The sequence below is a fragment of the Mytilus edulis genome, chromosome 12, assembly GCF_963676685.1.
Source record: "Mytilus edulis chromosome 12, xbMytEdul2.2, whole genome shotgun sequence".
Lineage (NCBI taxonomy): Eukaryota > Metazoa > Mollusca > Bivalvia > Mytilida > Mytilidae > Mytilus > Mytilus edulis.
This window is the reverse complement of record NC_092355.1, coordinates 28,651,646-28,723,734: the sequence shown is the minus strand read 5'-3', so window position 1 is coordinate 28,723,734 and position 72,089 is coordinate 28,651,646. Positions and strand designations below refer to the sequence as shown.

Genomic DNA, 72,089 nt, shown 5'->3' with positions numbered 1-72,089 from the left:
AGACCAAAACACAAAAACTTAACTATAACCACTGAACCATGAAAATGAGGTCAAAGTCAGATGACATTTGCCAGTTGGACATTCACACGTTACAATCATTCCATACACCAGATATAGTAGACATATTGCTTATAGTATCTGAGATATCACTGATCCATGAAATGAAATCGAGGTTAAGTGAAAACTGTCTGACGAGTTTTATTAGATACCAATAGATATTGAAACCATAATCATGTCAATGTTCTGTGCTGTATGGCCGAAAAGTGGACTATACATTACAATCACACAATGCTGGATGATAAGAAACTATTAATATTTTGGGTGGAGGGATATCCTAAACAAAATCATGTAAATAGCTACATGTATGTTAAGTCTAATAGTAGAGTTTAAATGTTTCATTGATTTCAAACGTGAAATAATTTTGTTTCAAAAAAAGTGTTCTAGAATTCATAAATAAACATATATTGATACGTACGTTATCTGCTTTGTTGTTTAAATGTTTAGTTATAGATCAATATATTGCAATAACATATCCAGGGGGAAAAAAATTCAACTAAAAAGATTCATCAACCATAGAAACAATACTAAAGGGCATTGATAACTAAAACACAAAAACACACTTAATTTCATTGATGTTTAAAGGAAATCAATCATCCCATGGGATAATTATAGTTCAATGGGATTTGTTTTGTCCCATAGGATTTGTTTGTCCCATGGGACAACAAATATCGCATGGGACTACAATTATCCCATTGGACCCAAAATAATCCCATGGGATTTATTCAAAATCCTATGGGATAATGGTCGATCCCATGGGAATTTGCCCTGTCCCATGAGATATTGAAAATCCCATGTTTTTCTAAATCAAATTGCAAAATATGTTTAATAATAACAGCAGAAAAGCAATGAATTTATTGAATCCCATGTAATTCCGCACATTTTGAATATATACATTTTGAATATATGACACTGTAGCTCTAGAGGCGGCGGCGGCGGATTTGCAAATTAGTGTCTTGCAAATTAAAACTGTCCAGTGTTTTGTACAATAATTGCATTTCTTGCCTGTCTCGTTAGAATCCATAATTTTGATTGGCTTATGAAGATGTCGAATTCAAAGTATAAACAATGCAACTTGTAAAATATTTAGCAAATTGCAATCATCTCTATCATGAGATGATAACTTATGGTTATAAATTTAAATAAATTATTCATATTTCAAGATATGTTGTCATCAATTTTTTTTTATTGGTACACTTTTATAAAAGCTTGCACAAAGTACATGAATAATTCGAAACAATTATGTTGAATAATAGAATGCAAAGCTAGTAATCTTGGGTTGCTTTCATATGGCATGGGTTGTTTTCATACGAAATGAAAGCATATGACGGAATCAAATAATTCGTCTTTCGTCCAATAAAATGTCAGTATTGTATGCATTGAGCTCCTTGTGTTAATATAAGTATATGAATATAACTATCCCCATTCAAAAATAATTTCTGTTAAGTCATACCTAAATGTAAATATTTGTTTTTCTTCATGCGACAAGTTTCATGCTAGCCAGCAGAAGGACTCATCCGGGTGCGGGAGTTTCTCGCTGCATTGAAGACCCATTGGTGGCCTTCGGCTGTTGTCTGCTCTATAGTCGGGTTGTTGTCTCTTTGACACATTCCCCATTTCCATTCTCAATTTTAGAAGTATAATTATGTGGAAATTGGTCCTTATTGACACAAGAATAACAGAGGGTGACACGTCGGTGCTCATTTCCAAAATCCCGCGTTCTGTAATTTCTTCCCACTCCCTACAATTTTCTTTCTTTTTCCCAGATCCCACATTTTTACTCCAAATATCCAACATCCCCACTCTTTTTATCCCCTATATCTCACATCCACAATATGTTTACCCCCTATAGCTCAAATCCCCATTTTGTTACCCCTTTTTTTTAAATCACCCTCGGGTCTGTAAACCACTATGTAAATCCGACCACAACAAATTTTCAGGGTGTGGGATTTTGAAAATATATATACAAATGTGCTGGCCTGGTAAGAACTGTAAACAAATCTTTCCCCCGGCGATATGAAAATTTATATCTCTGTCATGAAAAACACGTGCTTTTATACACTAACCTCTGCTGTCTATTATGTATATTTTGTATGAATTGACCTTTTGTACACGTCTGTGTCTGAGGAAAATAAAGTATTTGTTGTTGACACGAAAAAGGCAGATTGTTATTACGTACAAAGGTGAAATTAAATTTTTCGCGCGAAATATATAAGCCCGCATCGAAACACTGTGAAAATGTATGGGTCAATCATTCAAAAAAAAAAATCAAATGGTCCACATGTTCTTAAACTTTCCTTTTGAAAAAATTGTTTCAGAAGGAGAGGGAAAAATCATTTGTTCAGTTGAAAATTATTGAAAACAAAAAAAAGCGTAAAAAAAATATTGATTGAATAAAGTGTTATTCCTGTAGTTATATGTTGTTTTTTATTATTAAAGTTAAATATTGTTTTACCCAGAAAAGAAAACAAGCCCTCAAGTTTTTTTTTTTAAGATTAAGAAAACAAAAGATTAAAATCAATACCTTCAATATCAATACATATTTCTGGTATTCCCTTTTGACCACACATTTTCCATAATCCAAAGTGAACTGTATCATCTGGTTTGTACCAATAAGTAGTAGAAAATCCTATTACATGGATAATTAATGATAAAGCATTAATTATTATACCCCCAATCACCATCCGTGGAACGTCTGCTAAAAGACTCGCCATTCTCCTCAATGAGTGTTGCTAGATTTGTGTTTAAAATTGGGTTTACGGGCCTTTTTATTAAGATCATACATGAGTTGACCTCGATAATTACAGTTTTCAGAAATTGGAAAATTTACTGGATTTATCAATATCCTTGAAAACTTGCACGTACATGTACTCTGCTAACGATGATGACAGTTTCCTGAGGTTATGTGATATTTTCAAAATGTTTTTGTTGTTAAAGTATCACAGGTGTGTCTGTGTATTTCAAGGCTCTAACGACTTGATATTAAAATTTAACGATAAAAGTTTGAAAATGGATGACTACTACTGATTAAAAAGACAATAGACTTTTAGTAAACTTTGAGAATTGACCCCAACAAATAAATGAGAAAGATATTTCAAAAGAAGATCGATGACTGTTGAATTGAGTGTTTATCAAAATAATAATAAAAAAAAAAAAAAAAAAATAACTTTAAAAATTAAAATTAAAATTATCTTGAAAATGAAGCTATTGTAACGGCTTTTTTTGGCTGCAAAATTAATTTATTTCGGTTAAGTCCGATGTATGTTTACAGTGTAAAATATCCAATATGCATGTAAGATTGAAATGTTCTTCAAATCAAATGTATGAAAGACCAAAAGTCGTGACTAGAGCATGTGATTGAAAAAATACATTAGAAATTGGCAAATTCCTCAGTTGATAATTTAGGAAACAAAATATTCAGAGTACGAAAATGGAATCAAAATCATAAGATTGAAATAGAGAAGAAAAATATACGTGTTTCTGTATAGTACTACGTGTGTATTAAAATTAAAAAAAAAACTTTTACTTTTAAATCTATTAACGCATTTTTCCATAACAATTTTACATTTTATATTCACCAATCTAATTGACATATGATTTTTTTTTCTTTAGGGATTGCAGTGAACAATACGTCATCTAATGACGGTTATTCATCTACAAACTTTTATTTCCTAACAAGATTTTACCAGATATTTTTTCAGAAAACAGTTTAGATAACACACCCTTTCCTTCTTAATACGTCCGGAGTTTAAATTCTTATACAACTTGAACTTCAAACTTTTAGGAAATAAACAATCATACAAAACGGAATTGCTGTGACAATATTTTACTGGTCATTTAGTTTCAGGTAACAGTTTATTAAATGACACACCTCTTTCGTTAATTTGGTTATCAAACACGTCCGGAGTTTAAATTCTTATACTTAAAACTTTTAGGAAATCAGTAAAACAAGATTTTACTTGCCATTTAATTTCAGAAAAACAGTTTAAATGACACACCCCTTGCGTTATCAACACTTCCGGAGTGTAAATTTATTGAAAATGATTTGAGGGTCTGGATCGGGGTCCTTCATTTTTGTATTCTTTATTTTTTTAGGCCATTATTCTCTATTCTTCATATTCTAGCAACTCATTATTCTCTATTCTATTTTTTTTTATGTCCATTTTTCTCTTTTCTTTATACTTTTTGCCCATTATTCTCTTTTCTATAAACCCCCATTCCCACCCTCATATATTGTTAACGAATTGATAACTCAACATTATCATGGTTATTTTCACTTGTCCTGTTTCATAAATCGAGCAAAATTGAAACGTAGCTAAAATTGAATATAAAAGATTCTTAATTATAATTATATACCTAGTTTATATCAGATTTTTTTTTCTAATACGGGATAGCCGGTTATTTTTGCATGTGAAAACAAAATGTTATAATTAAGTATAAAAACATTTTTTGCGAATTTCAAATTTCTAAATAATTAATTAAGAGGATGCAGATACATATATATTGAGTAAAAAAGTTGAGTGACATATATTTTAATTAAAAGTCTTTAAATTAAAAAAAAAATCAAAGTTGCGGGGAAAATTGTGTAATCGAGTTTTGTCGAGTAAAAATGTCACCGTATGGTTTATTTCGTGTGTAGCAATAATTCATTTGATGATGTGTTCAGAACAATATTTTAATTAATTTTGAAATACACAATTAAGAATATTTCTTGCAAAACTTTAGTTACTCAATTTGGTTGGGTGTTATATGTGACAGTCTCCAATGGATGCAAATCAAATATTCGTCAAAATCCTGTCAATCTGGGATACAAATCTACCTAATTAAAGAAATAGAAAACACCTGTTTTACTTAATATAAAACAAAGGCGAATGCTGAACAAACACGCATTATATGAGTTAGTAAACATTACTTTAAATTAAATAAACTAAATTATGATAATATAATTAATATATCAATAAGATATCCGGCACAGTATGTTTTCGCCTTTTTAAATGGACATTTGGCGCTTCAATTTTAAGGAAATTTGCGCTTTTTAAACAAAATGCTCTAAAGAGCCTGTGTCGCTCACTTAGGTCTATGTGCATCTTCAACAATGGACACACTCCAACATTGTGGACTTAAATGGAATTCATGACAAAAATCTCTTGTTTGTTGAAATTGTATGGCTTATATTTTTTCGTTTTACAATTTCTCTCCATCTTTTCAGTTTAGTTCCCCCCTCCCAAAAAAAAACCAAACAAACAAAAAAACAACACAACAAATGGGTCAAATCCCTCCTATAAAGAGTCTATACAACGATTTCGGCAACATTTTGACGTATTTGTAGATCTCAATTTGCTGATCATTTTTGCTATCTGAAGTGTCTATCTATCTTTTATTGTTTTCAAGATAATAGGCAAAAACGTAAATTATTGGTAAAAGGATGTACTTAGGTGAGGTTTTGGAATTTGTGTCAAATGTTCGGACTCCTTGGTGTTTTTCCATACAATACAATGCAAAATATTTTGCCCCATAACACCCATTTATTTTTTCATATAAGATTTAATAGCTCATGAAAGGTCATTTACCAAAATTTTAGAAGATTCTTGATTTTCTTTCTTTTGTTTTGAGACCCAAATAACACCAATGCAAATATAAGGTAAAAGTCAGAGTCAGCCTTTTCCCGCCATATTTTAAATCTCAAATATCTCGAAAATGAGGATCATGACCTATCAATATGTTTAGCTTATCTTTATCCTTAATTGATGCTCTACCAGGTTATAGTATCAATTTTGATTTCTTAATTTCTTAAATTTGACCTAACCTCACCTAAGTACATCCTTAAAGAGCAAGGACTCCAATAAGGAATCAATTTCGGTTATGTTGACTAATTTGTAGATCTAGTCTTGTTGATCCTTTTTTTTTATTTAAATTGGCTATCTATCTATAATAGTTTTCAAGATAAGAGGCAGGGCCCGTATGCATAAAGCTACTTAAGTTAATATTTGCTCCGAAAGGACGGATTTTTCTACATGTCCAACGATAAATTAGTACTACGATTGGATTTCTTCACTTAAGTGGTTTTATGCATACGGGCCCAGAACACTAAAATGGATAAAAAATACTATCCAATAAGGAGTCATCTGACAATACCGATCATGTTAACTTATTTGCAGATCTTGTCTTGCTGTCATTTTGGCTTATTTAAGTTAACTATCTATTATAGTTTTTGCATTTATAAGCCAAAAAGGCAAATAAAAAAAATCTTGTAAAGGCAATAACTCCAATAAGGAGTCATCTGACGATACCGACCATTTGGCTTATTTGTAGATCATATTTGCTGTTTAAAGTTTCTCTCTATATATCATTGTATATGTACTATATATACCATGGTTTTTACGAGTTAACATATTTAAACAAACGAATCCGAAGGATGAGTTTGTTTAAATATGTTAATGAGTAAGACACATGGTATATAACATTTGTAATATAAATAAAATGATTGACAGCTTCAAGACCTTCAACTAATTTTGGACACTGATCACGTTACAGTTTTATCCAATGAAATGGAAGCGCGCGCAAGTCACTTTTGCGTTTCGTGTATGATCGTCTGTGTATTTCATGTAATAGAACCGCTGAATTTGCAGAAAGTAAAGAAAATGTCGGATTTTCCCGATTTTTTTTTAGTTTTGCGCCCCGTGTATGATTGTAGGCGCAGGTAATTTCATAATGTCATCAGACTGAGGTAAACAAAACTGTCGGATTCCAGCGACAAGGATTAAATAATTATTCTAATGACGGTAAGAATTGTTTTTTTTTTTAGTTTTCAATGTATCATACAAATTAATCATATTTTACAGAATTTTCATCTAATTGAAAAATGCTTTTCTTCCGTTATTTTATTAGATTATTTATTAAAACACAATTTTAATGATAAAACAATATTTTAACAGTGGCGGATCCAGGGGCGTAGATAGTGTACGTTCCCTAATCATGTTTTTTCACAGATATTTGTAGCCGATATTTATTCCTTTTTGTATAGGTACCCCCTTTTTTAAATCGAAATTTAATTGAATTTTCGCAAAGGAAATAATAGTTTTACATTTTATTTTTTTCAAAACTTAAAGAAGAAACATATAGTAATTGTTTCCAAAATTAAGGGAATTCGTAACAATCCTATATAGTTTGAAAAGGGTTTCTTGAAATGTGGTACACATAATTTATTGCTTTTTCTTATAAAATGAAAACAAATGAAGATCTTGACCTTTTAGTACGTTTTACAGTTTCCTAAATATTTTAGAGGCGGAGCTTCAGCCATGGAATAACATGAAAATGAATATGTTATACCATGGCTGAAGCTCCGCCTTTTTTCCTTTGGATTCTAGTCGAGTTGCATATTTAATTAGCAAAGTATGGTACAACATAAATTTGCATATAATATACCATGGTTTTCCCTCACCACGCTTTTTCGACAAATTATTTCTTAAAAACATCAAAGGAAAAAATCCAATTTATGTTACAATATAATTTTCAAGATAATTGACAAACATGAAAACGGTAAAATTCGGCATTAAAGGGTAATCACTCCAATAAGAAGTCGTCTGATAGTTTTGATGCAAATAGATAATAGGTAGATCTCATCATTCTCAACATTTCTGCCGTCGTCAGATTTTCTCTATTGATAGCAGTTTTCAAGATAATAGACAAAATTTACAATTTACCCCTATGTTCTATTTATAGCCATGTCTGCCATGTTGGTTGGGAGGCTGGGTCATGGGACACATATTTTTTTAACAAGAAACCTTAGTGATGAGTGTGGCTAAGTTTGGTTAAATTTGGCCAAGTAGTTTCATTGAAGAAGATTTTTGTCAAAGTTAATGAACGTAAGACGCCAAGTGATGAAAAGGGTCAGCTGGCCATTTAGCTAAGGTTAGCTAAAAAGGACATTTGAGCTTTTAAACATAACATTTTTTAGACTGGGTGTTTTATTGTTTTTCTCCTAATTTTCCCGGGCTGAAAGATTTATGTAATTTACATGTACCATTTGTACTCCCATTGTATTCGTAAGAGCATGAATCTATCGCCACCATGTAATTCGTAAATTGGTTTGCTAAAAATTAGTCCGTTAGTTTTCTCAATTGAATGGTTTCATATTTTTCATGTCGAGGCCTTTCATAGCCGACTATACGGTATTGGTTTTTCTCGAAAAGATTTTATTAAGAGGTATTATTGTAGAAATCCATCGACATACACATTTTAATAATATATGAGGGTGTGGATGGGGTTTACAGAAGAAAAAATAATGGGCAAAAAAAAAAAAAAAAAAAAATGGCGAAAAATGGGTAAAGAAAATAAAGAAAACAGAATAAAGGGGTGCTAAAATATAAAGAATAACTGCAAAAATTAAAGAATTGGGTAAAAATATACTGATTACAGAAAGGAACAATGTCCAGAATACAGTTATCAAGTAATCACAGAATAGCCATTATTTTTAAAGATAAAGAATAATGAGCCAACAAATTAATAAATACAGAAATGAGGGATCCAACCCCCAAATCCATACCCTCATATATAACTTTCAAATGTGTGAAGTGAGATAAAGCGGGTAACTCTTAACAAGATCAAATGTTTACGTCGGTATCCAAACCCATTAAAAGTTATTTCGAAATCGCAAATGTACGTTTAAAAGATATGCTATTACACAAATGTAGAACTATACATGCAAATGCATATTGTTTTTATTTTCGTTGTTTATTGTGATAATTTATTTTAATATGCAGTACAACAATATCATTTACAAATTTGCACGACCATATTATTTCTATGCATACTAGTCAACAAAAGAAACGATACAAAGCAATGTGTTTTCCATATATAATGGAATTGGATCGGTGCATTACGTTTGCGCACATTACCATTACATGTGCGCGCAGCTTTTGATTACATTCGTGCGCAAACTGTTACAGGTAAATTCACGTAAATACATGAACAAGTCCTTTGTATTGTGCACAAGCACTTAGTCCTTGAAATATATACAGATAAAAATGTAAAAACATAGTTTATCTAAAGAATAAAAGTACTGATTTTACATGTCGTAACGCAATCCACTGCTTAAAAAAAAACACAAAACACAAAAATACATGAATAAAATTGATCATATTACTACAAATGAATCGGAATCCGGGCCAATTTGTTGTACGCCTGGATTCTGCTGACGGTAATTATGCCCAAAAGACCTGGAGGAGATAGGGAATCTGTTGAAATACCTTTGCAATTATTTACGGTGCATCGCCAAGTGTTCTGTTGATACAGAAAATAAATCCATCGTACACTAATGACTTTCCCCACCGATTAAAGTTTCTGACAACCGAAACTCTATGTTTGTGCCTTAACGTAACTTTACGAACTGACTTAAAATATTAGTTAAAGCGATCACTATTTGGTAAAATTATGAAACAGAATACTATTTACTGTGAAACATTCGCAATTAAGTTAAATAATTATAGATAAACAAAGGATATGGGATATCCATCCGTGAAACAAAATCAGTAAATGCACAGCAAAAAAAACTAAAAAGCAAAGGAACAGCGCTTTTGGGTCCGTGTATATCTGCGTCCATTCGTTTTTCGTTTTGAAATATCAAAAAGAAAAAACAAAAAACGAAAGTGTTTTCATTTTTCGTTTTTGATTTCATAAAAACCAAAATGAAAAACGAAAGTGTTCTCATTTTTCGGTTTTGATTTCTTAAAAACCAAAACGAAAAAACGAAAGTGTTTTCATTTTTCGATTTTGATTTCTTAAAAATTAAAATGAAAAATAAAAGTGTTTTCGTTTTTCGTTTTTGATTTCACAAACAAAAAACGAAAAAAAAAAAGTATTTTCATTTTTCAATTTTGATTTCTCAAAAACTAAAATCGAAAAATGAAAGTGTTTTCATTTTTCATTTTTGATTTCACAAAAACAAAAAACGAAAAACGAAAGTGTATTTATGTTATCTTTCCAACACAGTTTAATTGTCATTCAAAAAATGACAATGTTGTCATTTGTCATTCATTTAAAGGTCGTTAAAGTATACATGCACAGCGGTTGTCAGATCAATACTACTTTAATCGAAGATAATGTCGACGGATGCAAAAGCCTTTAGCAATCGGAACAAAATGGATGCGTGAACTTTATTACTTTTAAGTTTAGAAAGGTCGATCCAAGATTATTAGAATTGATGACCAAGATCCATCTGCCAGTATTTTACGAACTACGAGGACGATAATGTATTTTGCTTGATTTAATTTTCAAAATTTCCGCAATTTCACAATTCAAACTGGGATATTAAATTGGTTTGTCATTAGGAGCCTATAAGGTATTAATTTTACTTATTTGTGAAGACTATATTAATTTAAGGTGACATTAACTAGAGGTCGTTGATGGGGTCTTATGGAATTGGGAATAGTGGACAAAAAATATAAACGATAGAGACAATGGACCAAGAAATAAATAAAATAGCTAGAATAATGGTGTTAAAATGTAATGATAAGAGAATAATTGTCAAAAAGTATAAAGAATAGAGAAATAGGCATAAAATATCACAGAATACAGAAATTAAGAACCCCGAATCCAGACCATCATACTAGTTGCCTTAATGAACGTTAGATTGTCTCTGGGAAATTGATATTGGTTATCATATGGTTTCTCTTTATTTCTATGTCTATTAATTCAGAAGCATGCTTTCATTATTTACCAACATAATAAATATACATATCACATTATAAAAAAGACTATTATTTTGCAAACTACCATAGATTTCCGGTAATTGTTTTGCATAGACCACACCACATTGGAGTCCCTGTAATTTTGTGGACCGCAGTTACCCACCCTACCCCATCATTACATAAAAGTTAATAAACAAATGTCTACGGAAATACTTCTGTCCGAACAATGTGTAAAGGGGAGCTTGGTAGCTGATGTCTGCTGGAGAGAAAAATCAAGGTTGCTGTTTAGCTTATTTTTTGTCAAAGATAGGTCCAAAGTTGGGGTCGAACACCGAACCCCATCCTTACCGAAAGTGTAATAAAAATTGTCCTCACTAGGTGCAAAGGGAAGCTGGGTAGCTGGGGTCTACAGTAGAAAAATCCAGGGTGTTGTTCTGCTTAGTTTTTTTTTCTAAAGTAGGTCTAAAGTTGAGGTCGTATTCCCTACAAAAACCTTACCAGACAGTTAATAAAAAAATTCTGCGGCAATACTTTTATCTGCTCTAGGTGAGAACGTAAGCTAGAGATCTAGGGCCTACTTGATCAAAATTACAAGTTAATTCATAGCACGGATCAATCTTTTTTCAGCTAATAAATAATTTCCTTGCCCACCATACTTTGAATACAAAAGATATAACCTTTTGTCCAGTCATATTTAAGCGAAATCCACTAGTTCAGAGGTAGAATGTTTTGTAAAAAAAGTTTTGTGTGGCAAAAAAAAGTTAAAGCACGAGTGCAACTTTCTTTTCTTTTAATGCAGAATTATTATTACTTTTCATGAACTATTTGACAGGATGCCGATAATAAGGAAAGCTAAATCACCCAATAGTGCAATTTTGCCATCATTAAAAAAAATCATAATTATTTACGATTCTATAAACACTCCAAGTGTTGACTATTTAAAATGTAAAGCGGGCAGTACGCTGTGTAATATATCGAAAGCGATTGATTTTGGCTTTATATAACTAATAATAACATAAGATGTATGTTTCATTATAATTCGTTATTCTGATTGGCTAACTGCACATCTCATTACACAACGAAAATCATTAATCATGATGACACGAGGTCCCACAATAAAGTGCAAAGGTGAATTTAATAAAAACTTGATAAAAATCGTGTTTTCATGATTCTAGCTAAAACATGTAAATAAATTATAAATATTGAATGCTTCTTTTTGTAACTTCATAGGGTTGTAAAAGCGTTGACCGTGCGTACATTTTCAGAATGAAGCGCTTCCGCTTTTCATACAAAATGTATTTCGGTCATCGCTTTACACCTCAATGAAGTAACAACAAAAAAGCATTCAATTCTTAAATAAACCAGAAATGAAATTTTAAAATCCATTGAAAAGTGTCTTTGACTGCATAATTATATTTTAAAAACTGATGATATAGTGGTTATATATTAATAAAAACATTTTAAGTACTTTGAGTCTTATGCAATATTTGTTTTTATATATTTGAAAACTGACTGCTACCGACTGGTTGCTTGAGCCTGGTCTCACAAACTCCGCATTTTCATTACAGCCGATTACATTGAGTGTGTAGACAAAAGTAATATCTTTGGATCGCTTGTTTGTTAGCTGAACTATGAAGTAACTAGGTAAGGTATACCACCCTCCTGTAGAAGGAGCCTAGTCCTACAGACAGATTGATTGGTTATTTGTCGAACTAGTCTACTCTTAAAGGGGGGTAGTTTACCTAACCTAATAATACAAGCAAGCTAACCAAGGATAGGCTACCTTTGCCTACACACTCAGTGCAAACGGCTGTAATTTTTTTACATTACAGGTTGCAACACCTTGGTGAAATTAACACTACAATACAAATAAAGGATTCTCAAATGATCATGACTTTTGCTTGTAGTAAAATGATCAATCAATCAATCAATCAATCAATTAATTGATCAATCAATAAAATTGAGAATGGAAATAAAAAATGTGTCAAAGAAACAACAGTCAGCCTAACCAAAGAGCACAGCCGAAGGCCACCAATGAGTCTTCAACACAACGAGAAAATCCGGGCTTCAGCTGGTCTCTAAATAAAAATATATACTAGCAATGTGAAAATGGACGTCACACTTAACTTAGACAAAAAAAAAAACATAAAAAAGCTAACAAAGATCAGAGTCTACTGTCTTGGGACAAGCGCAAAAATACGGCGGAGCTAAACATGCTTTGTTAGATCTCAACCCTCCCGCTATACAATTATATCTAGCTCATGTAGAATAAACAAACACACAACAATATGCACAGAGAAACTCAGTTTAAAAGAAATCCGAGTCCGATGACAAAATAGTAAACAAAAGAAACTACACAAAACGAATATGATTCATAAATTAATAAAGAACTACTAGCAGTAACTGACATGCCAGCTCCAGACCCCAATAAAAAATATCGAAAGAATATATAGATATAAGAAGATGTGCATGGTATGAGTGCCAATGAGACAACTCTCCATCAAAGTCACAGTGTGTAGAAGAAAACTATTATAGGTTAAAGTACCCTCTTCAACACGAATCCTTGGCTCACACCGAATAGCAAGTTAGAAGGATCCTCCAAAATGACTAGTGTAAAACCATTCATAAACGGGAAAACCAAAGGTCTAAACTCTATATATAACTAGAGGCTCTGAAGAGCCTGTGTCGCTCACCTTGGTCTATGTGTTTTTGGTGATGGTGATGTGTTCGTAGATCTTTTCTACAAAACATTGTTGATGCTTACAATTATCTCTATCTATAATGAACTTAGCCTAGTAGTTTCAGTGGAAAATATTTTGTAAAAATGTACAAAATTATGAAAATTGTTAAAAATTGACTATAAAGGGCAATTACTCCTTAAGGGGTCAATTGACCATTTTCGTCATGTTGACTTATTTGTAGGTCTTACTTTGCTGTACATTATTGATGTTTACAGTTTATCTCTATCTATAATAATATTCAAGAAAATAATCAAAAGCTGCAAAATTTTCTTAAAATTACCAATTCAGGCGCAGCAACATAACAACAGGTTGTCTGATGCATCTGAAAATTTCAGGACAGATAGATAATGACCTAATAAACAATTTTACCCATGTCAGATTTGCTCTTAATGCTTTGATTTCTGAGATATAAGCCAAAATCTTCATTTTACTCCTATGTTCTATTTTTATCCATGGCGACCATCTTGGTTAGTTGCTAGATATCCCAATGATGATGGTGGCTAAGTTTGGTTGAATTTGGCTCAGTAGTTTCAGAGGAGAAGATTTTTGTAAAAGTTACGACGACGGACGACGGACGCCAAGATATAAGAAAAGCTCACTTGACACTTCGGGCCAGGTGAGCTAAAAAAACGAGAAGCGAGAACGACATCAACAAACGACAACTACTGTTTTTTGTGTGATTTTTTATTACTAGACCAAATATTTCATGATTTTTTATTATCTAGGACTGTATTTTTGATTAACAATTGATAACCAAGTTTAATAAAATCATATGTGTGTATAGCAAACATATTAACTTTGGCTTGAAAGACGTCTATTTAATTGTTTTCGACTCGCTCTGCTCGGTCGGAAAAATTGACAAGAATAAAATCCTAAGATTGAACGCGTTCGTTCAACAATCTTATTAAAATTAATATATATATGAATTTTCTCATACACATAAGTATTACGAAATTAGAGATATACATTTTGATTAGATTAGTTCGTCTAATTTACAAATGTAGTGTTATCTGTAGTAAATTTACTGACTTCTTTAATAAAGGATTTGAATAAGAATGTGTCCATACCACATAAATGCCCCACTCGCACTATCATTTTCCATGTCTAGTGGATCGTGGAATTGAGGGTCAGAACTCTATATTTGGCATTGAAATTAAAAAGATCATATGATATAGAATATGTGTACTGAGTTTCAAAAAATATATATCTGTACATTAACTTCACTTTCAAGTATAGAGATGTGATTTTTTTTCTGAGACAAGTGCTTGTGACAATCCAAAAGAACTTGCAGTCATTCGATGTTCAGTACTTCAGTACTTTGATTGTTTGAAAACGATGTATAAATACCCTGCCACATTCGGTATGTGTTTTTGTTAGACCTTTTTTTTTCCCTTCTGTTTTGTATCGATCTCATACGTTAAGCCCTTTTCCGATGATTTGTATAGTTTGTTCTTATGATGTGCTGTAACAAACTGTTTCAGGTTCAGGGGAGGATTGAGCGCTCACAAACATGTTAAACTCCGCCATATATTGCTTGTGCTTGTTCCAACCCAGGAGCATGTAGTTCAGTGGTTGTCGTTTGTTGATGTCTTCATGTTTGTTTTTCGTAATTTATGTTGTTTTAAAATAGGCCGTTATTTTTCTCAATTGAACTGTTTCATATTTTTCATTTCATGGACTATTGTAGCCGACAATACCGTATGTTTTTTTTCTCATTGTTGAAGGTTATATGGTTGCTTGTATATAACTGCTTACATCCACTACATTTTAACTTTGTGGGATAGTTGACTCATTTGCAATAATACCATATCTCCTTATTAAAAAGTTGAGGGGGGGGGGGGGGGGGGTTGTATTTCTTTGGAAAGTTTCAATGTTTTTCTCCCAGGTAACCCAGTTTGAATAGAATATTTTGACAATTTGCTGTGCTCTTGGATTTAAATTAAGAGCCAACCAGAGCTCACTGCCTGTTGGTGGGTAGTTGATGACTATGGTAAGCTCTGGATGTCTTTTTGAGTATTACATATATGTACGGTGATTTGGTGATGTCTTCATGTCATGCATTGTCCCATTACTTTATACAGACAGCTTATCAGTCAACCTGATCTATCAAAGTAGCTCTCCTAGCCTTTTGTATAGTCAGACGAGAAACAAGATATAAACTGACTTAGCTTGGTATATACATGTATATTTAATATACTCATATAAATATAAAAAAGAAGATGTGGTATGATTGTCAATGAGACCAAGAGACCAAAATAACACAGAAATTAACAACTATAAGTCACCGTACGGCCTTCAACAATGAGCAAAGCCCATACCACATAAGAAGCTATAAAAGGGTCCGAAATAACAATGCAAAACAATTCAAACAAGAAAACTAACGGCCTAATTTATGTACAAAAATTGAATGAAAAACAAAAATGTAACACATAAACAAACTACAACCACTGAATAACGGGCTCTTGACTTGGGACAGGCACATACATTTAGAATGTGGCGGGGTTAGGGAGCTACCATTTGATTTTTATAGGGGGGCTAGGATGAAAAAAAATTTCCTGCATTTTTTTTTAGCTGTAATCTCTGTCCTGCCTTTTTATTTTTCACTCTGTTCGGTCCTGCCTTTTTTTTTTAGTTTATCCTGACTTTTTTTTTACCTAAATTGTCGTCCTGACTTTTTTTTTTTTGCAAGTGTCTCATCCTGCCTTTTTTTTTTACTCAAAACTCCTGTCCTGCCTATTTTTTTCAAATTTCATCCTAGCCCCCCCCCCCCCCCCATAAAAATCAAATGGTAGCTCCCTTAAACATTTTAGCGGAATCCAAAATTCAAGTCAAATTGATATTTTAAAACAATATAAAAATTAAAAAGTGTAAAAAAAAAATATTTTAATAATTGTTGAAAACATTATTGTGTTTGTGAGTGGAAAACTGCTTGAAATTGTAGAAATATTCGAAAGTAGCTCTCTCGTTTTGTTCTGCAGCTACGTTAAAGGAACACCAATCAAGTAATCGATCTTTATGACTATGGATTCAATATTCAATGGTATAAAATATCATGTTCTGCTTGTCGTACACTCCAAAGGGGGGGGGGAGAGAATCTACGTCATCACGCAGGGTGTCGGCGATTGAAATGGACCACCATCTTGTCGCTTCAAGGTAAGAATTTTACTTATAATGCCAGTTATATGAAGGTTATGATTATACAAAATAGACCACCAAAGACTATATAAAGTAGGAAAATAAATGAGCCATCGCTCAATATTATTGGTTATCTCAATTTTGCAAACACTTCGATACCAGTTTTAGGAATTATGTCAAACATGCAGGATATCGGCAAAATTTTTCATAACAACATCTTGATTATCAAGAACCGCCTAATTCATCAACAAATGAACATGTCCGAATTCTTTATTGTACTCGGGAAAATACTTGTTACTCACAAATATCCGTCATTATGGTCGAAAAACATCTTATTTTTAAAAAATAGAAAAAGGATGTCGGCAACACATCGAATATCGAAGGATGTTGGGGACACATCATATACTATTTTTAACACATATGTTATTCAACATGTGACTAGATCTAATTTCTTATTTTTTCCGATAAAACTAATGGTCATGACAAGACGCAAATTAAACTTAAACTTGTGCAGGCGAAAACGATCGCGAATACAACCTGATGTTGACCAGCCGACCAGATCGCCCACTAAACCGCCATCCTTAAAAAAAATGAAAACCATGCAAATCCTCATTTGTCATCACAATATAAACGCCTGCCAAAAATATTAAGTTTCACCCATTGTCAATTAGGTGACGACTATTTGATATTCTGGGGGTGGGGGTAGGAGGATTTGTTTTCGATCGGTTATTTATTTTTGTAAACTAAGAGGACAGATTATTCATTTTCTACACTATTGAAGCAAAATTTTTCATTTTCATTAAAGCAAGGGACTGATTATTCATTTTCACAACTATTATTATGATATTCGAAAACAGACAATTTTTAAATGATTTGTTTATTATAAATAATACATGTAAAGTCAAGTCTTGTGATTATCAAGGCTGAGTTATTTATTTTCAAAATCCTCCTGCCGCCCCTTAACCCCCCAAAAAAAAATCAAATGGTTGTCCCCTTACTGAAGAAATTTCAACAAAACCGCCAGTAGACTCGAGCAAAGGTCACGATAAAGGACCAACAGGGCCATGCATACGATTGTTCAATCCACCATTAATTTTCTTAAAATGTCCTGTACCAAGTCAGGAAAATTGCCATTGTTATATAATAGTTCTTTTCTGTGTTTGTTACATTTTAATGTTGTATTTCTGTTGTGTCGTAGTTTTCCTCTTATATTTGATGCGTTTCCCTCAGTTTTAGTTTGTAACCCGGATTTGTTTAAATTTTATTTCTCGATTTATGAATCTCGAACAGCGGTATACTACTGTTGCCTTTAGTAAACACCCGGTAGATGTAGGGCCAGATGAAATGTCATATATATATATACATATATATATATATATATAGTATCAAAAAGACTTGGTCCAATAAATGACCCCTGTGGAACCCCTGGCTTAAGTGAAACTAAATCAGATTTTCACCTTTTAAAACTTTTTTTTTTTCTCGAATATTTACAAAAATTTAATCCTGAAATTGAGTGCATGAAATGGAAGCAAGCAAGGAACACTAGTTCTGTTTTTTTTTTTTTTTTTTTTTTTATCGTATCTTCATAATGGTTGATAAAATCAAAGGACAATTACGATAATAATTTATTAGTGTGTCCCCGACATCCTTCGATATTCGATGTGTTGCCGACATCCTTTTTCTATTTTTTAAAAATAAGACGTTTTTCGACCATAATGACGGATATTTGTGAGTAACAAGTATTTTCCCGAGTACAATAAAGAATTCGGACATGTTCATTTGTTAATAAAGTAAGCGGTTCTTGATAATCAAGATGTTGTTATGAAAAATTTTGCCGATATCCTGCATGTTTGACCTAATTTCTAAAACTGGTATCGAAGTGTTTGCAAAATTGAGATAACCAATAATATTGAGCGATGACTCATTTATTTTCCTTCTTTATATAGTCTTTGGTGGACTATTTTGTATAATCATAACCCTACTATAACTGGCATTATAAGTAAAATTCTTACCTTGAAGCGACAAGATGGTGGTCCAATTTCAAACGCCGACACCCTGCGTGATGACGTAGATTCCCCCCACTTTGCACTCAATAATACTTAAGTTGGAATAGATCTACGAAGACTCAAGAACGGGCATGTGTGGTTTGGCAATTGTACATGCCCACGGCACAGATGTCCAAATATTACTCGGAAGATGTTTTGAGAAGTTACAATGCTACCGGACATGGAAAATTAAACTGTTACAGTATATTACAGAACACAAAACTGGCTATCTTTGCTGTAAACACAAGTTAAAGCTGACAAGGGTTACATTAAAGCTAAAAATCCCAATCCCACGGCATCAAATAATTAAAAAAAAACATATGACCTAGGCCTTTAGCATTGGAGGGCTAAAACTAGCATTGAGCCGTATCCAGGTCCTAAATAGAAAATAAAGAGATGTGGAGTAAATGTACACGGGACAAAATCGCACACAATATATTGAAAAAATACATATTATTAATGAACAGGGCTTTTATTCCTGTTCTTCATCTTGAAAGTAGCGGGAGGGTCTTCAACGAGGAACCGGACCATTGATACTCATTATACAAAAGTAACATGGGTTAGTGCATCGGACTACAAGAACAGAAGTTCCTGGTTCGATCCATGTTCCGAGGAGAACATTGCCAATCCACTATTAATAAATATGTTTAAACTAACAATAGCCACACACTATGTAGATTACATTGTTTTTTATTCATCCTACATATGTCTTTTGATATTGCTTCTACATGTAAATACTAAAAGTCTTACACTGTATCTATATATTTTGCTCCGAGACCAGAATATAATAAAATAAATAAGACAAAACTTGCGCTTTAGATTAAGAAAAGGTCCGAAAATTTTGTAAATTTTTTTCCAGTTCTTCCGGGGTCCTTGGGCCTTTCCGTCGCCAAAATATAGTTTGCTTTATTTGTAATAGAGGCTAGTTAATACGCTTCTATATTATCATCTTATATCAACCTCTCCAAACTTAAAAGTTAAGATCACGCATCCTTAGTGTTTAGATTGATAAAGACTTTTGCATCCGTCGACATTTTCTTCTATTAAAATAATATTGATCTGACAACCGGTGTTCATGTATACTTTAACGACCAGGCTAGTTTTCTTGTTAGTTTTAAAAGTAGTTACCTCCCTTGTTAGTGTGATGTTGTCATCAATCTATTTATTTGTACCACCTTTATATAATATTATATTGTACAATTTAAATTTGTGATTCGTTTAATATTTAAATATAATAATTAATTCTTTATCAAAGATATAAACAAGGTAATTTGAAAGTCTTTGATTACTTCATCACCGTAGTTCAATTCAGAAGTCATGCGGTCTATTTTGTCTACATTACGTTGAATGAATACCGGAGTGTTTGCATTAGCAACATTTACTATCAATGACTGTACATCAAGAAAAGAAAACATTTTACATTATAACTCGAAAAATAATTAAAATTATATACAAAACTTTATGTTCACCCTTTTGGTATGTAACAAAAATCGACAACATTGTTATAATTTCATTGTCTGAAGCACCTTTAAATGAATGACAAATGACAACATTGTCATTTTTTGAATGACAATTAAAAACAGTGTGGGGAATGATAAATTGAACACACTTTCGATTTTCGTTTTTCGTTTTTTGTTTTTGTGAAATCAAAAATGAAAAATGAAAACACTTTCATTTTTCGATTTTAGTTTGTGAGAAATCAAATATGAAAAATGAAAATACTTTTGTTTTTCGTTTTTAGTTTGTGAGAAATCAAATATGAAAAATGAAAATACTTTTGTTTTTCGTTTTTCGTTTTGTGAAATCAAAAACGAAAAACGAAAACACTTTTGTTTTTCATTTTGGTTCTCAAGAAATCAAAAACGAAAAATGAAAACACTTTCGTTTTTCATTTTGGTTTTTAAGAAATCAAAAACAAAAAATGAAAACACTTTTCGTTTTTTGTTTTTTGTTTTTGATATTTCAAAACGAAAAACGAATGGACGCAGATATACACGGACCGCTTTTATTACCATTCTTCATCTCAAAGTCACAGTGAGGCCTTTAATGTCTTCACCTATTACGGAATTACTCATGATCACTGTATTTTTTTTTTAATTCAAAATGAAAAAATATTATTTAATTTTACAAATACATGTATGTTCAAAATTCATAATGATTATAGTCATATTTGTTGTGAATTATTTTTATTTTACCTGTGCTACCTGTAAAACGAATGCGCGCAAGTGTAACCAAAAGCTGCGCGCAAACGAAAAAAAAAATAATAATCCTCAAATGCGCGAAAATCACCATATAATTGTCCCTTTAAGTCAATACCTAACCCTTTATATTGTAAAATGTAAAATGCAAATAAGCTAGGATTCCCCACCTTTTAACTTTATAAGTTGGTAAACATTGTGTATGGGTAAACTACAATCCCGTCCCCTTTTCATAAAAAATATGACCTCCTGATTGAGAAACACGACGGATGCCATATTGGAACAGAATGTGTCCACCCTTCCGATGAAGCAGTTTTTTATTTGGTTCGTGTTTCTGAGTCTTTGGTTTTTTTAATGTTGTCACTTATGTCACTTATTGTTAGCCATGACATTGTCTGTTTATTTAGGAGTTCGAAAGTCCCTTTGGTATCTTTTGTATTCTTAAGCATATTTAAAACAAACCATCACAATAAACTTTTATATTATCGGCGCTTGCAATGTTTACAAGACTCGTGTATCAATGTTATATCACTGGGCGACGTCACCAAGAGGGTCCGTGATGCTATGTCATTGTATTCCTCTCAGTTTTGAGATATGGTCCCTTTAGAAAAGTTTTGTATTTCTTTTATTTGAAAGTCGTTGTCATTTAGACAATTATAGAATATCGTTTGTTGTTATTCGGCTGGTCAACATACTTCTTAATGTTCGCTTAACGTTGTGTGTTAGGATTTTAAAATTTTCAATCTGCTGTCTATGTTTTTGGACGCATTGAAAAAGTTTACCTTCTGTTTATTTTATTTAGCGTCTTCATATTTTGTTAAGGTGAGGCAATACATGCAATACATCTAATTAATTTAAAATTTGCACTTAAAAAGAAGTTCCTGAAAAAGTTTGTAATAAAAGTCTTCGTACCCGACGTCAGTATCTTCATGTAAAGATGCTTTTTGGTGGTTGAAATAAAGAGTCTGTTATTTAGTGTGCCATTAGGTCGTCAGCTAGTTTCTAGATATATCTCAGATGTCTCCTGGATATGATCTACCAAATACCTCCAGGTGACGAATCGTTAAGGTTTACAGCACATTCTACACGTGTTTAAATGTTGCATCTTTTGACGTGTGACCAACCTTAGTTTAAAAAATTTGGGCAGATAATTGACGTAGTTGGTAGAAGAAGTAAACTATTGCATGATTTGTGCACGTATTTTTTTCATTATTGTTTTATGTTATGCGGTTTTCTTGCTTTGTATTGTTATACTCAATGGTAATTTTTAAATGTTTAAACCTAATCTTTTATCATGTTCTCTGGTATGTATGTGCGCCCGTTCGTTCGTCCGTCCGTTCGTTCGTTCGTTCCTCCGCTCGTTTTTTCGTCCGGTCGTTCGTTCGGTCGTCCGTTTGTTCGTCTGCCTGTCCCGTTTCAGGTTAAAGTTTTTGGTCAAGGTAGTTTTTGATGACGTTGAAGTCCTAACAACTTGAAACTTAGTACATATATTCCCTATGATATGATCTATCTTATTTTAATGCTAAAGAAGAGTTTTTATCTCAATTTCACGGTCCACTGAACAGGGAAAGTGGAAGTGCGAGTGGGTCATCCCTGTAGTATGGAAAATTGTAAAATGAAAAATACATGTCAAAGATTTCTTATAATCTTTCACTTTATTTCCAGCTTTAATTATGTCAAATAACTGTGCTGATAGAAAATAAGGATTTTGTCTTAAGAAAAGTATTTCTTAGAGGCAAGTCAATGATCATTACAGGACTTTTTCGTCAATCTTCATCAGTTCAAACTGATTTATTAACGCTCAAATAAATATGAGATAAAGAGTCAAAATGTTTAATTCTTTCCATACAAACTTGTTGATTGGTTGTTAATGGAATTAGTTAAATATCAGGGTTCATTCTGAAATGCTAATTCTTGTGGTTTTATCTTTTTACTCCTTAAATCTGTATATGAATTTTATACTTCCCTTTTGAAAACATACGGCTGTCGCCATGACTTTGTACAGCATTATTCAATGTTTATTTCACAAACAGTTGTGAATTTGATCCCATTGTCGCACTGCTTGTCCGTTGTTCTTATAGTGTGTTTTATTTAACGCAGCTTTTTCTTTGCCTTTGGATATTCTCACTTGTTGAAGTCAACTTTAAAATCATTGGTCAGATATGTATCGACTGGTTTTACATTTGCGGACATTCTGCCATCGATTAGGAAACGAAAAATGTGCCATACATTAGGAATCCTATCAATCTGCCATTGATTTGGGAAGGCATTACTTTATTTTTTTTCTGCAGTTTATATGCTAAAATTGAGAAAGGAAATGACTACCTATTTACTATTATATTATTTATTTGTGCGTTTCTCTGTGTCGAGTGTTCTTGCTTATAATTGGAATGTATTCTTGTTACGTAATGTTATCATTTTAGCAATGAGGTTTGGCTAACCATAAAACCAGATAAAACCAACTATTTTTTTTCTCATGCCAAATCATGAATATGGCAACTGTTATGTAGTTGTACGCTTTAAGGTGTGTTGGCGCTTGTTTTAGTTGCACGCTTAGTGTGTCTATTGTTTCTTTCAGTAACTCTTATGAATGGTGTGTTTTTCTCGTTTTCAGTTTGCAACCCAGATTTGTCTTCTCTCAATCGATATATGACTTTTTAAATAAAAGTAACTACTGTTGCCTTTATTTATCACATTTGCAAGTGATCTGGAACCCACCATAGATTTGAGTCCTCACATTTTAATTAAAATCTCTTATATTCTGATATATTTTACATTCAGCTAAACATAGAAAATCGTCAAAATCATCAGGTGAGTAGGTAAGGATATTGGACGCTGGTCCGTCTATTTTATACACTGATATCAATCAATATATGTCGACAAACAAGTTGTTTTTATTGATAACGTCTTCAAAGACAAATCGTGCTTCACAACAATTGCCTTTGTCAGTGTGTGATATCTAATTTCGAACTACAATACAATATAAATATTCAGTTTATGAATGTATATATCTTCCCTAGTTTTGGTATAATCAGAGAAAACTGGTTAATTTGTTTATTTCTATTAGTAATCATCATAGACATTGCCAAAATATTGATCACAGATCTACTAGTATGGACATTAAATCATTGTTTGACAGAGCTATAATATAACTAGTGATGTTAGAAACTGGACGCGATTTATAAAACTAACCTATGCATTCCTTGCACGAAAGAACTTTGGTAATTTGACGTAATAGATACATTAATAGAAACAGTTCAGATTGAACAATTCTAAATCCGCACAAAAACCGTGGGCGATCTGTGCGTTAAACTTGTTGACAGATCCTGGTCTATATTTGACAACCGCCGTGTAACTTATATGAATAATGTTGTTTTGTTTTATCAAATTCTAAATCAATGCGCAACAGTGAATTGCTAACCCTATTTAAAGCAAATATCAATTTCATCAACCTTCTTTCGTGTGAATTTTCCTACCATAAAGTTTTTCTGAAACTAAAAGCGTTGTTTGGATAAAGGAGTGACAATATAAAAATAAGAAGATATGGTATGATTGCCAATGAGACAACTCTTCAAAAGAGACAAAATGACAAGACTGTTTATGATATAATTAACATAGATATTGATTTAGCGCAATTAAGGAATAACCCTCAAAACAAATGCAACAGCAACACATACCCCTCATAGCAAAATCTAAGGGAGACCGGAGTTCACCAAAAAGTGAAGGAAGACCCTGCTCAATATATATGCGACACCAGTAGTATAGCTTATATGAGTGCCAACTCGGTGATAGGACTAGTAAAGATGATATTGTTTTGGAAACGACATTAATTTCATATCGTTTGTCCTTTGAGAAACATGTATTCAATAATATTCCACCAAATTGTAATAGCGTCCGATAATCAGGGCATCATGCAGTTGTAAAATCGCTGTTCAATAGCAATTGATCAATTAAGCGAACACAAATCCGGGTTACAGACTAAAATCAATTAAAAGCAAATCTACTAACTATTTGAAGAAAACAGCGATATTTTGACTTGGTATGTGACATATAAAGAAAAAACGGTAGGTTAATATAAAAAAAAAAAGATGTGATATGATTGCCAATGAGGCAACTGTCCACAAGAGACCAAAATGACACAGACATTAACAACTATAGGTCATCGTACGGCCTTTAACAATGAGCAAAGCCCATACCGCATAGTCAGCTATAAAAGGCCCCGATAAGACAATGTAAACAATTAACTTTTTTTGTAAGGCTAAGCTAACCTTCCAATTAAAGAGACTATTAACAATACCGCTGAAATGACATTATCATGTGAAAGAAAATCTTTTGAACTTTGAATTTTGACTTTCTCTTCACTCTTAGATTGATAGCGTCTTATGATCGACATGACATATGTAGATGCTTATATAGAAATGTCACTTAGGTCTTTCCGTTTTTGTATTTCCCTATGAGTTCGGTATTTTTGACTTTTTACATTTCAAATTAAGAGAAAGGGTTCCTTTTGAATTAAATTGTAAATCCATGAAACTTGCGCATGAACCGGTTTACTTTTGAATGTATTTCTGTTCTCAATTTTGAATGTATGTGTATAAGCGTCTGGCAAGATTTTTTGAGGTAAGAAATTGATTAATGTGTTTAACAGTAAATAATAATAGAAAGAAAAAAATCATTAAATAGCAAAATTTAATCTAGTGTAAACTTTTTTATTCTAATAAATTGCAATTTTACTAGTTAATGCCTTAGCAGTTTTAAGGTACAAAATGGGAAGCATGCATCAAGTACAGTGTAATTCACCCAACTTCCTTGAAGTGTTATCATGTGTAAACATGTTATATCAACAACCGACTTAAAAAGATGGTATTCACTTTAATGTATCAGATCTACTTCCTTGTTGTGTTGCTAAAAGATTTAAAAAGCAATGGGTAAATATATAATGTGGATGACCCTTTTTGCTTTCGTTAGGAATATGGAATGTGTGAAAGGTAAGTAACGATGAATTTATTTTTATTTCTATTAAATATGATATTGTCAAAACGTGGTTTTTTTTTTTAGTTTAGTGTGACGTCCATTCTCGCTGAACAATTGAAGCCCGTATTTTTGTGTGTCTTTTATTTGTTGTCCTCGGTTATTTTATTATCTTTATATAGATATAGGAAGATGTGGTGTGAGTGTCAATGAGACAACTCTCTATCCAAATAATAATTTATAAAAGTAAACCATTAGACTAGTATGGTTGTTGTTGTCAATTTTACACATTCCCCTTTTCCGTTTTAAATTTCAATTGAAATGTGTCGAATAAAGGCCCTAATGAATGAATATATTTTGGCATGGATTAGGGTATTAATGTGTAAATCCAGGTTAATCTTTCTGTTTACGACAACTGATAAATGCATGCATATATTTAAACCTCATCAACAGATTCTTTATCTGTTTGTCTATGTACTATTGAGTTAAAGATAAAAGAGATTGTACTATTAATTTTTGTAAACCAAATAGTTACACGATTAACAACACGTTAATTAGATATCAATGTTTATATATTTTTTTTCTCGATTTTTAAAACATGTATACGTAATAAAAGAGGGACGAAAGATACCAAAGGGACAGTCAAACTCATAAATCGATAATAAACTGACAACGCCATGTTTAAAAATGAAAAAGACAAACAGACAAACAATAGTACACATGACACAACATAGAAAGATGCTAAAGAATAAGCAACACGAACCCCACCAAAAACTAGGGGTGATCTCAGGTGCTCCGGATGGGTAAGCAGATCCTGATCGTCGTGTTGATTTTGTGATAACAAATTCGGTAAATTGTTTAATTCGGTAGGTCACATTCATGAAAGGGAAGGGGACTGTAGTTAGGAACATCTCCGATATCATTTGTGAAACGGTTATTCCATAACAGTCAACCAACTCGTGATGGCGTCCATAAAATTTACGAAGGGATGATTTCAACTTCACCATTTGGAACTCTTAGTTTAATAGCTTCCTTAACAAGTGTCTGACATATTTGAACATTGAATCATATATAAATTATACTACATAAAAAGTTCATAGTTTCGAAACTTCGGTATTTGTAACGCTATCTGTGATAAAAACGTTATATGTACATTTGCAAAAAGCACTAAATACAAAGTACGTCATATTTGTGATAGAAAAAAGATAATGAAGAAAAAACAATTTTAAGATCACAAATACTCCTTATTACGGACTTTTTCAGCTTTGTGTATTTAAAAACATGAACATTTCATGTTACTGAAATTTCAGATTTTCTTTAATTTATAAATAATTACATTAGATGTATGTTTCATTATAATATTTTATTCTGATTGGCTAACTGCACATCACGTGTTATTCCGTAAGCAGTTGCATTGCTCAATACAACTTTTCACTCATGATAACACGTGTTCCAACAATATTAAAAGTGCACAGGTGAATTAAATAATAAAATATATAAAATTCGTGTTTTCATGATCATAGCTAAAAAATGTAATTATAAGTATTGAATGCTTCTTTTTGTAACTTTATAGGGTTGTAAAAGCGTTGACCGTGCGTACATTTTTAGAATGTACTTCGGTCAACGCTTTTACACCCCAATAAATTTACAAAAAGAAGCATTCAATTCTTAAATGAAATATAATTGTTTTCTTAAAAAGTAAGGTCTCAATTTTGATTATAAAAAAGTTCAACCAATTCTAAGTATGTCTATCTTCTATTACTTGCTTTTCAAATAAGCATGTGTCACAAAACTTTGTGAAATGCACAATTCCTGTAACATTATTACTTTCTTATTCATAAAAACATGACCTAAGTTTAACATGTTAAATCTGTAGGACTCAAATCTATGGTGGGTAATCTATGGTAAATGTGACGTAATGCCACCCAAATCTATGGCAGATTTTTTACAATCCTGATCTATGGCAAGTTTTGTAATTTCCTAATCTATGGCGGATTTTTGATGTTTCCAAATCTATGGCAGATTTTATGTAAGTGTAGTTATTTTATTGTGACGTTATATTTTACTCTTTTTCCCGGAAAATTACGTAGTTCATAAATCTGCCATAGAAAGGAGAAAACAAAAATCTACCATGTCACGTCATATTTGCCATAGGTTAGAAATTTGGAACCCGCAAAAGATTTGAGTCCTACAAATGTATAGCGCCTTTATGATGTTTATAAACAGTAAAGGCATAAGCACTTCCAAAGTTTGAACCTGCATTCTTAAGAACCGAAACAAAATAGTTGTTTTTGTTTATAGGCAAGTCAATAAGACAGGAATGATGCCAATGATAACACAATGAAACATCGTGTATTCAAAATATTGTCTTCTATAATAAAATAGTCGAAAATTAACTATCAATTGTTTTACTGACTCATTATACCCAATATACAAAACTTTAATACAAGCTGTTTCCTAAAACCTCATTCAATTTTTAATGTAAAAACAGTCTAACGATAAACCATGCTGCAAGTATATTAGTTGTCGTTACAGTTCATTTCAATAAATTGAATATACAATGCCCTTCTTATTATTTAACTTGGATTTCTATACTTCATCAGGTAAAAAAAACAAACACCTTAAGGTAGAATACCAGAACGATAAATGCAAAATATTGTATATACACAATCCTAACTTTTATATTAAGGCATTTGTACGCCCTTCCTACGTCAGGATACTGATCTTTGTTAGTCGTGTATGTTTTTTTAATTCTAGTTCATTTATGTTTTGAAGTTTGGTAGGACGTCCATATTCATTCAATTAGTACACATTTTTCTTAACGGGCCGGCTGAGACCCACATGTTTTTGCTGCATTGAAGACCCATTGGTGGTCGTCGGCTTTTGTCTGCTCTTTGGTCGGGTGTTTCCCCATTTTCATTTTCAATTTTACATACCTAAATTAACACTTCGTAAACAAAAATAGAGACAAACTATGCTCTATGCATGTTAAAAAGCATCAAAATAGTTTAATTCCATGCTTTGAACAATGAAATAAGTATAACCTTAGATACAACTTTTAATCGGTAGAGATAACTGTAAGATCGAGAGCAGTTAGGAATACAATGGTACTGGAACCCCAATGTTAACATTCTGAAGCTTGTTTTAAATGAAGGACTGAAATAAAGGCAACAGTAGTATGCCGCTGTTCGAAATTCATAAATCGATGGAGAAAAAATCAAATCCGGATTACTAAAACTAAAACTGAGAGAAACACATCATATATAAGAGAAGAACTACGACTGAAAAGTAACACAACACCAAAAAGTAACACACACAGAAATGAACTATAATATAACAATGGCCATTTTTCTGATTTGGTACAGAACATTTTAAGAAAAAATGGTGGGTTGAACTTAGTTTTGTGAGTTGCCAAACCTCGCACCTTCATATATTTGGCATTGAGCGTTCCTGATGAAGGTATATCAAGAAAAGCGCTTCAGACGCAAGAAATTATTAAACGTGTTGTTTTCAACTTTTTATGGCGATGTTAAATAAAGTACAAAAATTACACCATTACATGCCAGGAATTTAGTACAAATAAATGCAAGAACATCCAGGACAGAGAATTAATGTGTGTCCTGCATAAATAAAAGATCAAATAAGGCAAAATACCACAACACAGTGTAGTTTTAGATATAATTAAAAGTGTGCCAATGAGACAACATAGGTGTGTTTGATTTGTTTTAAGTTTTCATATACAAGTCATATTCAAGTACATGAGATAGTATATATGATTAGTAATGGTGGGTCAAATTAAACCTGATTGAGTAGCTAGCTAACCGTCTCACTAATATGACATTCGCATGACATGCCATTATGTTGGCAACACTGTGTGACCAAGCGAAGCAGATTTAATTAATAGGTAAAGATAACACACAAATGGGTAGAGCAGTCATAATTGTGTTTAAACTTGATCACTATAAAACAAGCGAATATGTCAACAACGAAACACATAATGGTATATATACGTAGCACATAATCACTGCATGCACTCAACGTGTTCAGCTATTAAAATAAAAAAAGAATGTCAACATTGAGAATGAAACATGGTCGAACCTTTTGAGTGATTGATTCGATCCCAGAAAAAAACCAGTCTTATGTAGGTAAAACAATAAATTACATACATCATCTAATTGAACAGACCTAGAAAATTCAATCGCACGTTGTTGCTATCTAATTATATTTACATTACTGTAGGTGTCGTGTTGTATTACAGTCGGCAGGCTTCGAATGTAATATCGATTCGTAATTAAACGTTGTTTATACTAAAATACACGAAATGATCTCATCGATATCATGCATTTTCAATAGTTATTTTATACTTTTTGAAATTTGTATTAACGTTTGTGTATGTTAGAATCGATGACCATCAATTTGACAGCTTAGGTCCCTTTGAATATCAATATCAACATATAGGAATAATATCTTTTAATTTTTATTTTTAAAGCACACAATTTTCCATCTGATCCAGCATATCATGCAGACAGACAAACGTGGCAAGTTGCTTCTGATAGATGTGGCAATAATGGATTAGAGTTTGACGAAAGGGTATTGAGGAATATTGCCATACTGCAAGATAAGGAATTCTGGATTGGAATTGCTATTTACCGTATAACTACACCATGGATTGAAACTATTGGTACGTCAAATTTCATTGCAGTATGAAAATAATTAACCATATCAAATTTTCAAATGATTAATATGTACATGTACAGTAGCAACATAAAAAAATATCGAACCATTGAGATGGGGTTTGTTTACTTTACACAATGATTTGACTATAATATGTAAAATTATCGAAAGCATTAAAAAGGCTTTTGGTAAGTCAAGCTTATATTTCGTATCATTGAGGAAATCACATAAATTAATAAAATATAATGCTCATTTTCATATAAGCACGTGTCTATGTGTGCAAGAACGATGTACAATGGAATTATTACTTCTTTACAAATTAGTGTTATTCATGTTATTATTACAATAATAACTATTTAAGACTTGAACGCTTCTTTTCGTCGTTTCTTTTTTTTTTCAAAGTTTACTGAAGTAATTTTTTACAACTCTATATAATTACAAAATAAAGCATTTAACGCATATAAATATATGTCTTTTTATTATCATGAGCAGTTTCAGTAACGGTCATTCATTTAGCATCTTTTCTGAGCGTTTTTGGTAGAATTTAAATTCACAATTATTATTTGATAAGCACTTGTCGTTGCTTCCTTCGTCAGAGCATTGCTTTAGTTTTTACAAATCATACATGATGTTGTTTTTGGTTTTAAGTTTAAAGGTTGTTATGAAATGCCAGATGGACCGGAAATTAAAAAAAGTCCTTCGATTGTATTATGCAAAAAGCGTTGTGAGACATATCAGTTCTTTGGTTACAGTGTAAGTATAAAATGTTTTTTAACATGTTAATTGTGAATTTTATGGCTTTTTATTTTATTTACTTCATTTGAATCGGTACAATTTCAATAGATCAACAGAAAGACAAAACAAATCCAAACAAAATGCTAATGCAATACAACATTACAGGAAGACAAAGAGAAATACAAAGCACCATACAATGGATATTTTCTTTACAGGAATTGTGAATGAAATTTAATACGTTTATCTAAATATGAAAGTCACACAAAAATGTTCAATTACCACGATTCTAATGCAAATGCATTCAAGCAACACAACACTACAATTCGCTTACTCACAGTCTCAATAACGATGGTGTCCACCTCGTGCAGCAACGTAATCTCTACAACGACGTGGCATTGACCTGACCAGACGTCGGATACGGTGGTTTTATTTTGTTTAATGTTTTTCCATTTTTCCAGTAAAGCAATTTCAAGTTCGCGCAGCTTAACTAGTGGTGGCTGTCGTCGTCTTATGGCTTGTCCAATTTGATCCTATAAGTATTTAAATGGACTCAAATATGACGAAACGGCTGGCCATGGTAATGTCTGAACATGGTTGTCATAGATGCACGTAGGTGTGAGTGGTCCGTAGTGTACACGAGCGTTATCTTGTTGAAAAAGATTAACATCTTGATGCCTAGCAATAAACGGTACAATAGTCGGCTATTTAACTTTATCAATGTAGTGTTGGGCGTATACATTGTCATTGAAAGTGATGAGTGGAGTTATATGGTTGAACAATATTCCTCCACATACCATGACACTACCAACACCACAACGATTTGTATATTGAATACATGAATCCGCATAGCGTTCTCTTCTTCGTTTCCACACACGATTTCGTCTATCACTACGGCGAAGATGGAATCTTGACTCATCCATCCAAAAGACAGTTGTCCGTTGTCTTTGTGACCATCTCTGACGCTGTTGTGTTCATCATATGCGATTTAGACGTCGTACTGCTGTCAGCATGGTACTACAGAAAGAACGCCATACACTTAATCCACTGATACGCATACGGCGTCTTATCGCCTTTTATTCAAAATTGTCTCCTATGAACGCCGATAGGCTCTTGTGTTGACAGCTGTACGGAAACAATCTCGTGTTGAAGACGAATGTATCGGTCTTGTTGGGCAGTTGTTGCTTTCTGTCTTCCTGGACGTGGCTTATCATTCAAACACCGAGTTTAGTTGAATCTTTGGATGAGTCGGGTAATTGTAGAGGCCGAACACTGCATTCTGCGTGCAATTTTACGACATGAAATGCCTCTTTCCACCATGCCCCAAACTTCATATCTCTGGTAGTCTGAAAGTCTTGGCATTTATATAAATTAGTTTACTGCAGAGGCTTAAAGAGGATTGGAAATTTCAATTCTGAAGCAAGGCTTTCCAAAATAAACATGAGAAAATCACTCGTGCTAATGCGGTACACTCAGTTCTCCCCCCTTTTTGGTAACCAAGGACGTAACTTTTTTTCTAAAATCATTAAAGCTTTAAGTTGTCGAATTAACTTTGACAATTTATTTTCGAATCGATATAGGTAATAATTTTTAAAAAAAAATATATTTGAATTATACAAGCGTTTTCATTGGCGTTTGTATGCTTCATGGTGTATTTATACCATAATATATGGTGAACGGGATGAATATTTTCCTCTGTATTATTAATATACATTTCCTCGACTGTGGTGTTCTGTTGTCTCTTTTTACAAATGTTTTACTGGTATGTTTATATCACTGTTTGCTCAAAAAGATGTGCAGTTACGTTGATAAAGTGAAAGTAATTGTTTTGTGTCTTTTTATCTATTTTCTTCATTCAAATAGTTCGTTTGAGATATTCCAAAAAAAAACCATTTTGTATTATGTATGACTTTTCCTTATGATTTCGTTCATGACTTGAGACAATCCATATTAGAGATTATTACAGAAATTAAAACTTTTACTATTTTTTTTATATACATATCCTGAATGCAAACTTTGGAGATTTATATTCGTGTTTAATGATTGAATATACGGATAATTGCCCATATAAGTACGTGTACAGATAAAAAAAAAAAAAAAAAAAGCTGTGTCTACAGTGTCATTCATGACGAAAGCTGAATAAATAAACACCACCTTTGTTTTTTGTTTGTTTTTTTTTTGGGGGGGGGGGATTCTTTGCAGTTTCTTACTCAAAATGGAATTGTTTGTCTTTGTATTTGTTTGAAGAAGAATAGTACACTGAGTAGGGACATGAATAAAGGCAACAGTAGTCTTCCGCTGTTCAAAATCCGAAACCGAGGAAAACACATGAATGAATGAAGCAAATTAACGCTAATGAATACATCTGTGTTTGCGTGTTTTGAGTCCGTTCTGTGGTAACACTTAGATCGCATGTCTTATGCAAAATACACACAATTCAGCGGTTTTTTTTTGTTTTTTTTTTGTCCTTGGAGAGCTCGTTGCTTTCGTATTTGTTTCGTATTTGAATAATTTTCACATTTTGAAATCCATTAACTTTTCTCTACGAAATGCGTTTAACTCATTGTTGTTGATTGTATATAAAGACTTGTAGTTGTTCGAATCTTTTTTCTTTAAATATTTTATGGGTACTGGTCTTTGAATATTCCAATTATATAACTTCCCCTTACGCTAATCTTTTGAGTATTTGTATTCCTCAAATTAATATGTTTCATTGATAGACTATTTTAAAATGTCATCAGTATCAGAGTATATTGCAAAACTTAAACGCTATTAATTGAACATCAATTTTGTAAAGATTTTATCATTATTTCGTACCTCAGAAATGTCAGAATTTGGATTGTATTCTTAAATCTCAAATTTTTAATTCAATTGTCAAAGCTTATCTTTAAACTCAAGTGATTTTCCCGAGCTATCACAAATAAAGTCCGATATTTTATCTACCTACAGGAGTCAACAGAAAACTGTTTCTGTCAACACAATGAAAGTAGCTCCTTCAATCTAAGTCATTGCATAGATAATAATGATTCTAAATATTCCTTCGTTTATAAAGGTAGGTACAACATGCAGATTTAGACTTAGACTGCTGTACTCCTATTTTTGACGCTTTTTCTTATATGCCTGTTAGTTTTGTTCACGCATCGTTGTCAATATCGGGAATTTGAGACGACTGTAATACAAGTGAGAGGTTTAGCTAGCTATACAACCAGGTGCAAGTCACCATTTTCTACATATGAAAATACCTGTATAAAGTCAGAAATTTGACAATTCTTATCCGTTCTTTTGATGTGTTTTATCTTTTGATATTGCTATTTGATTAGGGACTGAATTTGTAAATAATTGATTAAATTTGTATATGATGAACTGCATTTGTGTATAGAAAATAACAAGTAAATTGTACTTTTTTCTCAATTTTATATTGACACCTGTACTATTACGTTGTTTGAATGATGCTTAATATTTATTTCCAAAGAAAATGTTACCTTATTCAGCCAAGTCTGAAATCTTTCTATATTTGTTGAACTGCTCATATCAACTTTTGTACATGCTTCTCCCATCCATTTCATTTGTTTCATATACTTTGCACTAATCTTCTCATTGGGTATTTTGTTTATATTTTATAATGATCCATGATACGTTATAATTTTTCTTTTACATTATACCGAATCTAGTATTCACTGGGCATGTGTCTGACAATGGTGATGGGAAATGTACGACTTTAAGCTGTAGACCAGGAAGCAATGGATTAAAATCAGCTGATTGTGATGCCTCAGATTATTTAAGGTCCAGTAGATGTGGTAAATATTCTTTGTTATGTGTTTAATTGCAACTAATATGTACTATTTGTTTTACAAAATGTCGATGTGTCATAAATGACAGTTACAATATATGTGACCAGCCACGACATATCCAGGCTTATGGAGGAAGAACTTCATTGTGAGAAAAACGCCGTTAACTATATGTGACAAGCCACTTCCAGGCTTAGGAGGGTACATTGTCTTAAATTTGCTTTTTGTATATTTATCTAGAATATTCCGAAACAAAACTCTCTGTCATGTTATTATGACATATTTGTTGTAATAGCAATGAAACGAGTCATTTCGAATACCGGTATGAAAATGAGACTGTTCTATGACGACTTTTATTTATTGAAGGCACTAATCTATAAAATACAAAATTATTGTATTTATTGGCTCTTAGTAATGTTGAATAGCATATTTGAATAAATCTTCAAAGACTTAAATTTACTACAATACAAACAATTCTTAGCTCTATTTTAGAACATGTAATTTAAACTTGTTGAAATGAAGTTAGATTAAATTTGGCAAAGTAAAATAATTCCTTTTTTTTTAAATTCGTCTTTTAATTTAGATTTATCATGCATGTTTATAAACATAGTATACGACGCGTAACAGTTTATAAGTAGGTGTTCTAATATATGCATTTGATACGGTGTATTTCTTATAAATATATTTCAGACTTCATTTATATGAAAGAAAATTTATAAAGCAGAGCATTTTTTTTTTGTAGCTCTTTTTTAGAACATGTAATTTAAACTTGTTGGAATGAAGTTAGTTTAAAATTTGTCAAAGTAAGCTTTAAGAATTCCTTTTTTCAGTTTAGATTTATTATACATGTCTCTATACTTAGCATGCGACGGGTAACAGTTTATAAGTAGGTGTACTCTTATATGCATTTTATACGGTGCATTTGTTAGGGATATATTTCAGATTTCATTTATGAAAGCAAATCTATAGAGCAGAAATTAAATTTTTTTTTGTAACAATTTAAAATGTAGATTCAAATATTTTTCACTTCAAACGATAAAGTAAAACATCTTCAAAACTTATATATGATGTATAGTTCGGCGTCCGCAAAAAAGAAGCCAAGGAAAGTGTTTATCTCTTCTTCACTAATACGTATTTCATTGAATCTCGATATTTATCATGTTTATAATTTTTCTAACATTGACGTTCTTCCTCCATAAGCCTGCAAAATGTCATGGCGGGTCACATATGAGAAAGCACGAACTTACTCCTTTGAAAGTGTGATTTTATCTTGTTTCAACTTTCTTTTATATTAATTTTGATCTAAGAATTGTCGCATAGCAACACGGAGATATGCCTTTTAGGTAGGTGGAGCGTTCAAATATTCAACGACAGTTTTTTATATGTCAAAATATGTCCGTATATCTGTGAAGGATATGATATGAATTTGTTTGTGGTTTGCAAAATGAATTTGAAAAATGCGAAATAATTTTATAATTGGGATTGTGTATGGGTTGATCATGTTGATAAAAATTACTGTTAACCATTTTGGTCAATGTATAAGCTAATTGCACGGGTTAATAGTTATCGATGACTGGGGTAGTGACCACAATTGTAAATGTGGTGTATCTATTTTGTAGATTTTTTTGTTACAGAATTTGACATTTTTAAAAAGAATTTACTAGGTAAAGTATCGTGTACTGTTACGATAGACTTTATTATTGTAGCTTGATGGCTTTTTAAGGCAGATACATATTGTATTTAAGAAATAAAGTTTGAAGTGTTCCCTGCGCCATTCACTATTCAAACTTGTGTTTGTTCTATTGAATTTAGAAAGTAATTAACAGGCTAGTGTTGAAGTGTACATAATTGCATGTGCTCAATTGTGTACACATATTTTCCAAATAGATGGAGTTTTATAGCCAATAAATGCTATATCTTTGGTAAATCAAAGTGTATTTAAACATAATGCAATTAAACATAATTGCGAAATATGTATTTCAAAAAGCTTTTCATAATGGGACCTTCATTCTTTCAATCTGTTTGACTACAAATCTGTTAAATGTTAACGTTTTCATATTTTTCTACAAGAAACCTCCGTCGGAAACAATTTTCACAGCCTGACCAGATACAATCAAACCGAATATTATGTTTAAAAGTCCTACCCAATTAATGTTAATTACACATTTCATTTTTTTTTATCTCTTCCAAGATGATAGATCCATAGTGGCATGGGGTGAACCGTATGTAAAAAGCAAACAATTATGCCTTGAAAGATTTCAGCTTTTACTACCACCTGATACTTATTGCCAAAGGAACAGTAATGAAGGGATCCCTTCCTGGACAAATGTTTTTCGAGCGGAAACCGAAGTAAAGATGACAACAGGTGAAATAATAATAATGTTTTATCAAATATAAGAAAACAAATAATTGGTCACATAACAAGAATTTTCTCAAACATTGTTAAAGTTGAAGAAAAGTTTTGACAAGTTTTGCACAATGTTTAAGGTTTAGTCTTCATTAACACACTATTATAGATTTTTTTCATTTAAGGAAAGTGTTAAATATCCAAAATTTAAACAACTCGTTAAATGAAATTTCATGAAATGAATTCTTTACACCAGACGCATGTTTTGTGTACATAAGACACGCCAGTGATGCACAAATCAAATCATTTAAAAATCCGTAATAACTTCAATCAAATTAGCAGGGCATTGAGGACCGTAAGGCAATCTCTACCGGGATAGAAAAATCGTTTGAGTTCTGAACACTTCTATTATTACCATATACATGATATTAAACAGTAATAACCATTGTACATATTTTTTTCATATTTTTCTAACTAAACGCATTACAATTCAACATGTTCAATAGGGATAAGTGGTATAATAAGGATACATGATATAATGAAAGTAGAATTAAAAATACCAAACTTTAAGGAATTTCAAAACCGAAATTCTTTTGTCAAAAGGCAAAAAAATCAAAAGCTCAAATTCATGAAAAAACTGGAAAACAATGGTTATATTTCTGACTTTTTACAGGTATTTCTTTAAACCTGATCGTATAGCTAGCTAGACCTCTAACTCATATGACAGTCACATATAATTCATAAAGACACTTTTGATTTTGTGTTCATGAATAGAGGACATAACAGAGTAAAGCCACATTCACATTTGTCAGGTTTTCTTAAACATTCCTTACAAAACTTATTTTCAAATAAAAAATGCATTGTATAAACGATATCGTTAGATAGAATGAAAATAGAACGCAGAAAATGTGTCAAGTAGACAACAACCTGTATATATTGTTTACTAGTAAAATAGACGCCATACTAAACTCGGAAACTTGTGTTAACAATTTGAATGTAAAGACATCTTCGATGAAAAAATACAAAAACCCTTACAGGACGCATTGTGCCTGATATTCATATGAGGAAGACATAATCTTTCATTCAGTTTAATTGAGGTCTGGAGCTGACATGTCAGTAAGTCCTAGTAGTCTGTTGTTATTTATATATGATTGTAACTTTGTTTATTTTCTTTTATTTCATATTCTGACATCGGACTCGGACTTCCCTTAAACTGAGTTTTACTGTGCGTATTGTTGTGCGTTTGTTTTTTCTACATTGGCGAGAGATGTGGGGGATGGTTGAGATATCGCAAAAAAGGTTTAACCCCACCGCAATTTTGCGCCTGTCCCATATCAGGAGCATCTGGCCTTTGTTAGTCTTGTATGATTTAATTTTAGTTTCGTGTGTATAATTCGTTTGCGTTCATTATCACTGAACTAGTATACATATTTGTGTAGAGGACAGCTGAAGGACGCCTCCCGGTGCGGGAGTTTCTCGCTGCATTGAAGACCCATTGGTTTCCTTCGGCTGTTGTCTGCTCTATGGTCGGGTTGCTGTCTCTTTGACACATTCCCCATTTTCATTCTCAATTTTTTTGATTTAATAAAAAAACGTAATTTTAAAACTTCATCAAGTTACGCGTCTGAACCTGATTCCAATGTACTCGATTTGAGGTAATATAGTATATTGTATAATATGTATACGAGAGGGGCGAAAGACACCAGAGGTACAATCAAACTCATAGATCGAAAAGAAACTGACAGCGCCATGGCTTAATATAAGGGAAACAGACTAATAATAGTACACAAGACACAACATAGAAAAGTAAAGACTAAGTAACACGAATCCCAACAAATACTGGGGGTGATCTCAGGTGTTCCTGAATGGTAAGCATATCCTGCTCCACATGGGGCACTCGTCATGTTCCTCGTGGTATTACAAACACGCTAAATAGTCTAATTCAATAAGTCACATTCGTATTTAAAAGAGAAGTTGATTGTAGTTACGACATAATAAACATGTCCGATATTAACTTTGAAATGGTTATTCCACAACGACCAAACAACTCATGATGGCGTCCGTAAAATTGACGAAGGAATGATTTCAACTTCACCATTTGAAACTCTTGGTTTAATAGCTTCCCTGTAAGCAGCAACCCTCTATGTAGTTTAGGTATCCAATATAGTGATAGAGGATCCAGTTCGACATCTTTGGTTGAATTACAAAGGAGCATAGAACATACCTTAGATTATCCAGAATTACCTCTCTGGTAACATGTTTGTTTTCTAGTTAACATGGAAAATAACTAAATATAAAATCTCATTTATCACGTGTTTACCTGTAAATTTATACTGTTGGTAAGGGACCTTTGTAAGATAAAGTAAACTATGTTTGATGCATGTTCTATACTTCTATATTTTAGCTATAGAATATGTTTGGTCTATATTTTTTTCAAACTTATTTACAATTGCGCATATGATAAATACAGATGACAAAACGTTATTTTTTTCCAGCCGAAGCAGGCGCAAAAGAACAGCTTTTTTGTTTAGCAGGATCAATAACAGAAGCAAGAGTGCTTAATATAACCAGACGGGCTTGTCACGACCAGTTAGAGTTTGTGTGCAGAACAGGTATACTAATCACATAAAACATGTAAAAGCTATTATACTTTATATTACGTAGAACACATGAAGTTAATACTGTATATGGGTAATTAGGTACATTACACTTTAAGTAAGTGGTTATACTTTTATTTTCTTAAATTCCTCTGATTACATCGTAAATGTTTATATGTAAATGTATGATAAGTACTGCATAATTAAGAAATTTTCCTATATATGTTGGTCAGAGTACAATTTGAAATTACAAATCATAATGCAACGCATCAGAAAGAACCCTTTGTTATACGGCTTCTTCATGAAGTAGAAGAGGTTCATGTGTAAATGAATATATGGTTATTTGTTTCCCCCGGTCCAACATAAACCCCATATCTATATTGGTTAAAGGATTTGAACAAGACTAAATATGGTGCATTTGTTGTCTAGCAAGTAACTCTACAATAGAAAACAGACATGATTTGTTATACCGATACATACATATCGTAATGGACGTGAAGGTGGCCATTATTGAAGTTGGGATTTCAGTTGGCCTCTTCAAGACCCTTATGGAGATTTTATTTTGTTATTGCATCAATTATATTGGTATGTCATAAGACCAGAAATGTAACTACAAACCCGTATCGTTTTTTTACATATCTTGAGCAAAGTCTACACAGTTTTTCAGGACATCAAACATCACCCTTAGTTTTGTTCATAGTGTTTATGCTGCTTTTGCTCTAGTTTTTTATGATATCTTTTGTGTATTGATGGGTTTTTTTTTAACATGACCTGTTTATTTTCAATTAATGAGCTTGAATATCCTTTGGTATTATTGGCCTTTGCTAGTTTTAACTTATATTCATTGATATATTAATATATTGTTTGATAGGGCAAGGGTATTTTTACATACTAGGACTTTAAGAACGACGGAACTGCAATAGTCATGTTTACTGGGATTCTATTACGAAGTCGGTCGCCTGTGTCAATTTTAAATGAAAGATCTAGATATAAACATGATAAAGCCCACGTTATAGTTTGTTTATTATCTAACGTTATAGTCAACCATGTTTAACATGCTTAATGGGATTATATTTATGAAATTCGAGAGATTGTTTCATTTATAAATGATATACATCATTTTGGATGGAATAAAACGTTGCTGATACTAATACATCATCTATGTTTATAAATTGTTAGGATTAGTACGGTTTATCAAAAGTTATGATATTTAGGCCAGAAATAAGAGTCTAAGGTTTTCATAATTTAAGAAAAAACAAAAGTAAAATGAAGATGGATTTGATTTTTGATTTCTGTACACCCAGTGACAAAGAAGTCATGCATGTTCAGGACGATAACAAAGTGACAATAAATTCAAACTGCAGGTCATAAATAGAGGCCATTCGAGATGAAGACCAGGGTCACCTGGACTGCCACTTGGATAGGGACAGAAATTTTGACTTGCAGCAGGCCATTTACGGCCCCTTTCAAATACTTTCTATATGAGTCATCGAATATAATGTACCAATGCTACGACCCATTCATGCAAATGATTTAACACCGGTCGAAAGATGACCTAAGTGGTCCTATCGCTATTACCAAGTCACCATTGTACATGTTGTATAAGGATATGTGATCGATCGATCGAACAAATTACAAATTAAGATTACAAAAAATTTCGCAAACAATTATCCAAATAAGAAGAAGATTTGGAACGAATAACTAGTGATAATCATAGTCACATCTACAAATTGTGTAAATACCCAAAATTGAAGCTGTTATATTTTGTTCACAATATTTGTTTTTTAAATGAAATAGGGATCGCGTTATGGATGTTTTCTTACAAAATAGAAATGTATATATTTTTATTTATTGTAAATGCGTGGGTACAATTTATTTTTAGATGAATCTATTGTTACAACCCAGAGTCAGAGCACAAATGTCACAAGGAAATTTAAAAAAGATACTGGTGCTAGAATAGATAAAGGTACCATAATTGTATTTCAAGACAATGTTTGTCCTTCATTAAACTGAATCTTTATGTATAAGTTGTATACAAAATGTATGTTTTATGGAGTAACAAATTTCCTATGTTATTGTTATTTTCAATAATTATGTTTCATTTGAACTCAATAAACAGAAATATATTAACACCAGTTAGTGGTCGCAATAATGACTTTAAAACATCATAAACATTTGTGATTTCAGTTATTATAACTCACACCTCTCCTTTTGTGTTGTAAGCGTCAATGAAGTTGATTTACTGTAAACATTCACACACTTAACTTCACCATTGGTATATTTAACCATAAAACGATAGTACAAAATGTAAGTTGCATAATAGTATATTAGAAGAAACAGAAACCGTCATGTGTTAATGATATTATAGTAACTGGTCTTTCACATGTAACAATTTATAAAAAAAAATCCGGATATTTTTTTATGCGTTTTTGCCCGTTATTACAATTTTTTTCGATTATGCCATTTATTTTGAAAACTATATTGGCTAGAAAGAAACTTTAGATTCCAAATGCTGCCTACAAGACGAGTTCTACCAATAAGTCAGTCGGCTCCTTATTCCTAATCTTGTCCTTTGATGACGACTTTTTTCACATTTTGTGGCGATTTTGCCTTTTCATGTATAAAATATAATTTATAGATAAAACTTAAATGAGCAAAATTTATCAACAACCCAAGATATACAACTAGAGCGTACCAATGGACTCAAAAGTACAGTTCTTGCCATTTAATGACAAATTGTTTTACGATTTTCCTTATAGGATAAAAATCATAATAGAAAATATACACTTATGATAACGAAAATGATTAGCAAGGCAAGATCTACTATCAAGTCAAGTTTGTCGATATAGTTAGGAGAATGTCAACCGTGAAATGACTGCTTGCCTTAAATGAGATTTTACCTTCTTCTGTGTTTTAATCAAAGAGTTTAGAGGATAGAGAGAACCTTTGCTATCTTTAAAAAAGTCAAGCAATTACTGTATATGTCTATTGGTGTATTTGTTGTTTGGTTCAGTATTGCTGATCACAAAGTATAATTGTTTGTGACTGTAAGATAGAAATTTCAGATCAACAAGAATAACAGCATGCAGTGAAATTTTTAAATTAATTCATATAATTAACATTCACCTGTTGGTGATATGCATCATAAAGACTTTTATTTCAATGGATGTGTGCACATATTTCTTTATTTGATGTATTGTACTGTAAAATTATATAACATTACCTACTAACAGTTATATACATGTATTTCACAGAATTAAGTATGAAAATGAATGCGATTTTTTTGGAATTGTGGATCCTCAATGCTCTTCAACTTTGTACTTGTTTGGCTTTGTAGATATTTTGATATGAGCGACACTGATGAGGGTTATGTAGACGAAACGCGCGTCTGGAGTACTAAATTATAATCCTGCTACCTTTGATAACTAATATAGATATTTAATATAAACTATAAAATTAACCTTAGATTGACTGTTTACTCTTACTTAGTAAAAGATGTTGCTAGAAAGTATTCATGAATCACTTTTAAACACGAATGAATCACATCAACAAACGATAATCACTGAACCACTGTTCCTGACTTAGGTCAGATGCACACAAATACAGTTTAGAGTTTTAGTGTGAATTATAAAGTCTAGGCTTAAAATATAATATCATCTTTTACAGAACGCGTATGTGTTTGATTATAAGACAAACAGGTGTGCATCTGTGTGTGAAGTATAACATGTCAAATGTTTTTTTCTGGCACAAATGCACTAGTTTAAATGAGAAATTTATTTGTTGATGTGCCAAAAAAATCCAAGTAAAATGAAAAACAAAAGCCTCTTTCGTTAAAAATGTTTATAATGTTGCCGTGTGTTGCTCTAATGTTGTCACTTTTTCTATAGTTTCTGCTCCTGTATGAGTGGTCAGGATTCAAAACATATCCTTATATAACAGCAATAGAATAAGATTTTTTTTAAACAAGATGGGCACTTATTTTTTCATCATTACAACAAGCAATTTAATAAGAATCAGTTTAAACTTAATTTGATAACAAATTAAAACCCATTTTCACCATTAGTCATGAATACATAGACATGTTTAATTTGTTCACTTCAGGTGCAGTGATTGGTGGAACATTAGGTGCCTTTTTGATAATTATCGTGTTAGCTGTGCTGATTGTATTTAAAGTGAGGTGAGTAAAACAAATTTAAAACGATGAATTTTAAGATGAATTACATACCGTATTATACAATATTTGTTATTGAAATGGTATATGTTTTGTTTTGATAAAATCGTGTTGAAATTAAATTTTGGATGTGTGGAATGATTGACATTGCGACATATATGTTGCCTTTGTAGAACACACGTGGTTAAAGCTAGATATGGTTATGATAAATGTCTTTGATTGGGTCTAAGCCTAGTCCACAGGTGCTCAAGTCATCTGACTGAAAATCATGCTGACGGAATACATTTTCAAATATAATTTTAACACTGATTTTGGGTTATATATATAAACAAGGACTTTATGTAAACATAATTAGAACATTGTACATTGTATTTTGTCAAGATGTATGTTTGAGTACATATTTGTTTATGTGAAACAACTAAATTTCGCCGGCGATTTTCTTTCGCTACTTTTCGCAGACAGAAAAAAATATATATATCAAACTTGCATCTGTTCTCTCTTAACAACACCAATTCAATCGGAAAATAATAATGTTTTATAAACAGCGCTTAACGCACAATAAAGTATTCGTACAAATAGACAGGATTACAGTATATGTACATGTATATCGTTTAATGATAATCGAAACAGAAAATACAATTCTGAAGATTTAAAATAGTTGTCTTTTTATTAAACTTTTCCTGATCATTAAATTTTATTTTGAACCTCCGTGCGCTTTTGTCTTACAGATCAAAGGATACTTTTATAGATCCGAATACTCATGATTATGAAGACACTAGCCGTGTGAACTATTCAACATCAACATACGAGGATCTTGACAATACAAAACATAAAAGTGAAACAGCAATACCAAACCGGACTTGTGACATTGATGAATCACATGCACCAGTATATGACGAAGTAAATGAAATAAGGAAACCGGGAAATAGTATATCAAAATAAGGAAATTACCAATGGACAGTCAAATATTTTCCCTTTCTAAATACAAACGTAATAGATGTAAGATGTTGGAAAAATATAATTCTTGGGCATGAGAACACAGTTATTTCGTAGTACATTTCTTTTAGACAATAATTGAAAATAGAAAAAAAACATTTGCCATTTTTTATACGATTTTTACAGTTTGTTGTACTACATGTACGACTTTTGGAACAAATTATATAATAATTATAGAAAACGTTATTATCTTTAACTCAAAATATGGACAACTTTATGTTAAGGGGTTTTGAAATCTTTTGTCAGCTACCGAAATGCTAATTTTTAACATTTTTCAGCTAGACCAAATCACCACTTTACTTCCTGCCCTGATCCGTTTTGACAGAATAGTTTCATCCCCCTACTATTCGAGGCATAAAACATGAAGAAATAAATTTAAAAGGATATAAAAGAAATGCACGTAACACTTTATCCACACTAGGGATTATATAAATAGACAACGACAATCAAAGATCGATAAATATGTTCTGTGACTTAATAGGTTAAAAAGACTTTACAAATCTTTATAAAAGTTTGTATTAACAAAGCTTAATAAATTATAAGACAGCTGATAAAGTTTCAAGGCAATATGATATACTTTATAGAAAATATGATACCTTTCGACCTTTATATGCCCCGTATTTCAAAGAGTTAAAACTTATAATAAAATCCTGTACTACACCTCTTTTCGCTATGGGTCATCCTAAGAACACACTTTCCCAGCAATACATAGGTCTTTCTTGTATTGGCTTTTAAATAGTTGTCAGTCACTGGCAGTACTATAGCTACCTATGCGGTATGGGTTTTGCCAAAGGTACAAGTGAGCTTTACTCCTTGGTTGGCGTCCGTTGTCCGTCGTCTGTCGTCCGCCATCGTTAACGTTTACCACAAACTTCTCCTCTGAAACTACTGGGCCAAATTTACTCAAACTTGGCCACAATCATTATTGGGGTATCAATTTTTCAAAAATGTGTCAAGTGACCAGGCCAACCAACCAAGATGGCCGTCAACTCTTAAAAAAAAAGAAATAAGGGGTCAAATGCCGTTTTTGGCTTATATCTCCAAAACGAAAGCGTTTAGAGCAAATCTCACGTTGGGGGGGAAAAAAATTTTCAGTCAAGATCTATCTGTCCTGAAATTTTCAGATGAATCGAACAACATGTTATTAGGTTGCTTCCCCTGAATTGGTAATTCTAAGGAATTTTTTCAGCAAAGTAAGATCTGCAAATAAGTCAACATGACCCAAGATGGTCAGTTGATCCCTTAAGGAGTTATTGCCCTTGATAGTCAATGTTTAACAATTTTCATAAATTTTGTAAATTTTAATGCCCTACCTACGATAGTAGTATTCAATAACTCGGAATAACAAACAATCTGGCATATACTGTGCGTGAAAAAAGTAAAATATAAAAATAGTTAACACCAAGGGATTTTAAAAACGGAAAAAATCATTGATACAAGGCAATACCATCAGCTCAATCAAATCAAACGAATGGAATCGTCGTGTTGCTCATGTTACAAATCCAGTAGATTTGAGGGCTAGAATTAAAAATATTGTCCTGCATTTTTCTAGCTGTAATCATTGGGGAGGGAGGATTGGACCGGGATACTTTTTTTTAAGCTCAGGATTTCGGGATCCGGGAATTTTTTTTTCGAATTTCGGGATGTCGGGATTTAAATGAATTTCGTGTTTTAAGCCCTGGATTTCGGGATTCGGACCCCTCCTACCCTCCCTTATCTGACATCATTTTCCTGCATTTTTATTTTTTATTCTTTAGGGACCTTCAATTTTCATTAGTTTATCCTGATATTGTTTACATAAATTGTAATCTGCTTGTTATGCCAAATTAATGTTCCTGCCTTTGTTTGCTCAAAAGCCTGTCTTGCCTTTTTTCAAATTTCATCCAAGCCCCCTCCTCAAATGGTACTTCCCTCTGACAATACAATTTTAACCAAATAAAGAAATAAAACATAGACAATTATACAATGCTTCTGTTCATAGATCTTCGTACCAAATTGATTAAATTCAGAATTGAATTGACTCCACAATACTTATTTTTTAAAAACCATACATGTAGTTTTTAATGAAATACACTATGGGCTTAGTAATACACGTATAGTAATGTTAAATAGATTATGAAAAATTTTAATTTTAAAATTTCTGGCATATTTTTAAAAAGTGCAATTGAATATTTTATTACATGATTTATATTCATGTGAAAAGTTAGAAGATACCGAGAGGGATAATCAACCACCAGTGCATTAATTACATGTCACGGAACAACGACAAAAAGAAGAAAAAACATCCGATTCAGTCCACAAAACACTACACATTTTTATGCACTCTCACTTTCATCTGAATAAAAAAAAATACTGCATCTTTCTAGTATCTTTTTTTCAACCTATATCCTGAAGGTGTAGAAAATAAACGCGTCCGCAATTTTAGGGAAAGTAAAGTCTATATTTATAATCATGGTTAAAACTGAAACTACACATGTATGATATAAATAGAACATGTAATTTTTGCTTTATTAAATTTAAATTTCGAAGGGATAGCAAAATTTGTTATTTTTCTTTTGTTGTGCTTTTGTCATATTTGTGTATCTTTCTGAATTTTTAAATCAAATGCAATTTTAAAATAAATATAAAAAAAGAAAGTGTGGTGTTTTTGCAATTTAAGTGACAAGTGAAAAAGTTTCTTCTCAAGTTTCAATTCAAGATTATTACTGAATAGAGTAAGCATTCTCTATAATAATAAGGGGCCCAAAAAATAATGTGAAACTTGTTACTGCCGTGCTTTTTTACTAAAAAACAGTTGTATTTAATTTTCATTACCTGTAGAAATGCTAAAAAAGTTCTATGTTTAACCAAGGGTTTGTATAGTAAGACTTACTATACAAATCCTTGGTTTAGCGAACTAGATTTCACAGTATAAGGATTTTGCACAGTCGATCAGCTCTATTTTATCTCTCATGAACCGTGGTTCTTTGCACGAATAGTTTTGTTTTTAAATTTTGAATTGTATATTTTTGATTTTGTGGACCAATTAAGTGAAAATCTTGATCACGTAAAGCAACTGCCAATTTTTTAAGTTTCTCCCTATGTATCATATGTATTTTTGGCGTGTCATGCTTTTAATTTCAACAGCTCGTATCTCAAATCAAAAATCAGTTACATCCTTTTTTTTTTTTTGGGGGGGGGGGGGGTATTGTTTTACCCCTGTCCGTCTGTCCTTCCGTCTGTCCTATTATTGGTATATAGTCATTTGGCATAACTCTTCCTTCTGTTTGATTCCTAGGAAGGTTTCAATTTGCTGTCTGTTGAGTAGTTACGTTTGTACATTGCGCTTCAATAGAAACTGTTCCTTTTTCAAACAATTTTATGTGACTACATGTCCATTATGTATTCCCTGTGCATGGAATGGGCTGACATGTCATAAAATGTGTCTAAATTGTTGTATGGTCGATTGAAGCTTGTGTAATATGATTTTTAAAAATAAACATGAATTCATAACTACATAAAAGTCATGGCTATTACAAGTGTTTCTTACCAAAAAACACAATTATCATCCTCGAGGTCAAGTCAAGGTCGCATGAAGGTCAAAATTTTAAGAAGGCACACCACCTCATGATGATACATCCACATGTCAAAGATGTAAGGCCTAGGTCAAAAGGCCTACATGGTTGTGTTTTTCACGAAAAAAAACTCAACATAAAGTTGACTTTGAGGTCACATTTGAAGGTCACAAAAAGGTCATCATGATGCAAGACACTCAACCCCGTGATGATGCATCCACATGCAAAATATCTAAGGCCTAGTTCAAAAGACGAAAAAAAATATGGCCATTATGCACTTTTTGAATAGATTTTGCTCTTATTTAATGAATTAATTTGAGGGTGGGGCGTATTTTAAACTTAAATACCAAAAAATCTAACGGTTGAATTTTTAAAAGATTTTGCAAGAACAACCGACTAGTATAGCACTCCAAATGCTTAGTTTTTTTAAAAAATTAAACGACACATTTTTTTTCAAAAGAAAATTTCTTCTTCAAATACTAGAAGCACAGCATTCACTTTTCGGGGCTGATTCTGATACCCCCTTTTAAAGTTCGGGCAAAATTTTAAATCCGGAATAAAAAACTTACAAGAAAAGGGTATAAATGACCTAATATTCACCTCAACTATCATTATTAGCTATGCTACTGTCAATTTAGGATTAATTTTTTAATTTTTAAAATATCTAACCCTATACCCATAATTCAGAAACTTCTAATTTTGGCCAATACTAGTATGTAAAAGATGCTATGTTTGAGTTGCCAAATCTTTTAAACCTATAGTTCAAATCTTTTAAAATGTTTACAAGATGTTTAGGTTGGCCTAGTTTATCAATGAAAAAAAATTAAGAAAAATTAAACGACAGGATTTTTTGGGGGTATAGTGTTGGGTACCCCCTTAAATAATAAAACAACAATTGAATATATATGATGGTGCAATAATAGATTGAAAATAAATAATTATCTTATAACATTTAAATCTTATGTGTTATTGCAATATACATAAGTGGTGTTTCAATCAAATCTTAACATTTATTATTTATTCTATGATAGGGGCCCAGGGACTCCAGTATTTGTTATATTCCTCTACAGAGAGGTTTTTAAATGAAATGTATTTTTCTAAGTTCAAGTGTTCCTTTAAATAGTTTTTTAAAGCATTAAAATTTGGCAAAACTTCTTGTAGTTTTGTTCGGTAAATGTAGTATGTTGAAAGTAGAATAATCTTATTTTTAACAAAATTCAATTTAACATTTTCGTAGATACGAAATAAAATAATCATAATATTCAAAGGCAGTTCAATATTTGTCATTTCAAAAATCCAGATGTTAAGTGCATGCCAGAGACTGGCAACCATCGGCTCCAAAATAAATGTTCTATGGTCTCTGGTCCTTCTTTACAAAATGTACATATGTTGTTACTATTTATTTTCATCTTGTAAAGTAGTGAATTAGTTCCCAGAATTCTATGGATAGTTCTATATTGGAACCAGCAAAGCTTAGTGCTTTTACTATATTTTGTACACGAAGTGTGTATTTTTTTCCAGTTAATACCAGTCATATTAAGATGGTTCTCCCATTTTTCCTTTGCAGCAAATGTAACATATGTTTCATTCAATACTTTGTACATTTCCCTTAAACCTTTTTTTGATTCAAAAAAGATACTTATGTTAAAAGGTAGTATTGCCTGATTTTTTTTCTCCTTTACTTCAATATTAATCGTGTTTAGCCATTCATTAAGCGAGTGCGCTATTCCATAATAATGTAAAATATTTCGCCTAAATTGATATAATTGTTGGAAATTTTGAAATGACATAACTTTGCCATGTTTGCCCTGGTCATCTAACAAATCTTGCACTGTCCAAATTCCCGCATTTGCCCAGTTTTTATAGTAGACTCTTGAACCACTAATTTTAAAGTTTTCTACCTCCCATAAAGAATACGATAGAATTTCATCAATTCATCTTGGTTTTCTAATTTGATTAAGGGTTTTCTAAGCATCAAAAACCTCTTGCTAAAATTTATTTGATGACCTTTTAATAGGCCCAATATAACTTATTTCAATAAAATTTATTTGCTCCACAATAGAGACTAATCTAACCTACTTTGAATTCGAATTATACAGACGTCTTACCCATGTAATTTTAGTCCCTGTATAAATGCTTTTAAATTAGCATTTTTAAACCACCCTTATAATAATCTTGACATAAAAGATCTCGCTTGACCTTATCTGGTTTATTATCCCAGATAAAAGCATACATTTTATTTGTTAAATTACGTAACATATTCTCATCTGGCCTAGGGATAGATAGAAACAGATGATTTAATTTAGCTATGACATTTGTATGACCAAAGTTTTTAAAATGGTAATCTTTCCAAAGGGGGTGAGATACTGTTTTGACCATTTTTTCAAAGTGTTGTCTATATTATCCAAAACTGGCCTATAATTTAAATTAAACATTCTATCTAGGTGGACTGAAAACGTAATTCCAAGTAGCTTAAATGTACTGGAGCCCCATTTCAATCCCCACTTTACACAAATCTGATCCTGGCTATGTTTTTTGCTATCTATCCAAACAACACTTGTTTTTCTATATTAATCTTAAGTCCCCAGATTTCAGCATACAATTGAAGAACACGAAGAGATACATCAAGCGATTTTGGCGAGCCATCTAATATCAATGATGTATCATCCGCATATTGAGAAAGTACAAATTCTGTATCATCTATAGTAATACCCTTTATTTCCCTACTATTTCTTACCAAAATGCCTAATATTTCTGCACAAAGCTCTCCCTGTCTAAAGCCTCTCTTTATAGTGAAGAATTCTGACAGACAACATTTTTGTATCACCGCAGCTGTTATATTGTTATAGAAGGTTTTAACCCAGGATATAACGGATTCACCAAAATTAAAATATCTTAATGTATCATAAAGAAATGACCACGATATGGAATTGAATGCCTTCTCAAACTTAATCAGCAAGGGAATTCCTGAAATATTGCTTTCTTCAGTAAAATGTAAAATATCATATATTAAACGACAATTTTCGCCTATATATCTACCTGGAACAAAACCAGTTTGATCCGAACTTATTAATTTTAACAAAACAGATTTTATTCTCTCTGCTTGATGCCGATTTATATGTAGAATTTAGTAGAGTAATAGGTATCCAATTTTTCAGAAATTATTTTAGTTTACCATCTTTTGGAATACATGTAATCACTTACTGCCTCTGGGTGACAGACATTTGGCCCTTCCCAACTCCAAAATTTATAGATCTAAGGACAAATTTACCAATATCAATCTAAACAAATTTGAAAAATTCTGCAGTGAAACCATCGGATCCCGGACTCTTGTTATTTTTCATCCTCTTTAATGCTGCAGTTAATTCAGAAAAAATAATATTTCCCTCCAATAACTGCTTTTCATCCTCGCTAAGCTTCGGTATCTCGTCATAACAAAAGTCCCGTGTTAAATCAACCTTTTTCAAACAATCTTGTTTTTTATAAAGTTTTTCATAAAACACCTTTGTCTGATTTAAGATTTCTTTTTGTTCTTCCACTAAAACACCATTTTCTAAAGTAAGTTTTTGAATAGTCTTATTTATATGATTTCTAGTCTCTAGATTAAAAAAAAAATTGGTAGGTTTTTCTCCTTCTTCAATCCACTGACTTCTTGACCTAACATATTGTCCCTGAACCTTCTTTTGTCTATACATAAGTTCTCCTTTTTTCTGATCAATCTCTTCCAGATTTTCTACTGTTAGAGAATTTTCTTCTAATTGTTTAAATTTTGAAATAATTTTATTTTCAATTTTTATAGCCGTCTTTGTTTTATAAGAGGCATATGAAATAGTTTTACCGCGTATTTCTGTGAGTAGAATTTCGAAAAATAACTGGTCATCAACAGTAAATTCAATTTCAGAGTTGTCAATATTTTGTAAATTTTCATCTCTATATATCTTGACACCATATTGTTCTTTTACTATACTTATGAGGTTTTTTTTATCTCTTTAACATAGTCAGTATCATGAAGAAGGGAATTATTAAACTTCCAAAGACCTCTGCCTTTTATAAATTCATTAATCTTGAAAGAAAAGACCACAGGTGAATGATCAGACCTGTAACTATTATCAATTTTAACATCGCTAACAAAGTAAAAATATTATCAGAAATCAGAAAAACATCTAAACGAGATTCTTTAAAGTTTTTTTTTCCTCCAAGTAAATCTTTTCAAATTGGGGTATAATTCTCTAAATGGATCAACTAGATTAAAGTCTTCCATTAGCTGTAATACTTTTTCTCTAGACTTTGGGTTGTTGATATTAACATAATCATGGGTGTCATGATTAAAACTTTGAATGAGGTTAAAATCACCACAAAGAATACAAGATTGGTTATCAAATTCCTCAATAATGTCTGCCACCTTTTGATAAAAGCAAGGAGTGTCTACATTTGGCCCATAAATATTTACTAAGGTAACTTTTTGTTCTTCAATTGTAATGTCCAATCCAAGAAGATTTCCACCCTCATCTTTTTTAACTTTGTGAATTTGAAGATCAAAGTTTTCATTAAAAAAGATGGCCACACCTCTCTGATTGGATGTAAATGAATTGAAAAGGCTTCTCCCTTCCACTGATTTTTAATATTTAATTCATCTTGTTCTGTAAAATGTGTGTCCTGAAGACAGTATATATTAAAATTCTTTGACTTTAAATAGTTCAAAACATCTCTCCGTTTCTCCTTTGTATAAAAGGCCTTGACAATTATAAGAAATTATTTTAAGAATATCACCCTTTAGCTTTATCAATATTTATAACTCTAATGATGAGTGAGTATACATGAATATACCATGAAATTTGTGAAATCAAGGGACTTTTAGAATTCTTTTCCTTTAAAACTGTATAGTTTTTCCAGATCTGTGAAACCTAAAGACATATTTGTAATTTACAATATATGAAAGCATAAAATACAATAGCAAGACAGAGTCCAACATTAAAATTCAATGATATGATCTTTCTGAATTATTGCTGTAAGGTTTTTTTTATAAAATCTTTCTTTAAAAATAGAACAACACATCAGCAATAAGTGATGTTTTGTATTTGAAATATCTTCATTTGCGATAGATCAAATAAATGCAACAGTAGTATACTACTGTTCAACAGCTGATCCGCAAGTACACCATCTACAAATGGAAAAACTTTGACTGGCTATACAGCCCTTGCACGATCTACTTGCTGCTACACATCATGTTTATGCAGCTAGGTACACCCTATATAAAACAACGAGGAAAGGCATCACTCGACTAACTTAACCTGTAATTTGAAGCCTTATTGTCGAGTGGTCAAGGGCACTGGTCACAGCTCTTACCACGATGTTGCAAATACACGTGTTTGGATCCCGATTTTGGAAGACCATTGCAAATGTGTAAATTTCCATTGTTTAGCATGATTTTAGACGAAGTATGTGTAATTTATGTTGATAGACCTGAGTCACAAGGGATTATCCGATGGATTATGTCTGTTGTATAGTAGATACATATTGAGACGATTATTCAGGCCATTATAATACAGCAAACCAATCCGATTAGTCCAACAATGATACTTTAATAAAGGCTTCACTCTTGCAAATAACATCAGCCGAGACGAAAGTGAATGTGTTTGTTTGATTTTGCAAAAATTGAAAACAAAACAAAATCCAGTTTTAAATAAAAGCTATACTACTAAAGAATGCATTTATATATGCGTCATCAAATCCAGAATTATTTACCCATACACACAAATTATTTAAGCGTTAATATTGATACAAGAATGCTATCGATGTAATCTATTGCGATAATACGTGTAAATACCTCCAAAGTTTTAATGAACAAGATATGTAACATACAAAGGAAACCACTAAAAAGTTATCAACTTCCTGTATGTGTTATCAATTTTAAACATGACATCATATATAAATATCCAACTATCAAAAAGATTTTATTCACCTGTATTTATCAGATCTACTTCCTTCTTGTGATACCTTACATTTTAAAAGACAATAAAAAGGATAAAAAAAATGCTTTGGATTATCCTATTTGCGTTGGTTATAGATATCAAATATGTGAATGGTAAGTTACGAAAATAGACATACTATCAATCAAATACGATTTTGTTAAAACTAATGTCGGTATATATAAAGATACATCGATGGTTTTAAGTGTATGCTGTTAATTATAAAGGTGAAAAAGCGGAGCGAATTCTTTTACGTTTATTACTAAAATATCTTAAGAAAAGTTCCTCGTGAATAAATTATTCAAACAATAATTTGACTCTAATTCTTTTATTTCATGTTTTATTTCCTTGTTTACAAAAATTAACTGCATGATGGATGCATAAAATATTTCATATACAGCAACTAGCTGTGTTTTTTAACGAATATAGTAACATAACTATATTTTGTATAATGTCAATTTTATCATGGACCACTTTCTCCACAATTAGCGGTCCATTTAGGAATTAAATTAAGTTTGCTGTTTGTGTTACGATTTAAAAAGCTATTAATGTATTAATTTGAGTTGCAGTATAAAAATAATATTAGGTCAGTGTCATAAAATATAGACTTTTTTGTACTCGGCGCAAAACTGGGGAAGGGACTTCGGTCTTCCCCAGTTTATCCGCCTCATACAAAATAGTTTATATTTTCCTGATATTGACCTATTATTGTATATAACTAATATGTGAAATTGTTTTATATCTGTTGAATTATTGTATATAATATAGATTATATTTAAGCCTTTATAACCAAATAGTCATAAGGTAATCAAAAGGTATAATTCATAAGAATATATACTCGGAACTATTTCTACATATTGTAAAAAAGGAAGAATTGATGATCATAGAAATCAGGTGTAATGTAATTGTCGATGAAACAGAGTTACATTTTTCTGTCGTTTTATACTTAGAATAGAATATTTAATATTTTGTGTACGTTTCCTTCGTGGCTGTGTTACACCACATCACTGATTTTGGAAATTAATGATTATAAGGTTTATTGCTTCCTCTACTTTTTACCTTTGATACTAAATGCTGATATATTTCATTACTGGTGCATCACACATTCACAGTAAATAACAATAATGGTAATTTTCACAATTTGTCATGTTTTTGGACTACATGTATAAATTATGTATTCACTAATAGACTACAGATAGTAATATATGTCTGTTGAAACCCGTGCGAACTGAAACACTACCTATCGCTGACATGAGATGATTTTCTCGTTATTATGAGAGATAGAAACGAATTAATACACAATTTCAGAAAATAACCATTCCCAGATTATGGCTGATAAACATGCTCCAAAACAATACCCAACTAATCAAACTGGAACACTTTCATTCAGCTACATGTATTCAAAACCACGACTAAAATTTGACTAAACAGCTAGTCGAAGTGAGGAGAATCCTTACTTCATGTATTCCATCATTCAATTCAGATTCTAAAGCTCAAGCAATTACTCTAAATGTTTATTATGTATCTGATTATATAGAGAAAAATAGATTAATTATCAAGTAGAAACAAATAAGAAAGTGTAACAAACGGTTATTATATTCTTTTAACATTAATCAAGCAAATATATTTGAATACGATCAAGCGTATCACACAGAGCAAAAAACCTGGAGAGCTGCTTCTGTTGAATGTGGCAATAATGGATTAGAATTTGACGAAAAGGTGTTAAAGGATATTGACGTGCTGTTAGATAAGGAGTTCTGGATTGGCATGGCCATTTACCGAGTAACTACACCATGGATTGAAATTTTGGGTACGTGATATGGTGAATGAAAAACATGATGATTTAAGCATGTAAATTTCAATTTGTTAAAATTGTAAATTCATATGAATAGAAATGCATTTGTCAAACTTATTTAGTAAAGTCTGACCAAAGTCAAGTACAGTTAAGCACAGTTAAAGGGATAGTAGATACGATTTTGACAAAATTATGAACAAGTTTTAAAGCTGCTAAAATCAAAGATATGTACTGAAAATAAGCAATGCGATCGACAGAATGTTTTTATAACTACAGAAGTGTTAATAATTGATAATTCATATCGTGTTGCGTGCCTATTCATCTCATTAATTATGCATCGGGTTTACTTCCCGAACTTTGCTGACACAGCGAGTGAGCTAACCAAGATATAAATAGATATGAACACGTGCGTCTTGTTTGTTTACGTATTTGATAATTACTTTATATTAAATGTACATATTTGACGCCATTTATCAAAATTATGTGAATAAAAAAAATAACAAAATCCGGCATACAATTCTAACCCAAAATTCTCCAACAATGGCGATATTATTAATGTCTCCTCGCTTGTTATTAAATTTGTATGACCAAACCATGCCAATAATGTATACACGTGTTTGTGTGTTAAATCGGGGCCTCCATGAAGGATACACTTGAAAATAATACTAAATTGTAGGAAGTTGATTTCTTATTTCTTCTAAGGTGGGAGATCACTGCCCGTAAATTTAAAAATATATTTTTGACAATAATGAACACGTTGCGATTTATTTTCATGTGATCTTGAATATTAAAGAAATGTAAACATTGCGCAAAACGTCGGCTATTACTTTGCCTGCGTCGCAGATGTTTTGAATGTTTTTAATGACCGATCTCACGACGTTTTTTATTTTTAATTTACAATAACTTGTCTGCACCTCTTGTTTTTGTTTTTTTTCTCGCAGAAACTGTAAATTCACGTACCATTTCCGCGATAACGTTCTCCTGTTTGACCATTTTCCCTTTGAGGCACAATGTGCGATTGCCCATTGGGAACTGACGAGTAATGGTCAACATAGGTCATATGAATAAGTGTTGGGCATAACATCGAACTATTATCTATAGACAATATATAAAAGTAGGTGTTAAACGTTAAAAAGCTTCTAAATGATAAATGGAAAGTAACCAGTAACTGTTTTAATCATAGTTATTTAATTTTTGTACAAAATCCGGCATATAGATTAAAAAGTAATTTCAATGAAAATCGTAGCTCCTATCCGTTTAAGTCAGATCACCTCACCTATCCTCTTGTATCTAATTGGGTTTCTGTAATCATTAAATTTTTGCTCTGCCTGGTGATTAGACATACGAAAAACCTACAACCTGTAGAATGAAGTTTTGTTATCTAGGTTTTCCTTCCCATCCACTTTACCTGCCATGAGTGACGAGTTTCATCTTCCCGGCTTGTCTCTCTTGGTCTGCACTCAGAGCCTTTGGTTTTCCCAAATCTAACCACAAGGCAGTGGCACTATCTATATAATAATGTTGTGTTTAACATTGATCATGTGAAAATAGAAGCTAGGGTAATAGACAATAGTGCACGCCACAACATTAACTCCATTATTATACTGACTGTTTACTATTTCAAATAGCGCTAATTGTGTATTTCTATGTAAACAAAGCTTTATAGTATAATAAAGCCCTTTATGTAACTCTGTAAATATATATGCTGTCTTAACTTGACTGTTAGAAAGAGCTACAAATAAATAGATTAATTCAAAAGTATGTGTTTTGAGGTGAAATTATTGAGTTTTACTCTATCTGAGTATAAATCATAATGGACTAGTTTAACAATTACAATTCTGCTTAAGCTGGTGCTAGAGGTTGTCATAAACTTCCTATGAGGTACCTATAGTTTGCTCATTGTTAAAGACATGAATTAGTTGACTTTAAGATGAAGAAGTATTAAAAAGGTATTGTTTCATAGCTTTGATTGAGCGGTATTGTTTTGGATTTTGTCTAAACAAGGTTTACTAAATACCCCTTCCATTTCATTCTCATTAATATCCTTCGTAGTACACAATAACTTATAAAAAACAGTAATGTGATCATAACTATTCATCTGTAACAAAGGACTTCTAAAATATTCAAACAATTTTGGCTTCAACGGCAGTAAGCAGAAGTAACCAGAGAACAAAACCGTTCAAACAGAAACAACAGTAATTTAAAGTATCTTTAACTGTTAGAAACAAATAAATGATACCTTCTATTTTCCCCTTATTGTTCAATTGTAATAGTTAATTAATTGTCAGGCTAATAGATCCAACCCACTTGTTTGTCAAAGTAACTAAGCCCGATCTTTGCACGCGAAATTGAAAATGATTGACGTTAAAATCAATAGTCTGTTGCAACCGCAAGGCATAATATTTTCTCGAAATGCAGTTAACGATATTGTTTTCTTTAAAAAAAAAAAAAAAAACTATGCAAAAATAGAGCAATTTAATTATAGAAGGACAATCTTACCGGAAGTATAATAATAACCAATAGTTGAAACAAGGTTGGTGAGTGCAAGGGCGCGTCCATGCAGCAATGGGCCTACACATTGCATCTCTAGAACCCATGCTGCTCCAAGCTCCTATAAAATGATGACTCGGATGCTACATCCCAGTTACCATGTGCTGTCGCATTGAAGAAGTAGAGACTATGTACTGTTACAAAGACTTATTCACTCGACAAGCTAGTCAGCTGTAACAGAGAGCTTATTGTTCTAACGACATTAAACACATACAAAATCTTGTGGTACAGACTTGCTTCACATGTACAGTTAAGTTCTGTCGATATTTTGGCGAGTATTATCAATTACAATATGTGCTCAACATTACTGGTCGAGCACAACATATGGTCTTTCTAAACTCAGTGCAGTTGATAGTGATAGCCTTTTGTAGGGTGCTTTTTGCATTGTTTATCATTTGTTTCTGTGTTTATATTTCTCTAGATTTGTTTAGATATTACCCCTATCGGCAAATGCTTTATTTTTTTGAACGCGCGGGTAAATATTATATATAATCTGTATCTTGACCTATAATGAAAATCTGATGTGCGAGAAGGTATTGAATTCTTATTTTGTTAAATGTTTAACTTTGACAGATTATATTTTTAAATTTTAATGTGTCCTTAAACAGGTTGCTATGCAATGTTAGACGGAGAGAAAGTCAAGAAGAGTCCTTCAATTGTTTTATGCCAAAACCAATGTAAATCGTATAAGTTCTTTGGTTATAGTGTAAGTTTTATGGTTTCAATTATCACATTTTTACCAAAAACCGCCAAAAGACTACAATAACCCCAAAACACAATCAAATAGTACATGCAGAACAGAATAATATAATTCAGAGCTGTTTATTATCAATTCAATATGATCAGGTTCGCGTATGCGTTTTTTCTTCTTCGTGTGAATGCTCTCTCAGTATTAGTTCCATATATCATTTCGTTTCTTCGTTAATTGAAATGTAAATATGTATTTAGTATATTATGTAACTTCGAAAGTCATTTCATATATTTTATAAAAGTGAGGCGAACAATATCGAAGTGAAATTTAAACTCATAAGTCGAATATAAACTGACAACTTCATGGCTAAATCAAAAAAGAAACACAGACTTAAAGATTAATAACGGTACACAAAAAAAACATATAAATATAAAGACTGATCCACAGTCTCCCCACCCAAAACATTGAATGATTTCAGGTGATCCAGAACGGTAGTAAGAAACTGCTCCACAGAAGATACCAGTTGTGTAAAAATCATGTGAGAAGTCTTATTTGGTAGGTCACATTCGTGAAAAAGGGGACGGAATCTTTGTTGGAATTGGAACATATCCGTCATCATTTGTGAATCAGTTATTCAATAACGGTCACCAATTCGTGATGGCGTCAATAAAACTAACGAAGATGATTTCACTTTCACCGCTGAGACGTCTTGGTTTAACAGCAACCTTCTTTCGAAGAAATCATGATAGGACATACATGTTGCTACATAGAAATGAAAAGTTGAAAACCAACCGAAACGACAAAATAGATTATTTCTGCATCACAGTTGTGAACTATCATTTTCTATGTAGCAACGAGCCTGTATATGGAGTATTTAATATACAACTGATACGATGTTCCAGGACAGACATGTTTTACTATTGTCGAAACAACAATATCGTCTCCTTTCCTTTCGAATGTGACCATTCGCATTATATGCACCGCAGGATGTTTACTTCTGAGGGCCACACGGAAGGTGACAGAAGATGGAGCATAATCTTTTGACACTTCCGGAGTACAGTAGATAACCCAATTGTTTGTTGTAGGAGTACATGTTTCCAAGTCACAATGGTCATTGGTTTCTATGTTGTTATGTGTATTGATGTTTGTATGTTTTTCTTTGTTTTAGTTGTGGCGATGTCAGTTTATATTTAACTCATTTTTTTAAATGCCTTTCTGACATGCTTCGCCTCTCTTTACATGTTTTATCAAAAATGTTTTTATTATCTTCAATTAGAATGGTCTTTTATACTTACAGGAGTCGACAAAACTATGTTCTTGTCAACATAGTAAAGGTATCGCCTACAATATAAAGAATTGCATAGAACAAAATAGGTCATCATATTGTTTCGTTTATAGAGGTAAGTATTACTCATTGGTGATATCACACCTTAACATGATCGCCTACATTTTTCAAATTTAAAATACAATCATTATACCAGTAAATGAGGTATTTATATATTAACATTTTGTTAGTATTAGAAAAAAGGTAAGAGCTACTTTGTTCTAAACTTGACAAAGCAAGTGTAGATACATGTAGTACAAATATCACTTTATCCTTTAATTGTTAAAACAACATTATTCATTCGACTTTTATTACATTTAAATATTGCAATATAAGTTCATAAAAAAATAATGAAACGTCAATGAGACATTTTTAACCCTATTACTTAGCTGTTAGAAATGAAGACCTTTCTTCAGATACCAGTTTACAATTTATTTCTAGATTTAATTTGCATTATCATTTTGTAACATATTTCCATATTTAGTATTTAATGGGGATGTTGCTGGAAATGACAATGGGAAATGTACCACTTTATACTGTAAAGACGGCAGGAATGGACTTACAGCAGCTAACTGTGATGATAGTTCAGATACGACAAGGGCCAGTAGATGCAGTAATTATCATTTTTTTATGTACTATATTATTTAATTTTTACCGCTTAATATGGACTGCATGTCTCTTTAAGTGAATGGATATCATCTTAATACAACATATTACTTTTAACTTTATAAGGCTGTGTGCACTGAGAACTTCCAATAAACAAGGGTAATAATGCTATCAGTTATATCAACAATTATTTCAAAAAAGATCAAAAATAAATGTGTCGTAGCATCATACATTTATGAAGACAAACGACTAGATACTAATCAAAACTGAGTTAATTTTCACTTTTATCATGCCATTGATGTAAGAAGATGTGGTATGAGTGCCACACATATCCATCCAAGTCACAATTTGTGAAAGTAAACAATTATAGATCAAAGTACGGTCTTCAACATGAGGCCGTGGCTCACACCAAACAGCAAGCTACATAGGGCCCCAACAAATCCCTAGTGTACAACCATTCAAACGGGACAACAAACGGTATAATCTATACTAAAAAAAAGAGAAACGAGAAACACTTATGAACCACATCAAAAACCGGTAACCACTGCACACCAGATTCCTGACTTAGGACAGGTGCAGGCAAACGCAGCAGGTTTAACGTTTAATTGTGTGGACGTAGCGCGCGTCGGGCATATAAAAATATTGTTTAACCTGTTACCTTTTGACGGCTATTACTCGTTTGTTTATCTGTCCTATATTTTCGCCCATTTGTCTGTTTATTTATTGTAACCCAATCGTGTAATGTTGTCATTATAATGTTATAATTAACACTGCCATTAAAGCGGGAGGTTTGGCATGCCACAAAACCAGGTTCAACCCACCATTGTTTCATAAAATGCCCTGTACCAAGTCAGGAACACGGCCATTGTTACATTATAGTTCGTTTCTGTTTATGTTACATTTCTGTGTTGTGTCTCAGTTGTATCGTAGTTCTCTTATATTTGATACGTTTCCCTTAGTTTTAGTTTGTAAACCGGATTTTTTTTTCTCTTTCGATTTATGAATTTTGAACAGCGGTATACCTAAAACTATAGTGTTACCTCACAACACAGAAAGACACACTATAAAATATCAATTGAATGGTTAGACTCAATTAAAAACATATGAATACAAGTGCACATATACTGAACGAATAAACTTGATCTATGACACAATGTAAATACCAAATCAATGAAATTAGGGTTGAGATGCAAATCAATTTCAGAAAAACAACCATAACCTTAAACAAAATGCCGCCAAATAGTATAATGTACACAGGTAAATGATAACAAAAATGTTGTAAGGTAAACAGCAAAAGGTGAAAATGTATAGTCATACTAAACAATTATCGAAACCGGTCAAAATCCGTTGTGTATAAAAAAATATTATGAAAATTCAATTTTTTTCAACGCAGAAAACAATGACTAAAATTGCATAATGAAATTGTTTACAGTGTTACTGTAAGGCAACAGGTTTTGTCAAACATGATGATGGTTTTTTTTTATATAATATGTAGCTGTAGTTAAAATTAAGAAATAGAGAGATATTCAAAGGTTTGATTAGACAAATATCTAACACAAACCAAAGAGAAAAATGACATGAACAGCTACATGTCACTTAACTTCTTTCAAGACTTAACCAAACCCATAACATACAGTAAACTATAAAAAAAAATACGTTATTGTAGAATTTGACACATATAAAAGACAAACCAAACAAATAAAGAACTAAATAGATAAACGAATCATTAGTGGCTGTTACAACCAACGAAAACCAATAGACGACAATTATTGCATGAGACATGCTCACCATTTGAAAAAAGTGGTTTAACATGTATATAAACGCTTAAGGTGACCGGGCGTCTAATTAAAATCCAAAGATTGAGGAAGATACCCAAGCCACATTAACTGGCTAACTAAAGTGCAACGGTTGTGAAAAAGTACGATCAAACAGTCAGCTAGATCGATTCCTACAGCAAACAACAACTAACAAAATATTAAAACACACAAAGTGCCGACCTAAGACCAAAGTAGTACTGACCTAAACTACCTTTTTGTATCAATGAATCTAGAATGTATGTGGAATTGAATAATATTATTGTGAATTCTCTTATATACTGATAATATTGTCTTACACTCATAATCTAGATCATGTGCTAGGAAAAACCTCAACATAGTGTTTTAACCATATCTTTTTTTCGAATAGAGTGACTTAGCAAGAAATTTAGTCATTAAAACATTTATATCAGCAAGACCATGTTCTGAAACAATAGAATAGTATGCAAATGTTATATGCAAACAAAAAGGTCAATATTAGAAAATCAAAAATTTGCATCACAGAAATTTCTTAGACACGGCTTAAATGTAGCAACGCTTAAGCTAGTCTTACGTTGCTTATCACAAGTGTGTTTATTTCATATGTCTCCACACTGTATATGCTACATGAAAGTACTTTTAAAGGTACAAAACCACTGATCCATAGCCCCATTGTATTCTATGTTGAATATTGCAATTTAAAGCATTAATGGCAATTGTGTTTTAAGTTCAAATAAAGAAGCAGTTATTTCATGTTAAAATTGTACCTTGTCCTGACACGTGCTGAAAAAAATCAACATACCTTTTTTTGATTGAGTTAAGCCTTCCAATTGATTGATATGTTATCGTGTGTTTTTCTATGCTGTGTGATGTTATACTATTGTCTCAGACAAAGGGAGAAGGATTGGTATCATTAAAACGTTTAATCCCGCTGCAAATGGTTGCACCTTTCCTAAGTCAGGAATCTGATGTACAGTAGTTGCCGTTTTTTTTTTTGTGTTATTTATACGTGTTTCCCGTTCCTCGTTTTTTATATGGACTAGACCGTTGGTTTTCCCGTTTGAATGGTTTTACGCTAGTAATTTTGGGGTCCTTTATAGCTTGTTGTTCGGTGTGAGCCAAGGCTCCGTGTTGAAGTCCGTACATTGACCTATAATGGTTTACTTTTATTAATTGTTATTTGGATGGGGAGTTGTATCATAAGCACTCACACCACATCTCCCTTTATCACTTTAATTGCATATTAGAGCGTACTGATTCACGGAAGTTTGATGGTACAAAAACAGGAACTTCTGATCTGAACAATAGGCCAAATGAGCTCTCCTGGTAACATTTCATATACGTCTTTAGTATTCAAATACAAGTTTCAAAAAGGATTCTACTGTGATCTCTAGTCCCCAAGCTTACATTTGAAACTTAAACTACACAAATATTCCCACTATTGACAAAGATAAAGCACTGCTGAGGAAATATTTATAATTTTGTTTAAAATATCTACTACTTTCTTGTTTCTTTCCGACCGGCCCTGAACTAGTGGTTCTATAACTAAAGTACCTCTAGTTTACATCTCTGAACCAATTTGCTTTTACAAACATTAAAAAACCATGTAACGATGAGAACACAGTTAATGTAAAATGTTGTCCATTTCAAAGTGTATACCTTTTTACTGTACACAACGGTTGGTGTGAGCACGAGCTTAACGCAGTTGCACTGACTGAGGGTTTGTGGATAGCCCTAAGTTATAGAATGAATCTTCATTAAAGAATTAAACAGAGATAAGTGCACTTTAAGCATTTTTTAGTCAGTACTACAAAAGCCGTCTTGGAAAATCATGGTCTGGTCTAAGCCAAAATATAGTATATCCACAGGATGATTGACAACAAGAATATAGCTTATAAATGTAAAGCAATATATATTTAAATGGAAAAACAATCATTTAAATACACTTTCAAAATCAACAATAAAATTTGACAAAATATTATCTGTCATAAGATCTAAAAACAATTTGATTTACCTAATATGATATCTAATATTTGTATTATTAATTCTTGTTTCATTTTAAATTCCTAAAATTGAAAATTATAATAACTTTAATTATATCTGTTATTTCCGATCCCTTGCTTCTATTTTTCCAAGATGACAGACACATTCCTTTTTGGGGCATATCATATTCAGAAAGCAAACAACTGTGCCTAGATAGACAACAGCTTTTACTATCACCTGAAACTTATTGCCAAATTCAGGGAAATGAAAACGAAGCACATCCGTCATGGACAAACGTTTTTAAAGCGGACACCGAAGTTAAGTTGACACAAGGTAAATCATTAAAATGTAATGGATAATGCATTTTCGAGATCAATCTTTTCTTGTAACATATCATTTGCCGTCCGGATTGATCAACCGAAATATCGGTTATAAGGAGTTCTTTCTATCCTGACACGCATATATAGTATGATGTTAACATATTTAGTATTGCAGGATTGTTTCAAATTCAATCCTTTATAGACTAATAATTATGGGAACAGTAAACCATGAAAGGTATCAACCCATGATTATTATAAAATGAATGAAACATAATTACCTTACACAGGTCATTAGTATATGCCTAACAGCAGATTTCATTAAAATGTGGTTTTCGTCAGGAATTAGCCTTCAAATGAATGACATATCGAAAGGATATAACTCCATATGTGTACATGATGATTAAAATTAATAAAAGTCACCTTGGGAGGATTCAAATAAAAAGTAATGGATGTTTTAATGTTACTTTCCACAGAAGTTGATGAACTGTAGTTAGAAACAATTGTCCTTCCTTATACTTTTATCATTTTGATTTTGCATTTGATTATGGACTTTTCGTTTTGAATTTCACTCGATTTTAAATATTTTTGTGATTTTATTTTTTTCCAGTTAGAAATTTCTACCCTTACACAAGTGCAACCAATTACCATTACAAATTTAAAGACAAATTGGAAAAAAAAATGTTGAATGAAAAAAAACTCATTTAGATACATATTATACATCTAATCAAAAGGGGGGATAAATCGTACTTTTAAAAAATCGTTCGAATTCAAACGATTAATTCTCTGATTGTGTCACATTTTTCAACAAACAGTCAGCGTTTGCAGATTTACTTGTTTCATTACTAGTATTTCTGTGAAACAGAATTCATGCATGAGCAAAATTGAGATAGGAGGGAATATATAACATTAATTATCTTTTTGACAGATATGTCTCTTAAGCAATTATTATAATTTATTACTAAATACTTAATATTTATGAATATATGACAAACTATTAAACTATTTCCAGGCGAAGCAGACACCAGAGAACCGATTGACTGTTTAGCAGGCTCGTTAACCGGAATGAATGAAAAAAGAGTGCTAAATATAACAAGAAGAGTTTGTAGTCACAAGTTAGGGTTTCTATGCAGAATAGGTATTAAACGCATGTCCACTAGTTCATTGCACTATTATATTGACAAGCTTACAGAAACCATATAGGTAAAAAAATGCACTTTAATTCAGGAATTAAGTGCTAGTAATAGAAACATTGTCTTCAATTCCTCTATCTATATCGATCGAAAACGTGGATTTGTGAATTTATCATAGCTCATTTCAAATATGGTAAATTTTCATATTAAGTGTGATTTCAGGGAATCATATGAGATTATTTTCTCTTTAATTTAAAGAATCGTGGAGAACACTTTGTTACGTGGTTTGGGTAGAAATTGAGTAAAAATTAAACTTAAGTATCTGTAGTCAAATCTGTACTAAGTATTATCATTAAAAAAAACTATCAAATTCAGACTGTGGCGGTAAAGAAAGAAAAAGTGTTGTTGTAAACAGGAATTGACCTTTGTTGTTTTGTTTAAAACAAAAACAGTAAACCAATCGCGTGAATCAACTTTTTTTTATAAATGAATAAACTTATTTTTATTATTATTATGTAATGATATCAGCTCTGAACATTTTTATTTTTAAAATTGACACTATTGTAAGTGATGGTATAACAAATCTTTTAAACAAGTTCCTTTAAAGTTTTGTGAAAAGAAAGTTTCATTTTATGTATCGAAATGTAAAAGAAGTGATTATTTCGATCCTCACTGGAAGTTCTATGATAGACTGCGTGAGCATGAAATCATACCCGTTGACAATCAAGTAATAAAATTTAATTCTCAGTTGTATAACTTACAAACGTTTAACGGCCGACGACACTGTTATGAAATTCATTCTATATATACACTCACTTTACTTTGAACGCTCAAATTATAAGAAATCGATATAACAGTTAAATAGAAAATTAAAAACATGATATTTTTAATACAAATTTATTCATCTTTTCTTCTAGGTGAGGTTTCTGTTACAACAACAACTATTAAAATAGAGAACGATCGAAGCGCCAGTTTCGATATAGGTATTTGTATTCTTTAAATGCTCATTTGGCTTTATCAGCATGCTGTTGTCTTTAATATAGGCGAGTCCTTTTGTATAGGCGTACACATTAGAATGTTTGATGAATTACCAATGCAACCATGTACAATTATAACTTGTAATGAAATATAATTTGCAATTAAAAAAAAATCTATCTACAATTTTGCAACTTAACTGGAATTTTTTTAGGAACGAACATGTACCAATAACTTTCAGAAATAGGAATCTAAATGCTTAGTATTTAACACGTTTAATCGATCATATTCTATATTGAAATCATGTAACAACACCATAATTGTTTTTCTTAGTAGGTCCTGTTATTGGTGGCATTGCTAGTGCAATCGCATTATTGGCCGTTCTGTGTGCGTTGATTTTTTGCAAAAAAAGGTAAAATTTCTATATTTTAGAACGCAGGCAAAATTTGCTCACATAAATTTTACATGAATCTTACATGAAATTCAAGCGAAAATTTCACGTGAGATTCACCTCAAACGAGCTTAAACATTGAACTCGCGTGAAAATTTTCATGTGAATTTCATGTGATTTAAAATTCACATGATTCTCATATGGCAAATTTCACATGAATTTCACGTAAACTTTAAAAAAACAAATGGTATTTTTCATGATTTTACTAAAATTTGAAAATTCCGATGTTGTTTCACATGAGATTCAGGTGAAACTCACATAAACTGATTTCTCGTGAGTTTCACGTATAAGCTCGTTTGAGGTGAAATTCACGTGAATTTCATGTGAGATTTTCATAAATTTATATTCACTTGAAATTGATGTGAATGAAATTTGCCTGTGCATAGGGTTCTTATTTTCATAATATTTACTTTATTACAAAAATCGTAATTTGCTATTAGTAAATACAGCAAATTTCTTATTGTTCCCCTTGTTTTGATTATTGCCTTGTGACTAACCAAGTCGTATGTTGACGCACTTTTGCACGCGACTTTGTAACATCATTTTCATCAGTTGAAAACCAAAGTGCGTGCCTGAAAATCAGTATGCATTTTATTTAATTTTAGTTTTGCATTTAAATGAACTTGACTTTATGACGTTACGTCTACAAATTTTAACGTGTATTTTTAAATAATTCAATACGAAATGAAAGGAGTAACAGTTAGTTTTAATACTTTCCTGTTGATATTGGCGAACATTTGACATGTCTGACGTTTGTAACCTTCCTATCTTAGCACTATTATAGGATTGATCACATTATGTCTCGAGGTTATTGCTATGTAAACTGGGGCGATTAAATGAGATGACTTTTATGTTTAGTTTGTGAGTAAGAGCCCGTGTTTACACAGATACAACGTAACGGTACCCAAATTGCACCTATTTAGCAAAAATAGCAGCGGAAATCTTACAAGATTTCTCAGAAACTAAACATTTGTATTTTTATGATTTGATACTATATGCACATCTTTCAACATAGGTAAAAATATTTAGATATGCTCAAAACGTTCATAGTATTTATCAACAGATGGAAGTGTGTACTGAAAAAGCAAAATGTACTGAAACGTTACCATGCGACGTCATCAAAACGTCATCTTTTTAAAATGAGCAAATACAATATGTTACAAGTATCCTTTTCTTAAAAAATGAAGAGTAAGCATGGACTAATATCCAACTGTTCAAAATATTTGAAAAAATTTAACAGAATCTGTGTTATTGGACTTTTGACGATGCGAATTTAAGCATGGATGCAATTTGGGTACTCCTCATTTCTAAATCATTGATGGTTTGGAGGTCAGTTTAGACCAATTTTTCCATGATTCCATTTGATTCAAAATTAAATTGGTGAAACCATATAATAAATAATGATACATCTACAAAATAAACATATAATGAAAACTTTTGTCTGAAGTATAAATAAACGTAGGTTAAAAAACTGTCAAAATAGGTGCAATTTGGGTACCCTAACGTTAACCTCTAGAAAAATATGTTTCATTCTTATAATTCTAGAGCAAAATATTTGCTCATTATTTATTTACATTCTGTTGTTAAATAGCTTGTATATTTACCATCTTATGCACAATTGACATGTCGAAACTAAAGAGATAGCCGTCATATTGACTTTCTAAAATCCATGATTGTTCGATAAATGCAACAAACTAATGAAAGTTTTCATTTATTCGACGACGATCTTTGCCATTACGTAAATGCGCTAAATCATTCATGCAATTTCGCAGAGTTTTATTGAAATTAAAATGTTATACATTTTGAATGTTTTCATGGATTACCGTAAATTTGGTTATTTTTGTTGTAGTTTTATTTTGATTTGTTTGGTGCCTCCAATGAAAGTGTCAAAATTAAACTCATGAAAATAAAGCAAACAATTAAAATTGAAACGACAAAATCGCGTACAGGGACGACAATATCGTTATGTTAATTATGGGGAAAATATCTTTGTTATCATATCATCCGTATATTTCCTACAATTCTATATTTAGACAAATCTGCAATTTAATTCTTGATATAGTTTGATAAAAACACTTTACAATTTTTACTTTATTGTCAGTTTTCTCAAATTTTTTAGAAAACATAACATGAATGTTTATTCACACATGTCATAAATCTATCTTTTTTGTTATACATGCGTTTGAAAAGATTTAAATGTTATGCTTTTGTTTTTCAATCTCAATTTGCTGAAAATCTAAGATCCCTGCAAAAATTACATATCTGGTTCGTGAGAGTTTTGATAAACACGACCAAACTTATTGTCAGTGTTCCTGGTTGGGGCACGATTTGTGATTGTTATGAAGAGGGACATCGTATCAAACAAAATTTGAGGGTTTTGCGATATGTTTTGCACATTAAATATAATTGACGTTACTTGTGCTTAAATACAAACATTTTAGCCATAGCGATGTCAGTTTGTATGATCTACGAGTTTCACTGTCCTTTCGGTATATTTCGCCCCTCTTTTATAGGTAAATAAAGCAGTTTGTTACATCGAGAAAACATTGTCAACAGAGACAAAGCCAAGTTTATTTTCAGGGATAACAATCTACATCGCCATTCATGTATATATTTCTTTTTTTCAAAGAAGGCTGCATCATAGGAAAAAACTATTTTCACTTTATGAAAAGTGTACAATGATATTTTTCACTCAACGTACGCGTGAAGTTCTTTCTTTCTCAGGGTACAGGAGTGCACCGACAAGTGGATATGGCGTTTTGTTTCTTACTCCGTAGTTTTAGATTTAGTTTTTTACAGTATTGTACGTTTGTGATCAGCTTAAAGCTATGAATATGTTTTTTGTTTATCTTCTATGTGATTTTACAGATAAATCTAAAATAACATGTCATTTTAGGTCATGTGGAATTTTTAAAGCGGCTAATATGGATAAGCAAGGAGTTCAATTCTCCACAGAGTTCTACGATCATTCAGAAGTAAAAACAAGTGTGACACCGACTTCTAACGAATCATACGGCTTAGCCTCGATCACATCAAACAACACGTATGCAGTCGTCAACAAAATTAAGAAGAACGGACTCCAAACAACTGAGGATACTTTTACTGAAACATCATACGGAGAATATGATCGATTAAACGGGGTATCGAAACGGCGAACAGATTCAAAGGAAAATTTATATGACAGCCATGCAGGGATCTGTAGCGAAAATGATCCAACTTATGACAGTTCTAACCATGGAGGAAGAACACTCCAACTTGATAACGATGTGTATGATCATACAGACACGTTATCAACTGACGGTAGTGACTACGGTTATTCGTCAACAAACAAATCAGAAGTTAGAAATGAAAATGATGTTTATGATAAGGCTGTCTAGTAGCAACAATTAATTTCGAGAAGTGAACATTGGAAGCGCAGTACTGCGGAATGTGAACACAATAATATATGTGATAATGTAGATGTGTTTGTTAACCAGAATTAAAAAAATTGACTGATGTGGTAGATTTATATCTTATCCTGTATAAGTGCGATCTTTATATTAAACAGGCATCAAACTTACGGTCATCTTATATATTTCATCGTCATTATAACTATTTTAAATCAATGCATATTCAGAAATTAAACGGTGATTTGTTTTGATTTTTCTTACATTCGTGGAGCAAATGTCCATACTTAAGTTATTTGTAGATAAATCATGTCAGTCAAGATCGGTGTTTTAAACAATGTACACACTATACTTATATATAACAATAAATATATCAAACACAATTTCTAATTGCCAATCGCCCACAAGACTAGAAGGACACC

The 72,089-nt window shown here is 31.9% G+C and overlaps 2 protein-coding genes across 2 annotated transcripts; both read left to right on the top strand.

The window, feature by feature from the left end:
• Positions 1–25,734: 25,734 nt before the first annotated feature.
• LOC139499251 (uncharacterized) lies at positions 25,735–36,740 on the top strand. Its single transcript, XM_071287924.1, has 6 exons — positions 25,735–25,852; positions 30,325–30,516; positions 31,165–31,262; positions 34,191–34,293; positions 34,913–35,038; positions 36,664–36,740. Exons 1-6 carry the CDS (start codon positions 25,789–25,791, stop codon positions 36,738–36,740), a joined length of 660 nt encoding a protein of 219 aa, XP_071144025.1. The 5' UTR covers positions 25,735–25,788.
• Positions 36,741–54,727: 17,987 nt separating this feature from the next.
• LOC139499249 (uncharacterized) lies at positions 54,728–71,658 on the top strand. Its single transcript, XM_071287923.1, has 9 exons — positions 54,728–54,779; positions 56,282–56,473; positions 59,617–59,714; positions 60,997–61,099; positions 61,508–61,636; positions 65,559–65,738; positions 66,735–66,860; positions 67,773–67,838; positions 71,150–71,658. The coding sequence occupies exons 1-9, from the start codon at positions 54,728–54,730 to the stop codon at positions 71,656–71,658; spliced, it is 1,455 nt and encodes a 484-aa protein (XP_071144024.1).
• Positions 71,659–72,089: the final 431 nt, after the last annotated feature.

Excerpts from the sequence above, each read along its gene's own strand:
- LOC139499251 (XM_071287924.1), top strand. The coding sequence starts at position 25,789 with ATGGGTAAATATATAATGTGGATGACCCTTTTTGCTTTCGTTAGGAAT. Across the intron at positions 34,294-34,912 it reads ATATTCCTTCGTTTATAAAG|TATTCACTGGGCATGTGTCT; the intron begins GTAGGTACAACA and ends TACCGAATCTAG. Across the intron at positions 35,039-36,663 it reads TTTAAGGTCCAGTAGATGTG|AATTTGACATTTTTAAAAAG; the intron begins GTAAATATTCTT and ends TTTTTGTTACAG.
- LOC139499249 (XM_071287923.1), top strand. The coding sequence starts at position 54,728 with ATGCTTTGGATTATCCTATTTGCGTTGGTTATAGATATCAAATATGTG. Across the intron at positions 54,780-56,281 it reads AGATATCAAATATGTGAATG|CAAATATATTTGAATACGAT; the intron begins GTAAGTTACGAA and ends ACATTAATCAAG. Across the intron at positions 67,839-71,149 it reads AAGCGCCAGTTTCGATATAG|ATAAATCTAAAATAACATGT; the intron begins GTATTTGTATTC and ends GTGATTTTACAG.